This window comes from Armigeres subalbatus, chromosome 2 (assembly GCF_024139115.2).
Source record: "Armigeres subalbatus isolate Guangzhou_Male chromosome 2, GZ_Asu_2, whole genome shotgun sequence".
NCBI classification, from domain to species: Eukaryota; Metazoa; Arthropoda; class Insecta; order Diptera; family Culicidae; genus Armigeres; species Armigeres subalbatus.
Window position 1 is genome coordinate 91,997,821 of NC_085140.1, and position 72,089 is coordinate 92,069,909.

Genomic DNA, 72,089 nt, shown 5'->3' on the forward strand with positions numbered 1-72,089 from the left:
AGCTAACGTCAACGGCTATGCGGAAGGTGAGAACAAAAAAGATAAGAAAGGTAAACAGATGATAACAATGATAACATTGTAGCCACTACTAAGTGTGAAATAGTTACTCTATTCTCAATTATCGAATGAATTATTCTAAATAAATTAGTGATATTATCAACAATCATCAATATACTACTGTAAACGAACTACTCATATGCTTAATAATAGGTAATCTTTGTAACACTATGAAAATATGAACTGCTAAAACTTAAATTACTTAAATCCTAGCTTCACTACACCAACGAGCTGAAACCTAACCCTTAACTGCATATGATATAAAATGCACAATCACGGTATGGATGATATTTTTTTGAGATCAAATTGCGAATTATATTCTAATTAGTAGATACGACAGACTAAGACGAGACAGACAAACTACGAAGAGAACATATAGGGGACTAAACGTAAGTCTACTTTATTTAAAAACCTAATACAAAACGCACTTATTTTTTCATTTCTTAAAGACTTATGACATACATAAAACTATACTTAGTAAATTGATAATTGATTATTATCGATAAAATGGTTCTAATAACAAAATTTCTGTATAAATTACCCCTCCTCATCAGGAAAATTATAATAGACCGTAAAACAGCTCCAAATTCCTGTGATTTAATACGGCGATTATAATTGCGGAATTAACCCCTTCAGTCCCGTTGGTACGAAACCAACAGATGTATTCTATCTCCACTATTGCGAGAAGATAGAAAAAATCGAACCGGAGTCCGATGGTCGACTGTCGGAAAGCTGTTTCGCAAGCGTCAAATAACTTGATGCACGGTAAAAAAATGTTGGGGCTAGCAGCACCCTCTCAGATTTGAATGAAACTTTCCGGACATGTAAGCTTTGTTACAAAAAGCCACTTTTTTAACAAACGCCAAATGGATATAATCGTAAAACGACGCATCCTACAAGAAAGTGTTGTATTGGTGACTATCGCAAAATCAGCCAAGTTAAAAAAAAATATTGGAAAAATTCCAAATTGAGTCACACACTGGAAAAAATCGATTTGCACACACCCCTTGTGATTTGGACGAAAATTTGCCTCAATATAGGTAAATATGTTCCCTGTCCACACATCGCAAGCTGGGCACTTTTAAGGAAAATAATTTTTCTAGCAAAAACTTTTTCATATTCGAAGTTTTCATTCGAAATTAAACCAGTGAACATTCTAATCATTTCAGAATCCAATTAACCTCTATTTATTATAGTATTATGTCTGATTTAACAACCAAGTGTACTTTTAAAATCGAGATTTTCATTTGACAAGGGCTTATATCTTTAAACAAATATTATATTATTCCATTAAAGGTCTGCAGCATTTCTTTCATTATTTTTTCCAAAAATTCCTCCGGAAAATCTTTCAGAAATTCCTCCGGAAGTTTATTTTTGTATCTTTATTATTGTGTTTTTGCCTTTCTCGTACAACAAAGTTGTACCTGAAAGGCTTTCATTTCACTCCCAAAACGTACTTTTTATAGAGCGCTTGTAGACCCATAGTATTATATACCATTCGATTCAGCTCGACAAACTGAGCAAATGTCTGTCTGTCCGTGTGTGTGTCCGTGTGTGTGTGTGTGCGTATGTGTGTGCACATTGAAACATTAGACAATTTTTCTAGTACTAAACCTGAATCGATTTTGCTACAACAAGTTGCATTCGATGGGGAATGTTTTCTTCTTGTTCGCTATTGAATTTCATAATGATGGCACGTCTCAAAAAATAGTAAATATTCAAAGAGTTATGAGACATCATTATTTCGTAACAAATAAGCTATCGATTTTCTAGGTTATGTTCTCCCAAGACACAATTTATTCGAAACCGGCACACTGACAGCATAGAATACACAGCTTACACGGAAGAAAAAACTTCACAAAGAAACATAGAAACCCATTAATGAGTTAAAAGGTACCTATTTTAAGATTTCATGCATACACTGAAAATTCTAGTTTATTTTTTTAAAATGACCTAAGAAATATATTTTCATGAATGAATTTTAATATTGCGATCAACAGACCAATATGATTGCTTTTGATTGCGGTACACAAATTAATTCATGAAAAAAGGTGACATATGTTCTTTTAAAAGTTAAGCGTCATTTCTGCCATTTCTTTCCCTATTGGCCGATGTGAGCAGTGAGAAGTGAAAAGTGAGACGTGAGAAGTGCGAAGTGAGGAGGAAAAGTAAGAAGTAAGAAATGAAAAATGAGAAATGAAAATCACCAGATGATCCGAAATGAAAACAAAAATGTTTTTCCAAATTTAATCTAGACTATCCTTTGAAAAGAGCTGAAATTTTTTGCTAATATTTTCAAATGGATATAATAGAAAACGACGCATCCCACAAAAAAGTGTTGTATGGGTGACCATCGCAAAATCAGTCAAAATTTCTAGTGAAAATATCGGAAACAATCCAAATTGAGCCCTACACTGAAAAAATCAGTTTAAAAATTTTAAAGTCGATTTGCGAAAAATGCTCTTTTATTTAAATGAAATTTTGTCTAAAGATAGGTAATTATGTTTCCTAATAACCGTCCATACATCGCAAGCTGGAAATTTGTAAAGGAAAAAAGTTTTTCTAACAAAAACTTTTTCTTGTCGGAATTATTTTCAGTGTATTTTCATCTGAAACTAAACCAATGAAAGCCATCGTTATAGAACCCCAAGCAAATCTATTTTTATGATACATTGTCTAATTTAGTCACTAAATATAGTTTGTTTTAAATTAAGAGTAATATTAAAAAGGGGTTTATATCTTCAAAAAAATATTATATTCCATTATTAGCTTCTTTAGTTGCGACCAGTTACGACCAAAACATTGTACTCTGCCTGACTGTACAGGAATACTTAATATGAGTATATATGTATACATATGTTAAATCCAATTTCTTAAAGACACTGAAAAATCAATTCTGTCAAGAAAAAGTTTTGTTAGAAAAACTTTTTCCCTTAAAAGTGCCTGGTTTGCGATGTATGGACGGTTGGTAGGAATATAATCACCTATCTTGAGACAAAATTTCTTCCAAATCAAAAGAGCGTTTTTTTGCAAATTGACTTTTATTTTTTAAATTGATTTTTTTAGTGTAGGGTCTCTATTTAGAGTTTTTCAAAAGTTTTATTAGAAAGTTTGAATGATTTTGCGACAGTCACCCATACAACACTTTTTTGTAGGAAGCGTCGTTTATCGATTATATCCATTTGAAAAAATCGGTAAAAACAAGTTTGACCCTTTTCAAAAGATAGTCTGCATCAGATTTGGAAAACCTAAGTATGCACTTTTCTTTTACAGCACCTTTTAAGTATTGACCAATAAATTGACAAAAGTCAACTTAACAATAAGAACACTTGCAAGTTCCCAAAAGTCCTATTTGGCTTCATTCATTTCTATTACATTTCTCGCATAACTTTTCAAAAGGACCTAAGTAACATTTTTTCATGAATTCTCGCTTAACTTTTCAGCATTTAAGTAATATTTTTCATGAATTAATTTGAATACTGCAATCAATAGTTTTCATGTTGTTCTGTTGATTGCAGTACTCAAATTAATTCATTTAAAAAATGTTACTTAGTTATGTTACTTTTTGTTACTTTTGAAAAGTTACTTAAATGTTACTTTTGAAAAGTTATGCGAGATTTATAGTACAGCAAAAAGCCATCTAGTAGAAAATCTAGATGGATTATTCCATTGCTGACAAACGTTCATTTCGAACCAAACACCGCAAGTTGCTGGTTGATTTTTTTGTCATATACTCTGTTTGCTCAAACCAACAGCGAATAATCTAACGACTACTTTCACGAACACTTTATTGTCAGACTTTCTGGATATGATACACTGCGCGGCGTTTGTAATGTTCCCAAATGGGTACTTGCACAAAACTTCACGCGGCGAATGACTGTCGAAAGGTACGGCCGCGACAAACGATACACCGCAATGCTATTCATCCATAAGAATCAAGCGGTAGAAAGCGCAGCGGTACCTTGCCTGAAAGGTACACCGCGTGCAATTTTGAGAAAATCAGGCAATAAGGACCAGCCACTTTAACCGACCGTGTCCATTTAGCAAGTATGGTGTTGAATATAATCTGTAGATTAAAAAAACAGTTTAATAAAGTAAAAAAACTCAGCAAGTAACCGCACAATATTGAGTAAAACAAATTAAGTGTGTAGCATTTCCACATTCAATGAATAAATTTCGCACCGTGTATACTGACAGCATTAAAGTTTGTGTTGCTTCTTTCGTGCTTTATTGATGATGCTAACCTCTCAAGCAAAGCTTTCCAAAGCTTCAAATGTGGAACACGAAAACTAACACACGCGCTATAGAGACCGAAGCCGATGACTTTATTCGCTCGCATCAACACAGTTGTAAAAATTTCATCGTTGGAAATAAAATCGCATTCGTATATGCTTTCTCGTGCGCTCGTTACGTTTGCTGCCATTTTTTCCTGCTTTGGAAGGAAAAGAAGAGGCGCGTCATTGAGGCTAACTGCTTATTGGGTTGGGTGGTTTGGGTGGAATGATGGTGTAGTTTGGGCATTTGGGTGATTTGAACATAACGTTCGTTTTCATACACCTCATTATTTCCATATTATGCGGCTTTTTCCATTGATATTTATGTGAATTGTGTTGTTAATTTTCACAAATGTACTTGTACAATTATTACACAAAGGCATGCAAAATCAATGTATGACATACAACTAGTTTTATTGAACTTTAATATTACACTGGTGAAAAACACTACGTGGGAATCGGCCCTAAAACAATTGTAGACGCGCTGTCTGGACAGTTAATCCATATTGTATTTTATAATGTATTTTTAAAACGTACCGCTGCGCTAATTATTGTACTATTTACCCACGATCGCATATTTGTAACATATGCATTTTTTCCTTTCTCGTACAACAAAGTTGTACCGAAAGGTCATATGATTGCTCCAAAAACTATTGATAGAAGGCCCGAGACCCATAGTGTTATATACCGATCTACTAAGCTCGACAAACTGAGGTGACGGCTGTTTTTTTGTGTATGTATTTGTATGTGTACACATTTTGTGGACACACGTTTTAGAACTTTGATTTATCTGATTTACTCGTAGCAAGTTGCATTCGACGGGGAATTGTTTGCGATTGAAAATAGGCCCGTTCATTGTTTTTCGGAATTATTGAAAATCATTGTTTTTTCCCACAGGTCCCCTTGAAAAAAATCAAAAACAATTGTTTTTGAATGGTGGCAAGGCAAAAATATTAAAAATGATCGAAAAATGTGATCTATTCACCCAAAGAGCTTTTTGACCTTTTTAAAGTGATTTGTCCAATATATTTTATAATGCACGAGAAAGGCATCATCACTGCTAGGAGGATGAATCTGGTTTTTTTTAAGTTTTACATTAAGTTCAACACAGATTCCTCCGGAAGTTATCCTTTAAGTTGTACATAATTCCGATAACAAGCACAAATAAGAGTCCTCCGAAAATTGCTCAAGAAATTATTTAGGAAGTTTGTCACCACCCCCTTGAGGGGAGGCTATCGGAGGCCACAGGAGACGGAGACAAATGTTTGAAACGAGGCGAAGATGGTACTGGTCCCCATTGCCCATGTACCCAGAACCGCCAACAATTGGTTCTAACAATATAGTGGACCCATAAAAAAGCACTATTCGCCAGTGACGCAATCCGGGCTTCCAAGGCTTCCGAGCCACTTGAATGGAGGCTTTCCAGCCACTTCAAAGCAGGCTTCCGAGCCTCTTGAAGGGAGGCTTCCGAGCCTCTTGAAGGGGGGCTCCCGAGCCTCTTGAATGGAGGCTTCCGAGCCTCTTGAAGGGGGGCTCCCGAGGCTCTTGAAAGGAGGCTTCCGAGCCTCTTGAAAGGAGGCTTCCGAGCCTCTTGAAAGGAGGCTTCCGAGCCTCTTGAAAGGAGGCTTCCGGGCCTCTTGAAAGGAGGCCTCCCGAGCCCCTTGAAAGGAGGCTTCCCGAGCCTCTTGAAAGGAGGCTTCCCGAGCCTCTTGAAAGGAGGCTTCCCGAAACTCTTGAAAGGAGGCCTGAGCCTCTTGAAAGGAGGCTTCTGAGCCTCTTGAAAGGAGGCTTCTGAGCTCTTGAAGGGAGGCTTCTGAGGCCTCTTGAAAGGAGGCTTTGAGCCTCTTGAAAGGAGGCTTCTGAGCCTCTTGAAAGGAGGCTTCTGAGCCTCTTGAAAGGAGGCTTCCTGAGCTCTTGAAAGGAGGCTTCCTGAGCCTCTTGAAAGGAGGCTTCTGAGCCTCTTGAAAGGAGGCTTCTGAGCCTCTTGAAAGGAGGCTCTGAGCCTCTTGAAAGGAGGCTCTGAGCCTCTTGAAAGGAGGCTCTGAGCCTCTTGAAAGGAGGCTCTGAGCTCTTGAAAGGAGGCTCTGAGCCTCTTGAAAGGAGGCTCTGAGCCTCTTGAAAGGAGGCTTCCAGCCTCTTGAAAGGAGGCTTCCTGAGCCTCTTGAAAGGAGTCTTCTGAGCCTCTTGAAAGGAGGCTTCCAGCCCTCTTAAAAGGAGGCATCTGGGCTCTTGAAAGGAGGCTTCCCAGCCTCTTGAAAGGAGGCATCCGGGCTCTTGAAAGGAGGCTTCCAGGCGTCTTAAAAGGAAGCTTCCGAGCCTCTTGAAAGAAGGCTTACGGGCCTCTTGAAAGGAGGTCTCTGAGCCTCTTGAAAGGAGTCTTCTGAGCCTCTTGAAAGGATGCTTCCTGAGCCTCTTGAAAGGAGGCTTCTGAGCTCTCTTGAAAGGAGGCTCTGAGCCTCTTGAAAGGAGGCTTCCAGCCTCTTGAAAGGAGGCTTCTGAGCCTCTTGAAAGGAGGCTCTGGAGCCTCTTGAAAGGAGGCTCTGAGCCTCTTGAAAGGAGGCTCTGAGCCTCTTGAAAGGAGGCTTCCGAGCCTCTTGAAAGGAGGCTTCCGAGCCTCTTGAAAGGAGGCTTCCGAGCCTCTTGAAAGGAGGCTTCCGAGCCTCTTGAAAGGAGGCTTCCGAGTCTCTTGAAAGGAGGCTTCCGACCCTCTTGAAAAAAGACGTTCGAACCTCTTGAAGGGAGGCTTCTGAACCGTTTGTAAGAAGGTTTCCGAGCCTCGTGAAAGGTAGCTTCCGAGCCGTTTGGAAGAAGGTTTCCGAGCCTCGTGAAAGGTAGCTTCCGAGCCTTTTGAAAGGAGGCTGCCGAGTATCTTGAAAGAAGGCTTCCGAGTTTCTTGATATGAGGCTTCCGAGCGTATAGAAAGGAAACTTCCGAGCCTCTTGAAAGGAGACTCTGGAGGATTTTTAAAGCAGACTATCGAGCTTCTTGAAACGAGACTTCCGAGCCTCTTGAAAGGAGGTATCTAATTTTTTGAAAGGCTTTTTAAAAGGAGGCTTCCGAAGCTCTTGAGTAAAAACTTACGAGCCGCTTCAAAGGGGGCTTCCAAGCCACTTGCAACAGACCTTTGGACCTATGGATTCTAGATCTTAGTTCAGAAGCATCTCGATCAGATAGATTACATTAAAAAAATCAAATTTTGTGCCTTAGTCGTTTTGTTTTTTTTTTACCTTTTGTCCTACAGTCCTTCATACACTGTGCTGGTTGTGGTAGGCAAGATTAACTAGAATTTGATTTACTGGCCGCCATGCAACACAAAGTTTAAGAATCAAAAGTCAAACAATTATCAAAACTTTATCAATGAGTTTTTTTGGAATTGTAATACATTCGCCATTATTTTTTTTTGTCCGAGGTACCCCCTTGGGCCAGCGAAGGTACCCCAGGGGTACATGTACCCCAGGTTGAGAACCGCTGGTCTAGGTCAATTTTGGAAAAACTAAGTATGCAAAGTGGCTTTTTGTAACAAAGTTTACATGTCCAGAAAGTTTCATTGAAATCTGATAAGGTGCTGCCAACATTTGCTCGAGTTGGCGCGAAATCCTTCAATTCGCCTTCGTCGTTCGTCTTTGTTTTTCAAACAAAATATCACACGTCAGTCAAAAAGCCGTTTGGTGCGTTTTGGCAGAACCCCGACCAAGTACTCCTGTAAGTGCGTCAGAATGAAAAAAAAAGATTGTTCATGTACCGATTTCTATTTGCAACTGTAAGTTCATTGGACAAATAGAGTATCCCCGCGTCAAGTACACTCATTAAATGCAATATTACAGCAACACCCCATAATTACTTTGTAAGCTCTTGAGACATTGTTTTCTAATGTCGAATTCGTTTTTAAACCTGGGTCAGTGCCAACCTGAACCCTGAATAAAAAAACATTTTCAGTTCCATCTGTCATTGGATATGTTGGTGTGCGTAGCATCGTGTTTGTTTTGATTCGAAACATATGATCCAGGACATCCAGTGCACTGGCAGTGCGTTGGTCTTGACTAATCAGATCATGAGAAATAAAAATGTTTAAGTGCGTTAACTGATTTTTACGGATAATGGAATTTACTTTTAGGCGGTGAATATTTGTATTTAATTATATTCTATAATCCCATGCACATTTTTATACCAAAAATTCCGTATAGAATTCATATATAGGAGATTTTCTATTCTACAAAAAATCATCTAATAAATCATATTGAAATTCCAATCACTATTTCTGCAAAAGTTTTTTTTTGGAAAACACTCAGAAGCATATAATAAAAATTCCAGGGTACTCCAGGATATGCTAATATTTTTTCCTCGCCACCCCTCATGATAAAGGTAGCCTCACACCAGTCGGAAAGTTCGTTGAGGATTTTTTCCGGAAGTTCGATGAAGGATTCCTCAGTAAGTTCCTTGAAGTATTCATCCGAAGGTTTTTTCAGGATTTCCTCCGAAAGTTCCTCCTGGAATTCCTCATTAAGTTCCTCCGGAAGTTCCACCAGGAGCTCCTCCGAAAGTTTATTAAGGAATTCCCCCATTAATTCATCCAGGAATTTCTTCGAAAAACTTCCCGATTCCTGGAGGAGCTTCCGTAAGAATTTCTGTTTTAGCTTCCGGTGAAACTCGTGAAGGACTTACGGGGGAATTCCTGGAGGCTTTTGCGGAGGATTTCTTGGAAGAACTTCCGGTAGAACTCCTCCTAGAACTTCCGGAAGAGCTCCTCCACTTCCAGAGGAATTCCTCAAGTAACTTCCGGAAGAATTCCTCAAGAAACTTCCGGAGGAATTCCTCAAAGAACTTTCAGTGGAATTCTTGCATATTAATTCCTGGAGCAACTTTCAGATATAATTCTGGAACAGTATTCAAAGATATTCCTAGAAGATTTCCAAAGGAATTAATCTCGAAGGGATCTCTTTGAAACAAAATATGGTGGAATACCTGAAAGATATTGCCAATGAATACATACAAGAATTCAAGAAAGAATTACTGTAATTAAATTCTGAAACGCACGAAAGAGTTTTTGGAAGATTTTCAAAATCAATTCTGCATGTTATTTAAGAAAGAATTCTTTTCGGTATTCCTGGAATACCTATATTTTTCTGACAATTCTTAGCGAATTTTGTGAACGGGGGGAATTCTATCCACCGACCTAATTTAGGGCACAATCTGTGAGGAAAACCCTGAATGAACTTATGAATAACTTCCTCAACAATTATTTTTAAAACAGAATCTAGACAACAGTACCGGATTAATTTCATTTAAAACTTCAATAACAAATATAACAAAATTCCCGGAAAAAAAATTCAGCGCGCATTTTATTTGAATAACAGACAATTTTGTTTTTCCCTTCTGCTTGTTTATTCCGCCCAGTCCCACCCACTCACATGGTTTTGACAGTTGAAGTACAGTTGTATTGGTGAACCCGGTGCGAAACCGTGGAACAACACAGTGCGAACCCGACAGCTTTGGGGTTGGAACTAGTGCGAACCTAGTTCCAACCTGAGCGAATAAAAAAACACTTTGACAGCACTTAGGTTGGAACTGGTTCCAACCTAGGTTGGAACTTTTTAAAAACGAATTCGACATAAGTCATGAATGTTGTGAAAACGACTTCGGCCTTACTTAGCATTAATTCCAAAAATTGTCTAATTGCATTGTAAATTAATGTCCAAGTCGGGTGGTTTAATACCCGGAACATAGGCAATTTACTTTGACTGAACCAAAATCATTTTATTAAATGCCAAACAGAGGGCATGTAAATTACCTTTAGCATTATCACGAACAATCCCTTTGAACAGGGATGCCAGGTGTTATTTTCCAATGTCTTCACAGTCGTTTAAAAATGTCTTCAAATGTCTTCAATATAGACGAATCCAAGTAAAAATAAGAAGAAGACACACGACGGTGTTAACTTTGACAGATCCTACAGCGCAGCATAGGAAGATCATTTTAAAATGCTTATAATAAATTCTAGACAAATTGTAATTAAAATCTGATTGATGTACGATACGGAAAAAGTTCTCAGGTACTTATTTGGAAGCTTATCTCATTTTTTGTATATTTTCCAAAAATGTATCTATCATAAACTTCGAAACTTTTTCCGTATCATACATTAATCAGATTTTAATTACAATTTGTCTAGAATTTATTATAAGCATTTTAAAATGATCTTCCTATGCTGCGCTGTAGGATCTTTTTCCATCACGAGTGGTTGACGAAGGCGGTTGCGTGTCGTTGCGCTCCGCAAGTATTTAATTTTATTTTTTTTTTCTCGTCGTGTAGCCACTCGTATCGCGGCGTCTTAAATTTTTAAAAAATTTTAAATATTTAAACTTGACGTGATAAATATTTTTTATTTTACATACACGCGCGTTCTCCTCGCGTTCAACTTTACCCCGCCGTGCTTATCTTTTAAATATTTTGACCTGACCCGCGCGCATTTCGCGTTTAATTGTGCCATGAAGTGTGGAATAAGAAATTGTGCGCAAAGTGACAATCACTATGTTATGGATCCTGCAAACGCACCTTTCATGCAGCATGCATAGGCGTCCAAAGGAATCACGAAGAAGTGCTACGCACTTTATGCTGCCTCTCTGTAATGATTGCCAAGAAAAGTTCGCGCAAGAACTTAATCTAATAAATTATCAATGTCTCTGAAAACATTTCTGAGAACATTGAACACACATTAGTGGCAAATCATAAGGTGCTCACAAATTTTGAGACCTTAAACAACACACACGATGAGGCGATTGCTCACGTCGAAACAATGCTTACCAACATTGAGCGGGGCGTCATCAATGTCACCAACAACAACAGAGCATACGCTACAGAAATTAAAAACAAGCTATCAGCATTTTTGGACACACCTCCTCCGGACGACCTCATAGTAGAAAAGGCGGTTAAATCAGCTACAGCAGCAGCAGTGGAGGCGATGGAAACAACAACAATTTCAATGGGCCTTATTCCTCAACTTATAAATGACCTCAAAAGCGACCTGGTGCCATCTTTCCTAGTCCTCACTGAATCAAAAAAATTGGATGAAGTGAAACATGTTTCTGCTACTGTTTCCAACTTAAGTAACAGTGCAGAAATAAATTCACCTCCTTTACACAACACTTTGGCAGACGAGCTATATGACGTTTCGACTACTGAGCTGTCTCCACATCAACAAGAACTGCATCAACACCAACAACATCAACAACAAGAACAGCAACAACAATCTTTCCAAGACTCCAATGAACGGCAAAAGGCATCAGAACATCTACAACAACAACAAAATCGACAATCCCAGCAAGACGTGACCAATAATGCAATCATGGACCTGTTTGCTGAGCGTCGAGCCAAATTCTCTAAATTGAGCAACGAAGCTCAATCCTCCGTTGGTTGTCGAATGCTGGGAAATAAATGGTATTGGAGGCCAGACTGGTCGACATACAACAAGAAGCTGAATAGGCAAAAGCTCAAAGAAAAAGCCGTTGATAAGGCTAGACAACGAAGGAAACGAAGAAAACAACAATCCGTTCGTATTAGCAACAAACCACCTGCAACTTTCAAAGATCATACTCAAGGACACATGGGTAAAGACAAGGAACTACTTGCTATTGCTAAAGTTAAATTTGCCGGTCCACCCTCTATCACCGACCATCCTATCCCTGGTCTATTGGTCCCAAAACTAATTAATTTTAGAAAGGGTGAAACTATCAACCCATATCGAGCAGAACCACCTATTCAAAAAGAACAACATCAACCAGAAAACTATCAACAGTCACAAAGCCAACAACAACAGCAACAGCCAGCACAACTTTCTTGCAGCAGTGAAAGCCGACTTCAAATGGATATCGAGCACCCTCCTCTGCTGGACCCAATGCGACCACCTATAGTAAGACTTACAGAGCAATCTGCGTCTGGTGATCGACGTTTTTTAAAAGCACGACTACGGGACCCAAAAATTATGGACATTGTGCGTATGTTCCTGTCATACTTGCACGACCAGCCACCTACAGTATGCATTCGTGGAACCACCAAAACCAGCGCCACTGCAATGCTAGCATCTGAAGGACCTACCAACAGACTTACAACTATTGGGTCAAATTTTCCTGGATGTACACGAGGATCTAGGAATATCTCGCAACGACGCCTTGGCAGACCTTCAATCACACCGTTCGTTCCTTTCCAGTGAACGCACTCAACAACTTCAACGCACTAGGGAGGCCGCATATAAATTCTACAGCCCACCAAATTTTCATCGGCAATGACGCACTCTCCGGAAGTAACATTAACAAGTGAAGATAACACGCTACATGAAACATCAGAAGAGGTAAATATTTCGTCGACCGTCATACTTCCAAAAACTTCTTCGCAGAAACAGAATTCGACTGAAGTTCTAATTTATTGTCAGAATTTCAATCGAATGAAAAGCCCAGCCAAAATGAAGGATATATTTAAAATTTATTAAGCTCATCCTTTTCGATTATTCTGGCAACTGAAACAAGCTGGGATGAAAGCGTTAGGAGTAAAGAAATTTTTGGAAGTAACTTTAATGTATTTAGAGATGACAGGAGTTTTCTATTATTTATTTATTTATTTATTTATTCAGACTAAGGCCGAAGTGGCCTGTGCAGTATGTAAGAGTCTTCTCCATTCGGCTCGGTCCATGGCAACACAGGAGTTTTCTAACGTCTCAGAAAAAGTCCGGTGGTGGAGTTCTAATAGCTATTTCAGCAAACTTTAATTCAGAAATCATCACAACAAATAAATTCAATGAATTTGAGCATGTCTGGGTAAAAACCCAAATAGCTGGAGAAATGCATATATTCGCATCGGTATATTTCCCACCTAATCATGCTTGTAAGCACGACTATGAATCTTTTTTTGAGTGCGCTGAACAAATACTATCAGAATATCCACCGGAGGTTAAAGTTCACATCTATGGGGACTTTAACCAACGCAATGCTGACTTTATTCTAGGCACAGAAAACGAATGTATCCTACTGCCAGTCGTTGGGGATAACGAAACTTTGCAATTAATTTTTGACAAGTCTGCAAGTTTAGGATTAAACCAAATTAATCACATAAAAAACAATCAAAATTGCTATTTGGACCTCTTGCTGACAAATATCTATGAAGATTTCTGTGTAACAGAATCTATCAATCCATTGTGGAAAAATGAAGCGTTCCACACTGCAATCGAATACTCGTTATTCATTCATGAAGAACAAAGACCCAACGATTGGGAGTATGAGGATGTCTTTGAATACAATTTAGCGAACTATGAAAATATTCGAGGTAGGTTAAGTAGTGTAAACTGGTAACTAGTTTTAAGAAATGAAGAAAGTGTCGAAGCATCTGTTAACCCTTTTTACAGATTATTATCTGACATAATCTCGTAAGAAACTCCACTAAAACGAAAACGATGTCATAACAATAATAAAGACCCAATTTGGTATAACCGGCAAATCAAGAATTTAAGAAATCGCAAGCAAAAAGCACACAAAATTTACAAAAGTCATAACAGTAATGAAAATTTAGTATATTACTTGGACGTATGCGATCAATTGAATTACGCTGTCAGTAACGCATTGGAAGATTACAATTTAAAAACTGAGAGCGAAATAAAGTCCTGTCCAAAGAACTTCTTTAATTACATAAAAACAAAACTGAAATCTAATAACTTTCCATCAATTATGCATCTAGACGAAAACGCGGGGGATAGCTCGGAAAAGAACTGTAATCTTTTTGCAGATTTTTTCCAGGAAACCTATTCTACATTTTCTGAAAATGATCGTGACCGCGACTATTTTGCATTTTTTCCAGAGTTTTCAAATGATATTGGAGTGAATCAACTTCATGTCCATGACATTTTGCAGGCCCTACGTAATTTAGATGCTTCGAAAGGTCCTGGTCCTGATGGAATCCCTCCTATATTTATGAAAACCCTAGCAGTGGAACTAACCACTCCATTATTTTGGCTATTTAATATGTCACTAGAATCAGGAAAATTCCCAAATATATGGAAAAACTCATTTTTGATACCCATTTTCAAATCTGGAAAAAAATCAGACATACGTAATTATCGTGGAATAGCCATTATCTCTTGCATTCCAAAACTTTTTGAGGCCATAGTAAACGAAAAATTATTCAAACAAGCAAACAAAAGACGCACAGCATGGCTTCTGTAAAGGGCGTTCAAGTTCAACTAATCTTCTTGAATTTGTTGACTATACCCTGAATGCAATGGATAAAGGAAAACATGTAGAAGCTCTTTATACTGACTTCAGTAAAGCATTTGACCGCATAGATATACCCATGCTTCTATTCAAATTAAAAAACTGAATTGAGCTGGGACTACTCAAATGGCTTGAATCCTACTTAACTGATCGCCAATTGATTATAAAATTTAACAACAATAGATCAAAACCCATTCAAGCCACTTCCGGTGTCCCCAGGGCTCTCATTTGGGGCCTCTATTATTCATAATATATGTAAACGACATTTCCTTCATTCTTGACAAACTTAAAGTGTTAATCTATGCAGATGACATGAAGCTCTTTTTGGAGATAGGGAATAAAAATGACCTCAACATATTCCAGAACGAAATATGCACATTCTACGAATGGTGCAATAAAAGCCTATTGCAACTGAATGTAAAAAAAATGTAACCTTATATCATTCAGCAGAAAAAGAACAGCATCAAATCTCTCAATTACATTAGGAAACCAGGTTGTAGAGAAATGCGATAGAGTTAGGGATTTAGGAATTATCTTAGACTCCAAACTAACATTCATCGACCATTACAACATCATTATTCATAAAGCAAATAATATGATGGGTTTTATAAAACGTTTCTGCTATAACTTTCATGACCCATACACAATTAAAACATTATATATTGCTTATGTAAGGTCGATACTGGAATATTGTAGCATTGTATGGTCTCCATTTTCAATAGCACACGAAGAAAGATTAGAATCAGTACAAAAACAATTCCTATTATTTGCTCTTCGTAAATTAGGTTGGACAACATTCCCACTTCCATCATATGAGGCACGCTGCAAGCTTATAAACTTTCAATCTTTGAAAGAGCGTCGTGAAACTGCAATGGTTTTATTTATTAACGATATAGTTTCGCAGCGTATTGATTCAACAAACATTTTATCGAAATTAAATTTCTACTGCCGTACAAATTATGCAAAATTCGGACCTCTCAATCAGATGATGGCTATCTATAATCAACACTGCGAAACTATTGACTTTACAATGTCTCGGCAGAACCTAAAAAAATATTTTGTCACAATTCGAAACCTACACCCCAAGTAACAATTGGTGGCCACAAACAGACATCATTGTCGAACTAAGGTTTAATAAAAGTATTCGTAGCTGAACAATGCATAGTATTGAATAAGATGTTGAGCAAACAATGCTGACATTAGTAACCATCTACTGTTCCACTTTCAACTATATATCTGAAAAATACGTTTTCAAAAGTTGCCGAAACATTTCTTTCTATTTCGAAACTCATATTGAACAATTAGCTGAATACAAAAAACTTAAACTTGCAAAGTTTCTCCTATTCATCATGATTCATATGTTTAAATAATTTGTGTTTGAACCATTGAACAAACGCTTGAAAACTCTACTACAATCTAAGCACAACACAAGCTTATTCAGAAGTCTAATAATTGACGTTATCAGTAAACAACATCGCTTCTGTAGATGAATCCAATGAAATTTTATTAACATAATCTTGAAACGCTGAATAAACGTTTGACAATTTGCTTATTGCAATAACAACAAAAGCTTTGAATAAACGTTGTACAAACGTTTTTTTTTTCATTCTTTAAATTGATTTATTTAAGCTGCTGTGCTGTTTATTGGTAACATTTGTAACTTTCTGCACTTTTCAATTCACTGAATTCACACAATTTATTCTAATACCTACTTACTTGAGGAATAATTGACAAATCCTGCAATAATCTGCATTTTCCACGAAGGCAGCTAATCGCCACAATCGCCAGCAGCGTTGATGACAGCAAAAAGCACCGTGAATATAACTTTTATTTTGGGAATTGTCACACTGATTATATTTACCATTACGTGCAGTTCATGTGTAATGGATTAATAAACAACGTGAACTGCATGTAGGTTTCTTATAAAACAAACTTTATCAACAAATATACAATAGCAAACTATCATACCAGAACTATAATAGTTTGCTTTCCGGTGTGACATTTTACACTAGCTATAACATCATGGAATTCCTGTTCAGCTTTTGTACGATTGTTGTTAACTTTGAAGGATAATGGCTACCAATCATATTACAGCTATTTAACCAGTATTATTCAACAGCGTGAGATTTATATTTCTAATTCAGCTTAGTACTATCCAAGGTGACAAATATAGCCGATAGTAGTCAAGAGGGCTAGGAATTCAAAGATCGTGGCATCGATACTGGTAAACTGTTTCCAATTTGTTTTTTTTTTTATCTCAGCTCCAATGTTTAACAACGCCTGAATTAGCGTTGCAGCGTAATGAAATAAAAGGATTTGAAAACACAAACTGAACCAATCGTAATCAATAAGCAATAATATAAACCTCACGTTGTTGAATAATACTGGTTGAATAGCTGTAATGGAATTGTTGATCATTACGCTTCAAAGTTGACAGCAATCGTATAAAAGCTTTACAGGATGTTATACAACTATGTTTACATAGTTGTATAACATCATGGAACTCTTGTAAAGCTTTTGTACGATTGCTGTCAACTTTGAAGCGTAATGACCAACAATTCCATTACAGCTATTCAACCAGTATTATTCAACAACGTGAGGTTTATATTCCTTATTCAGCTTGGTACTATCCAATGTGTCAAATATAGCTGATGGTAAACAAGAGGGCTGGGGATTCAAAGGTCGTTGGATCGACACCGATATCCTGTTCATAATTTATTTTTCATCGTATCTCCAGTATGTTGAACAATGCCTTAATAAGTGTAGCAATGTTGTGAAATAAAAGTATTTAGAAACGCATAATTAAAAAAAGCCTAATCAGTAAGTCGCTGACAAGTTGAATTAACATTATACCTGGTTTTTGAACAAAGTTGATTAATAAATATTGTTATCTACTGTTTATTTAAAGTTGAAGAGAGGTTTCTAGTTGTTGTTGAATAAATACTCCATTTTTGGGCGAACAATGCTGGAACAAATGTTATCATGTATGATAGTATTATTTTTAATCAACGCTGGCTGAATAAATCTGACCATACTGATGTTTATTCAACTGCAGTTGTTACTTGGGACATCTGTCAAAGTTAACACCGTAGTGTGTCTTCTTCTTGTTTTTACTTGGATTCGTCTATTAAGATTATGATTATCAGCGAAAAATTTCAAAATCCAATAGGTCTTCTTCTTCTTCTTCTTCTTCTTCACTGCCTCTATATTCCAATTGGAACTTAGCCCGCTTTTCAACTTAGTATTAAATTAGCATTTCCTCAGTTAGCTTTTCTATATGCCCGCCATTGCATGAGTATGTATCTTGTGTGGCAAGTACAATGGATATACTATGCCCAGGGTGTCGAGAATGTTTCCAACCCAATAACATCCTAGACCGGACCGAGAATCGAACTCACCATCTCCGGATTGGCAATCCTACGCCTTTGCTCGCAAGGCTACTGGAGACCCCAATAGGTGTGTAAATTCAATAATCTCCTTGTATTACTGATGTTGAATAATGTTTATTTTTTTAACATTCAAATTGTTAGAATTCAAGAGAATTTTTTTTTTAATTCTTTATTTTTTTAAAACGAGTTTCTCCTGGATTTTGTACTGAGTCGGATTTATCAACTCAATTTTCACGTGGAACTCTTCCAAATTTCTTTTTAGAGAATACCCTGTTGGGATTAAAAATTTACTGTGAAATACTTGAAAAACATCCATAGAACTTTCTAAAAGAACGTCCGGATAAATATCTAGATCAACTTTCGGATAAATTCCCGATGGAGCTGGATGGAGCTTCTTATTATTTCTGAAAGTCTTCTGAAAAAATTTCCTGAGGAATTCCTGTTGGAACATCCAAAGGATTTACTGAAGGAACTTCTGGAGAAAGTTCTGAATGAACTTCCGCAGGAATACTTGGAAGAACTTGAGAAGGAATTCCTGAAGAATCTTCAGGATGAATTCCGAAGGGATTTTCTGGAGGAATACCTGAATGAGTTTCCTGATGAATTTCTGAAGGATATTCCTGAGATATTCCTTCTTGAGGCATTGCTGCAGAAAATTCCGAAAGAAATCTTGGAGGAAATAGAAGTATACCTCCAGAGGCATTCTTGGAAAGTAATTCGGCAACTTTGAAGAATCTTCCGGAGGGATCCCTGGAATAGCTTCCGCAGAAATCCCAGGGAAAACTTTTAAAAGAATTCCTGGAAGAACTATTGGAGAAATTCGTGAAGGAACTACCGAAGGAGTTCTGGAGGAACTTCTGGAGGATCTTCCAAATGAATTCCTGGAGGATTTTTCGAAAAAATCCCTGAAACTTCCGGACAATTTCCTGGATGAATTTCGGAAAGAATACCAGAACGCATGTTTGAAGAAATTCTTGAAGGAATTCTCAGAGAAAATACTGGAAGAATGGTCAAAGATATTTCTAGAAGAATTGCCAAAGGAATTCAAGGAAGAATTTAACGAAAGTGTGTAACAAGTTTCCTCTGATTTTGCTATTTAGTATTTAATTACAAACCCCTAATTCTTTTGTGGAATTTCTCTGAATTATTTAAGAAAGATTTTCACGTCGAAATTTACCGTGGAAATAATGAGAAATAATCATTTAACACCAGAACTAATTCAATTTCTTGTCGACATAATATCTAGATCACCAATAACTTCTTACATATACGTCAAAAACGCCGCCGCCGCCAAGAAAAAATCAAACAAATTCTGCCATCGGGAATTTTTTAATCAGCGCACAACTCAAAGTTAAGTGCGTATGAGGTCTGAAATGCGTTGCAATTATCAGCCCGCTAGTGTGAAGGTATTTTTATGTTTGAGATTCTAGGCCCGAGACAAAGACTTTTATAACTTTTGTGATTTTTTTTTGTATAATTTACATATAGAAGTAAAAAATAAAATTGTATTTTCCACTCGTTGGCTTATTGATTGTCTTCAGGTATCTTCAAATAAGCTGATAAGTCTTCACATATTTTGAAAAGTCTTCAAAATGTCTTCACGAAATAAATGTCTTCACAGAGATTCAAATGTCTTCAAATTGAAGACATGTCTTCAAATCTGGCATCTCTGCCCTTGAAAGGAACACCATCGTTTGGAAACCGTTGCAAGTATGAGTTTAAAGATTCAAATAACCCATTTTGCAAAGTAATTGCCTTTAAATCATAAGGTATGTGATAGTATACAGGTATCGTATCTTTCTTTTTATCGTACTAGCTGTTTTTTACTCGCACGAGCATCTCTGTCTGTCATTTCTTGCCATTGCTCTATGCCTCGCCCATTTGATCATGTTCAAAAATTGAACTTGCGTTACATTCTTAGCTTTATCAATTAGTTCAAATGACACCTGCTCAGCCTGTTAAAGGAATAGTTTTCCCCTGTAATCTCTCTATGGCAAGTAATTTGGATGGTTCCGACATGGGAGAATCATGACAGATTTTTGTTTGATTTACGAAAACTTCAAACATTAATCCGTCTTGTTGTGGTAAAGATACAACATATTTGAATAATCTTCAATGTTTTCCTGGTTTGTAATGCTTGCAGTATGCGTAAATGATATTTTTGTTTTCTTACTATGTGACTGATTCTCTACACAGTACAAACAGTTTCACTCAAATTCGTTCATTTTATCTCGAAGAATGGTGATATAGGGGAACGGTTCGCCACTTAATCTCATAGCTCCTATTTCCATCCCATCAAAAACAAAGCAATGGAAAGGAATTTGGTTTGTTTATTATTTTTGTGATTTTTTTCAGCAGTGAGCATGCATGTTGACAAAAAGAAGCGACGAATTTGGTGCCGTATTTCTTTGTTTAGCGATGAGATGGATATATGTACAGTGAGATTGAGATCGGAACAGTTCCCCTACTTCATTTTATCGAACAATTCTCCGCGCTAAGGTTTACCCTTCAAAGTAGAGTATGCTTCTTCGTCGAAATAGAAAACTTTTAAATCGTCACCGGTAAAATGGATCTGTGTCAAATTGGATCAAATATTGAGTTCATTACTCCATGATGCTCCGTCCATTTATGATTTGGAAGTTTTTTCGCCATGTGTGACATCTTCCTCAAACTGTTTGTACGTCGGCTGCGGTGGAGGAATGTTTTTGAAAGATATTCTTTCACTCGTTATACCTTGAATTCTTTCACATGCCGTTTCCAGCAGAATATTATTCTTACCAACTGAATCTTGTTTTTGTATAAACGCCATACAACTTTGACAGATAAACTCAGCTTGACTGCAATCATTATTTATCACAATTTCAACAATACGTTCACATATCTAGCATGATTTTTGTGCAACTGATAAGAAATTCATATGCTACAAAATAAGCTTGTGGATTTCTCGACGACGTTTTACATCAATACTGCAATTTGCGATTCACACAGTTTTATGAAAAATTCCTAAGAACAAATCTCAAAATATGTTATGATTATTAAAATTATAAAAACATAAAACAAAAATATTGCAATGAACTGATGTTTGGCCATAAATGCTTCAACTTTTTATGGGCTATTATGTTTTATTGACTATACGCGACTTTAAACTTAGCCATTGAATAGGGCTGCATCCAATCATATGGTAAGTAAATGATATAAGTTACAAACATTTGCCAATTGAAAGTAAACAAACATTATTGTCCATTCAAAAGCTATTTATTTATTGACGTTAAACATACACATCGTGCAAGTACAATCTGATTAAATCCTATCCGGAGCGGTAAGGGCACTTACCTGCACGCAATAACATCGACAACAGCATAAACACCATCCACCGTCAATGAAGAAATGGAAACAGTGGCCATTAAATGCAAACCGTTGTTGTCGCCGTCGTTATTTGTAATCGACTGTTGATGCCTGACACTGGAATTCCCCCGTAAATGTATCAAACCTTCTTGTCCCACATGTCTGTGCTGTGCAGCCGGTTGGCCTTTTCGGAATCCCATGTCAAGAGGCGGCCTCAAAGACCTATGGCAACGTGCCCTTTTATAAATCTCACTCGGAGCTTCGCCGCATCGCCAAACGTAAGTCGGTGCCGCCATGCCAAACCGGGCTTGTTTGAGGAAAATAATGTGTCTTAACCTCATAAATTTCTAGGCTGTAGTACATATCAAGAGCAAGAGCGAGCATGGCTTCAAGTCCGGTGCCTGACCGAAGCCAAAAGTCAATCTCATAAATTGTGATCTTGAATCGTTTATGGTTCTTGGTGTCGGTAAGTAGAATACAATCGTTTCGTTTTTCTTCGTTTTATGCTACCAGAGCGCGATTGGGTATTAACTCTGTTCTCAGAAGAACTGATTATCTGAGGTCAGAAAAATACACGATACAGGTCTAACTATGATGGTCGTTACTAAAGTGTAATTGAAGGTTGAGTTGTAATATCATAAAAAGGACATGTTTTGATTGATGTTTAAATTAACTTTAGGGTGAACTAAAATTGGACGTTATGACTAAAGTCGGTTATGTTTTTTGCACAATATTGAAGCAAGGGATAATAGACTAGGAAGTTTATTATTCTCAGTATGTATTGTGTTCAACCATTAATCGGCGACCAAATGGTCTAAATTTGAGTAAAATGCTATTAATAAACCGGTCCTTTGGTTTGTTGATTGGCACGGAAACTCTGTGCAGCAGCTGCTGCAGCGAGATAGCAATCATTGGGACATGCCCCTGGAACGCCCTGAGCGCCCCGAATGCCAGGAGCACCCGGTTTTCCTGTATCTCCTCTTTCACCTTGCCTGCCAGGTGCTCCTGGAACCTCTCGACCCGGTGGACCAGGGGGACCCACTGGGCCTGGAGCGCCGTCTCGTCCAAACCCATCATGTCCTGGTCTACCCTCTAGACCCGGTTCTCCACGATCTCCTGGTGGTCCCGGCTGGCCGGGGTTGCCAAATTCCCCAGGATATCCTCGTTCACCTATCGGAACAATGGTTTTGAATCGACTATGAAGTATCAATAACATTATTTAACACCTACCAGGAGATCCAGGATATCCTCTATCGCCTTTAGGTCCTGGTTTACCAGGCAAACCTGGTTTTCCAGTCTTTGTTACACCTGGAGGTCCAGGAGGACCGATCAGGCCCGCGGTCAGCTCAGCAAGATGATCTCTCAACACAGCTGCACATATATCTCGCACTTCCGATTCTGTGTAACTCCTTCCTGGAGGGCCGGGTAGACCCGATGCTCCTGGTTGACCGGGCACTCCTGGTGATCCTTGAATTCCTGGAGCACCATCTTGCCCGGGAATACCTGGTAGTCCGACACTGCCTTCTGGACCTCTATCGCCGCCAGCCCCTCTCTCGCCTGGAAGTCCAGTGTATCCCACAGGACCCCTATGACCATATGACATAAAGTTCTCCAAATATCTCCCACCACCCGAAGAAGATCCTTCTCCTGGTGGCCCCGGTGGTCCCGGTGGACCAGGTTGACCCGGAGTTCCTGGGGCACCTGGGACTCCCCGGGGTCCTGGAATGGTCACTCCTAGGTTACCAGTGGCATAACTATTTTCAGTGGCTGGCAATCCAGGTAGACCAGGAGATCCTATAGGGCCAGGTAAACCTGGCAAACCTTGAATACCGGTAGGTCCTCGTGAACCGCTATCTCCCTTATCTCCCTTTTCCCCTCGTACTCCTATAGCAGCGGATACATCTCCCTAAAAAATAAACAATGCATAGGTGGGCATAACATATAGGGAAACGTTGTAGTTACCGGTTCTCCTTTTTCGCCCTTAATGCCTGGAACACCTGGTATGGATATTCCTGCACGACCAGGTAGTCCAGCTTCCCCACGATCACCCTGCAGATATATTATTTCTTGATTACAATTTTTATTTTAGAATAAATTTTTCAATTACCTTTTCACCTCTAATACTTATGCCTGGAGGTCCCTCAGGTCCCGGAAATCCAGGAACGCCAGGCTGCCCTCGAATGGATTCACCTCTCAACCCTGGTGGTCCAATTTCTCCTTGTTCACCCTACATGAAAAAGCTATTAGCCCCGAATAATTCTCTCCAGTATTTTAAAATCAAACATTACCTTTTGTCCTGTACTTCCTAAGCCGGGGGGTCCTCGGGGACCGGGTAAACCAGGTGGACCAATCACACCAACACCGGCAGCGATCGCTGCTCCAGGTTCTCCCTTTTGGCCAATGTCGCCTTTATCGCCTCTAATGGATGCTCCTGGTTGGCCTTCGAAACCTCGTGGCCCGGGAGGACCACGTCTCCCGTTAGCCCCTGCTTCACCCTTAATTCCTGGAACACCTGGGGCTCCAGGTAAACCAGGAGCTCCCTGGAGAAAGGTATTAGTAGTAACATAAAAATCCGTTTTAATTTATTGACTTACATCAGTCCCATTATAACCTGGGGGACAAACGGTATTGCAATCAGCTTTGGGCTCCTGCCCATGCGGCAACTGATTGCTCAAATGTGCCACATCATACAACGGTAGTTCGTCACAATTGCCACGTGCCGGTCGTGTTGGGTCGCAATTCATCACCATCCACTGCAAATCAACAATCGGAGACTCCGGTTCCATAACAGATGTCTCCGCATATCGCGAGATCGAAACGAACCCATTGTTGGTATCGAAGCGCCCACGTGTCTCCAGAGGCGCATTTAGATTTCCTTGAACATCCCGAACCGGCTGACAATCGATCCAGAGATTAAGGTGGTCGTTCGTCACTCCCAGCATGATTTTGTGCCAACGTTGATCGAATAACTATGAAAACATACAACGATGGTCATGGTCTAATTCAAAGCTTACTTGGATTGAACTCACCGCAGAATTGTGGTATTCAACAATCTGCAAATCTCCTTCCAATCCGGGCAATCCAATTTCTAAAGTATGTCTTCCCGGATTCATTGTCACCGCTAGTTGGCTTTCATGATGTTCATTCGTCACCTCGAACAGATGCCACGCTGACACTGGCTCGCTATCCGTCCTGTAGGTGCATTCGAGTGAGAACTGATGGGGGAGACCCAGAGGGAATGCATCCACCGTCCTCATGGTAAGGTTGGCCTCATTTTCCAACCGGTAGGCCGTTTGAAGAACATTGCTACCTTCGATTCTGTACACATGGTGGCTGCTGGACTCCATTTGATCCAAATGGAACTCACGGATAAGATCAAAGGAGCGTAGATCGACATCACCGGGTTTCCAACGACCACATGGTCCCTCATCGTACTCTCCAATGCCAAAAATGTCCTCTGAGGGAGAAAAGATTAGGAGAAAAATCAAATGGAGTTCCAAATGGCGGTAGAAGAATACTCACGCGCTAGAACGACAGCAATGTTTAGCTGTATAAAAAGTAAAAGCCTCCTTCTGAAATTAGGATTAAATGTTGTAAATACTTTAATATGTACAGGGCGGCGATGCAATAACTTTTGAGACATTTCAAATATATTGTTGAGACATGCTACAAGCGCCAGATAAAAATAACTAAAACAACATCTGTCCTTGCTCCCAAGAGCTGAATAAGAAACTAGGCAGCTTAAGTTACAACTATGGTTTTAGAACATTTTTGAAAACATTTTCTCTTCAAGTATACTACACCCAACTGGTGATTGTTTAATTTTCTAACAATTCTGTTTAAGAACCTGCCAAAAACTGTATATAACCTGGGTATATGCGAAAATGCTACAAAACCCGATAACATCCTAGACCGGATCGAGAATCGAACTCGCCATCTCTGGATTGGCAATCCTACGCATTTGCTCGCAAGGCTACCCCAAGAAAATAACGGTAATATTTAAAAAAAAATATCCCTGTTAAATCCACCTAGCGGTAATATTGCTTTTCTTATGGCTAATATGACTACTTGAAGTCGAGTCAAGTACGAGACACTGAAGACGACCACACAGTTGTGGTCGAAATACGTATCTGCAAAGATAACGAAAATTAACTGGTGGAATTAAATGGACAGTACTTAATTCGTCTTAGACGGTTGAATACATTCCACTAAAAGAGCTTTATATATTTTTCCATAAAATAGTTTTTTATTCATTACTTCTAAGTCCATAGTCCGATCTTACCTGTTTACAAATGAAACTAATGAGACAAGATTCCTCGACGAATCCGACGTGTTAAGAGTAAATCCATTTAGAATAAGACAAGACTTTTTGATCGTTTTTTATACTAAAAAAATGTATTTTGACCTTAACTCATAGTTCGACCTTTTTCAACAGGATCCATTCGCGAATAAATCTGTTGATAATAAGTGCAATAAACATATTTTGGCCTGAACGTTTGAGCACATATTCCGATCCGGCGTTTCGGATTTTCGAAAGGAAACAATGGGACAGTTGAATGCAACTGCAAACAAATAGATTAAGGATAAGTGCCAAAAATGATGACATGACTTTTTCGCACACACACATGCATCACTTAAATTCGTCGAACGGAGTTGATGGTGTCAGGCCATTTGACCGAATGCCTTTTGGTTGAACGCCATTTGGTCGAGTGCCATTTGGCCGAGTAGTTTAAAAATTACCTCATATTACGAATTGTGAAAAGTGGGAAGTGAGAAATGAGAAGTGAGAACTGAAACCTGAGACCTGAGAACTGCGAGCGGAGAATGAAGAACTGAAAAATGAGAACTTAGAACTGAGCACTGAGAACTTAGAACTGAAATCTGAGAAATGAATACTGAGAATGGAAAATTGAGAGCTGACAACTTAGAATCGGTAACTGACAACTGAGACCCCGAAAACTGAGAATTGGGCTCCGAGAAATGAGAACTGACTACTGAGAGCAGACAATCGAAATCTGAGAACTGGAACTAAGAGCTGAGAACTGAGAATTGAAGAATAAGAAATGATAATCAAAAAGGGAGAAATGAGAAAATGGCATACGGCCAGACGGCATTCAGCCAGACGAAATTCGGACAAATGGGAATCCGGCAAAATATTTGTTGATTTTCAGTGACTGACGGTAATGCAAAAAACATGTTTTCAAGAGCTCTGCTATACGAATCTCTTCACTTCTCTATTCTTACTTCTCCCTTCACACTTTTCATTTCTCACATCTCAATACATTCCACTTCTGTTTTTTATCAGTGAACTCTCAGTGAACTCTCCCTAACTCGATATTATGTAAATCGATATTTTCCCTTACTCGATGAAATTCAAAGTCCCTTGAATCTAGCATATTTCGCTCCCTCTGTAAGTCGATATTTTCTTTCCTAGATATTCTCCAAGTCAAAGTAATTTTCCATTGTATTTTCACATCGCTAACTCGATGTTATTCGAAATAGTACATGCACGACATAGCTAGAAGCTAGAAGTGAAAAGAGATAAGCGAGAAATGAGAAATAAGAAGTTATAAGTGAGAGATGATAAGTGAGATATGAGAAGTGGGAAGGGAAAAGTTAGAAGTGAGAAATTCAAAGTTAGAAGTGGAAAGTGAAAAATGAGAAGTGAGAAGTGCGAAGTAAGAAGTGAGAAATAAGTAGTAGGAAGTGAAAAATACAAAGTGAGAAGTGAGAAATTCGAAGTGCGAAGAGAGTAATGAGAAGTGAAAAGTATGAAGGGAGAAGTGAAAAGTTAGAAGTGAAATGTGATAAGTGAGATATAAAAAGTTATAAGTGAGAAAAGAAAAGTGAAAAATGAGAAGTGGGAAGTGAGATGTGTGAAGTGAGAAGTGAAAAATAAATAGTGAGAAATGATAAGTTAAAAGTGAGAAGTAAGAAATTCAAAGTGAGAAGTAAGAAATGAGAACTGAAAAGTGCGAAGTAAGACGTGCGAGATGAGTAGTGGAACGTGAGAAATGAGAGTTGAGAAGTTAGAAGTTAAAAGTGAGAAGTTCTAAGTGAATAGTGAGAAGTAAAAAGTTAGAAGTAAAAAATTAGAAGCGAAAAATAGGTGAGGAATGAGAAGCCAGAAATGAGATATAAGATGATATAAGTGAGATGCGAGAAATGTGAGGAATGAGGAGTGAGTGCAATTTTGATCTCTGTTACATGCTTTTGTGTGTTTTTTTGTTTTATAATACACGAGAAAGGCACCATCTTCTTTCTCCTGTCTTATATCTCTGCACTCACATCTTATTTCTCACTTCATTTCTACTTCCCACCCTTTGCTTCTGTTTCCTTACTACTCAAATCCTTCTTTTCATTTCGCAACTAACATATCTCACTTCTCACCACTTTCTTCTCATTTTTCATTTCTTACTATCCACTACTCACAAGTTATTGCACACATCTCACTATTCAATACTCACTTCCGTTTCTCAGTGCTCACTTCTCACTATTCTGTACTCATTTCGAAAATCTTATTTCTCATTCGACGGTTCTCGTTAATCACCATTCACTTCGAATCAGACATCATGCACGCGTACAAAAGAGGATGAGATTGAGCAATGACTGCTACGTGCACATAAAATTTAGCGCACGCGAGTCTCACGAAGCTTGTGTACCTCACATGAACGTTGGTGAGTCGCACTGAGACATTTCAATGCGATCAGCTCATGCGCTGTTTGCCATGGCAAACCTTTTGCAAACAACAGCGGAGGTGCGTAAAACAGATTGGGCGGAAAATTTTCATTCAATAATAACGTCGCCTAAGTAACGCCAGCTATGCATTCCTAGCGCATGAGATGAGTCTCATGAGACGAACATTGAGACACGCTCACTCAGTTATTTTATGCGCGCGCTAGCTTCTCTCGTCGCACTGAATCGATGCTACGTGCGCTTTTGTAGCTCATGGCACACTGTCTCATCCATGTATACACGAGAATTAAGAGACTCTGCTTCGAATATTCCACTTCTCTTTTCACTTAATAAGGAAACAAATGTTAACTGTTCGGCTAAACGGCATTCGGTCAAATATAAATGTGTTCCGTATCATAAACTTCCCTAACTCGATGGTCCCTCCAATATCGACTAAGTGAGAGTTGACTGTTTCAACATAACTGGACAGTGGACAGTGTAGTATTTACTAGAGATGAGAAAAACGGATCACTTTGTTGAACGGTTCAGATCTGGGTCATTCAGTCTAATGATCCGGATCTTTCATACGGATCGGATCTTTAGAACAATACGTAGGGAGAATGAAAAATAGTGAAACGGTTGGCATTCTGGACCATGATTTCGACCCGTACATACCAAAACCACAAGGATACATTATAAGTGTAAAGAACCCGCAATAAGCTTTTCGTTTTATCATGTTCTTCCAAATGGTTAGTTAATTTGCTGATCTGGTGATCCGGATCTTTTAAAAAGTGAACTGCGGATCATTCACTCACATCAAAGATCCGGATCATTTTAACGGTTCCGGATCTGAATGCCCATCTCTAGTATTCACTACACCTAGGAATTCATTAAATTCTTGGTTAACCTGAACATTCATAGTTTTTTAAATACCACTTGGTTTTTCTTTGTGTGGATTCGTGAGATTAACTCATTGTTTCATTGGCGCTGAGGGTCTTAATCGATTAAAACACGGTTTGGTTAAAAAAAACCTGGGACAAACAAAGGGATATTCCTTAAAGAATATCCACTAAGTACGTAACGCAAAAATTGACTATTTTATCACCCCTCCCCCTATTCTACTCTTTTTTTTGAATCCTCTAAAAAAATGTATGGATCATCATATTTCTGGAAAGGCAAAATGCGTGAACGGAACCAGTTATTTCTTGTTGAAATAGCTTGCTTAATCCTTCCCAGGTACTCAGAAGTCATTCATAATAAAGTACAGGTTGAAAGTTGTTTCCTGAAAATCAATGTTGTTTGCGGTATTACTTACGAAAAAAAAAGAATGAAAAAAATTCCAATTATTTTTTTGGAGACAAAATCGGGTCGAAAACGTGATAAAATCGTGACATGATAAAATCGGGTCGAAAACGTGACACAATCGTGGGTAGATAAAATCGAGGGTAGACAAAATCGGGCCAACACTGTATATGAATGTTTCTTTTTTTTTTTTTAAGAAAAAATCATTTAGATGAAATTGTGTTCTCGGACTATATTTAGGTGTAAAACAATACATAGTACAATTTATTTTTTTCGCTTCTGCGCTTTGTTCGCTTAGCCCTTCCTAGCATCAAAGGATTTATCCTTAAAACTTGTGATAATTTTCGATTTTTGTCCCTTTTTACTTTGTTATGGATCCTTACGCGTTGAAATAATTATTATTTAGGCCGGAGATACGGGTTTGACATCAGTACATGAAGGTTCACATGCGTACTCTTGCCCCACCCGTTCCTGCGTACTCTTACCCCACAGTCCCATTATTTGTTCAGTTGATGGCTTTGATCTCTTGGAAAACCAACCGGATTGGTGTTCTGTACCATGAGATACATACAATAGTGTATCGAAATGGTATAATGTTCACCTGATTGAACGTATATAAGCTAATGGAATACTAGTTGCGGAAACACAATTAATTTTAGCTAATTTTTTTTGAGCTAATAGTGTAATGTATTCATTTTTCATAAGACGAGTTTGTCTCTTTAGATGTAAACTAAATAAATAATAATAAAAGACGAGTTTGTACAAGCCGAGTCAAGTACGAGACACTAAGGACGGCCTTATTGTTAAGGTAGAAATACGTATATGTCAAAGGTACAATAAAGTGATGGAATTAAACGGGATAATTCTAACTCGTTTAATGACAAGTGATATTTGCTTTGTTATGGAATTTGAAAACCATGAAGTTTGATATCCATATTGACATATTTTTGCCTTTCTCGTACACTAAGTGCACAATAAAAAAACATATTGACCCCAAAATGAAAATTGTAATAACTTTTTGGTTCTTTGGTCAATCCCGGATGGGTTATTTCGAAAGATAATTTAATCATCTTTTAGAACGTTACCTAAGATTGACCATAGGTGGGCGGGTACCTCGCGGGGAGGGGTTTTCGTAAAAAAGGGTACGAAAACAGTGATTTTTATTGATTATGGATCGACTGTATGTTTTAATTTAATTTATTGAACGGCTACTCAGTCTTGCACTTATTACAACGACAAACAACAAAAATATTTTCCCCTTGAAAAAGACACAATCCCCGTGTCGAAACGTCGGGTAAATAAAAAACTCGTTGTAATAAGTGCAAGACTGAGTAGCCGTTCAATAAATTAAAATAATTTCTATGCTGATTTTGCTTAAAACTAAAATTTTTACCAATTTTGAACTGCATCTTTTCAAAAAAGGTTATGCAGGAAGCCGTGTACTTCGATTTGAGGCATTGATTAGTTCAGAATTTGGCCGCTATTCTATATTCTCTATAAGGATGCAAAATGGTGGGTTGACATCAAGGAAGGAGCGCTCAACAGAGCTTTGGTACCCACAAGTTCCTATCTCACGCTTCCACGGGTCGCCCGATGATAAAAAAACCGCCAGCTAAGGGTTGTGTACTTAGCTGGTAGTGCAGCCTGGGCACTGTTGTCCTTCTGACATCAGCTAGAGTGAGAAGGTACACCTCGAGCGTCAGTTCACCAGGAGTTGCGGCTCAAACAGCGTCGTCCTGGTCGGCCTAGCGGCTGATCAACGAAATGCTGTATCGCGTCAGCTATACCTAAGGTGGCAGCCCCACCAGCGCGATGTAGGTAACGCGACCCCGGTAAGGTAGCTTACTGAAGCCTCTCAAATACCACGAAAAACGCAGATAGAAAAATGAGAACGTTATTTTAGGCAACCGACCCGGCAACAAAATAAGGACTATGATTGGAAACTCGGTACCTGGAATGTCAGGACCTTAAATGAACCTGAACGAGTGAGCCTTCTGGCTCGTGAAATGCAGAAGGTTGGAGTATCCATATTCCCGCTATATTCCCTGAAGTTAAGGCCTTTGAGTCTATAAGCGTAACCAAAGATCAGCAAGCCTGTTTCAAATATTGTAGATACTCTGAGTGATATCAAGATTCAAATGCGTTCACAGTATATGTGCTTGGCCATCCAAGAAATCCCTGGAGTTAAGGCCTTTGAGACTATAAGCTTGACCAGAAATTAGCAAGCTTGTTTCAAATATTGCAGATACTCTGAGTGATGACAGTCCGTTTCTAATATGGTACATGTTTTTAGTGACAAAAAGAATAAAATGCGTTCACGGTATATGTTCTTGGTCATCAAAGAATTCCCTGGAGCTAAGGCCTTTGAAACTATACGTATAACATTCGATTTTGGTGACAGGTTCCGACTAGACCTGTGCGCCGCCGTCTTATTAACGTACGCCGACAACGATGAAGATGTCGGCGACGCGCCATACGCCGGTTGACTGCACGCCGCCGAATTTCGTATTTCACGCCGAAGATTGGCTAGCACAAAAATCACGGTATGCAGTGCATTTGTATTATGTCAAACCAAGGCAACTTTGGGGGCAGCAGGGACAGCAGGGACAGCATGGACCATGTCCAAGGGCTTGACGACCCCTCCCCAGCTGTCTGTGAGTCAGGGAGAACTGCCTAGGGCGTGGTGGGATTTAGCAGAGGGCTCTGCTAAAATCCCTCCCAAAAAACCACAAGTGCCCGTAATCAGACTCTATCAAAGCGACTGTGTGCCGCTTCAAAAGCACAAGCCCAGGGAGTGCCAATTGGCATGGGGAGTGTCCCTACTTCGGTAGGGTAGCGCGTGAGCTGCTTCGGCAGGGAGTGAGTGATCTGTTTGTGCTGAGGCAGGAGTGTCATAGCGCGTCGCCGCTATTGTCACCTCGAAGCGCAGCAGAAGTCTGAATATGGACTACACATGCTGAGGTAGGAGTGTCGTAGCGTAGTATCGTTGATTCGTCCCTACATACCGCTATCGACACCTCGAGGCATGGCAGTGGAGTGTTAGAGTGAGTTGGGGAGTGTCCCTACTTCGGTAGGGTAGCGCGTGAGCTGCTTCGGCAGGGAGTGAGTGATCTGGTTGTGCTGAGGCAGGAGTGTCATAGCGTGTCGCCGCTATTGTCACCTCGAAGCGCAGCAGAAGTCTGAGTATGGACTGCACATGCTGAGGTAGGAGTCGAGGTAGCTATCGACACCTCGAGGCATAGCAGTGGAGTGTTAGAGTGAGCACCCGAAAAAGGGTCACATGGAGCGAATGGTCTTTGGAGAAGCTGCTTCGGCGGCAGGGTAGCAGTGGGTTGTACCCACACACCTACAGTTGTGCACATGTGGTGCATGGGGAGTGTCCCTGCTTCGGCAGGGTAGCGTGTGGTCTGCTTCGGCAGTGGTGTGATTGATCTGCTCGTGCTGAGGCAGGAGTGTCGTAGCGTAATATCTGTAGGCCCAGGCAGTTACCGCTATTGACACCTCGAGGCATGGCAGCGGAGCGCCCGGGAGAGCATCCAAGTAAGACTCAAATGGAGTGAATGGTGTGCGAGCACCCAAGTCAGTCTCGCATGGGACGGGTGCCTGTGTGAGCGATAATGAGCGAGTACGTTTAGTACTGCCATCCCCCAGAAGTAGTACTGGGAGGTAGTTCCTGGGGGAAACGATGGTGGAGCCCAAGGGAGTTTAGTCGGTATTACCGGTATGGTCGAGTCCGACACTCCAGTACACTTCCGTGTGGTAGTTTGGCAACTACAATGCACGTGTACTGGGTTAGTGTGTAAATGCATTCTCCCTTGTAAAAAAAAAAAAAAAAAAAGGGCCAAGGCAACTTATCATGCAATAATAAAATAGCTATTATATCTTTAGCAGATTTGTTTGCTTTTATCTCTGTCACTTTTACTCGCAGTGGCGTGTTAAATGTTAGGTCATCGAAGCTTCTTGGCTACAGATCTACAAATTAATGAGCGTAGCGATTAACTTCTAATCTCATATGTACCTTCATGTCGAATAACCTCATCTGGTCGCATTGGGAGGTTTATCATCTTTTTAAAGGATTGAATATTTCATATCTTAATTGGTATATACGCGGCTACAAGTCAACACTGGTCTGGTCGGATTTTTTTAAACTTTCATGGAGTATCATTGTGATAGCCTCGTGAATGCGTAAATGCAGAATGCAAAAATGATAACTTGGCTTTTGGAGCTGGAGCACGATAGCAAATAGAACATTGCCTTCAATCCTCCTTGTACCTAAATTGCCAGAATTGTTCTGAAAAAAAACTGATTTCGATTTATTTTGATAAACAATTCCCAAAAAAAAAATTCTGGTTTTCCTGAAATAATTTCCAAAGGAAGTCCTGGAGGAAGTTCTAAGGGAATATACGAAGCAAATTCTTAGAGTCTTGAGGAATTTCAGGATTAATCTCCGTAGTAATTACTGGAGGATTTTCTGAAAGAATCTCTAAGGAAAATTCCGAAGGAACTCTTACAGGAATGTCAAAAAATTTATTAGAAAATTTAGGAAGGTCGGTAATTCCTTTAGGAAATTGCTCTAGGAATTCGTACGAAGATATCAGAAAATTCGTCCTAGAATTTTGAAAGGAAATGGCGGAGGAAATTCCGAAGGAATTACTATATGAATTTCCGAGGGAATGGAATGTCTTATGGAATACCTGGAAAATTTCCAGTGGAATTGTTAAAATTATTTCTAAAAGAATTTTGTAGAAATTTTAAAAAGTGTGTAATTATCCACCATCATCAAGCCAGGATGATTCTTGCTCTGCATACGGCTCCACCCAATAGTACAGTCGTATTTAATTACCATTCTGCTTTCAATGCGCTGCTGTATGAAGGGCAAAAAACAGAGGTAGCGGACCCACAAGCAAAGATACTTACGCGAAGCTCGCGGGATAGTGAGAATTTCCTTTCAACAGTGTAACCCAACAGATTAATAAATAGATTCGCAATCCTTTTTCCCTTTCTTTTTGAAGAAGGCGTCAAATCCATTACAACTGTGGGGAATAGTAGAAATTTTTAAAAGTATTCCAAAATAAATTTCTGATGGAATTGTCAGAATTAATCTCAGAGGAATTTTTGATGGAATTTCCAGAAGAAATCCTTAAGAAATTTCCTAAGGGCCTAAGAAGCTCCGAAGCATTTCCTGAATTCCCGAATTCCTGAATGCGTTTCTTGATAACTTACCGAATTAATTCCTGAATGTATTTCCTAGAGAATTATACAGTGTAACACAGGTTACATCCAGCACGTTAAGTCTGATGATGGCTGAAGGTCAGTAAGCCGAAACGCGTCACGGGAAATAATGCGGTTTCTATTCATTATCACTGAGAAAAACCAATATAGCGGAAAAATTTAAGAATTTTTATTTCGAAGGAACTACTGCAGAAAATTCCTAAGGAATTATTGAGAAGATCCGAATATCCAATATCCTTCAGGAAATTTTCTTTGAAAATGTCTTTAGAAAAACCACCAGGAATTAATTTGGACATTCATCCAGGGATTCTTTCAGAAAACCCTCCGAAAAGCCCTTTATATTTTTTCCCTACCTCCAGGAAGTCCATAGGAAATTCCTTAACTAAACCATACAAAATTCCTGCAGAATTCGGGAAAGAATTTGTAAAGGAATTTTCGAAGAAATTTCCAGAGGTATTCGAGTGTTAAACTTATTTTCAATTTAATTCAAAACAACGATTTAAAAAAATGAAGGAATACACAAACGAAATATCTGAAAATTTCCCAAAAGAATTTCCCAAGAGATTCCCGAAGGAATTTCAAAAGAAATCTCCGAAGGTCTACAGGAATTTCTGGGAAATTTTGTAAAGGGAATTCTGGAGGAATGTCCGAAGGAAATTCGGAATAAAAATTCTAGAGAAAGTTTTAAATAAATTTACATAAGCAAATTTTGAAAGAATACCAAACATATCTTCCTAGAGTTCCCAAATATTTTTTTTTTGGAAATTAGTGGAAAAATTTCTATTAGCAATTCCTAAAAGAAATTCCTGAAGGAATATCTAGAAGAAGAAAATCCTAAATCATATTCCGAAGGCTTTTTTCCTGAAAGGATTTTCGAATGTATTCCTAAAACAGTGTCCGTAGGTATTCCTATACAAATTCTTGAAGCATTTTCCATGGGTATTTTTTCAAGAATTCTTAAAAGATTTTTTAAAGGAATTTCCAAAAATGTTTTCGAATGAACTTCTGGAGGAATTCGTAAAAGACTGCGTAATGGAATTTCCGAAGTAATCCCTAAAGAATTTCCGAAGAAATTCCCAAATAAATTTTCAAGGGAATTCTTGGAGGAAATTCTGAAGGAATTCATTAGAGAAATTCTAAATTAATTAATTCTAAATGTGTTTAGAAATTCTTCATACTTATATCACGAGGAATTTCTAAACGCATTTCTGGATTTATATCCAAAGTATTTTCCAATGAACTTGTACTGTGATGCGGCAATGTTCTAGTGGAGGATGTAATTCAAACTTTTGCTGTGGAGATACAGCAATTTTCAAAACCCCTCAAATGCTGCTCGAATTTTGCTTACGGCGTGACGCCGACGCCTCCACCACCGGTGTAAAAATGGCTATGCGCCGCCGCCGTTCACAAATACTTCGGCGCACAGGTCTAGCTCCGACCATTTGTGTTGTCAAAATCAAATGTTGCCAGAATTGTACGGTTTTTTCTCATGATTCTTCACGTTTCTTCACTTATTGTGCCAACAAACCACCTCTAGGGCCAACAAACAAATTTTAATAAAGAAATAACAAATTTCCGAAGAAATTGATTTATGTGTTTTTTTCTACAAATTTTTTCAACGTCGGTTTTGGGATCTAACCACTTTTTTAAATCACCCGACCACTATTATCAATCTTAGGTAACGTTCTAGAAGATGATTAAATTATCTTTCGAAACAGCACAAAAAAACAAAAAGGTCTAACATTTTCAATTTGGGGTCTATATGACCCCAGAGCACCGACAACGTGAGTTTTTTGAAAAAAATTAAACTGTAGCGTTTATTTTCAAAATTTTTCAAGCGAATTTGCACGTAGCAGAAAGATCTCGGCGAGTTTCAAAAATTATCAAAAATTACGAAAATCGGTTGAAAAAAAAATGCAGCCTTCTAAAGTAGCCTGGGGCCAAATTGACCCCAGAGCACATACAAAAGGTTAAAATGTTGAAGTGTTATTCTAAACGTATCAATTTCGATTGATTTTTGTTATTGCGTCACAGGGTGGTTAACGTTAATCAACGATTAACGCCGTTAACGTCAACTTTTCAAAGATTCAACGTCGACGATGTTGCGTTGCATTTTTGACAAACCAACGTTGACCGTTGATTTTCACCCAGGAGTGAAGAATCTTCTAGTCTTGTCTTTTTTCGTTTGAACATTCTTGGTTTTCTAAAAGATAAGAATGGTAATAATGATGCTAATATTCTGTTCAGATTACAAGTTTTATAACAAGATATAATAATAAAACGATAATATAATATGTGAACTTTCTTGCCCAAAAATAATATTTTGAGAGGAAAACAAAAAAAAATCGGATAATTTTGAAGATTTTCAAAACATTCTTTAACAAATCCGAGGAGTTTTTTAAAAATATTTTTCAATTTATTATCTATTTTTTATCCACCCACCCTTGACTTTTTGGAGATCAGTAGGACATAATTTTAATTAAATATTTGTAACGGCCTATATGCGTGCAATCAAATATGATGGAAATAATGGGATGTACCATTACCATTAATTGCTGTTTCGACTTCTCTTTCAATATTTTTCACATGCCCTCAAATTATCCAAATTATACCCGGTATCTGGTGGTCTGAGCCTAAATTTGACCCAGTTAATCAAAACTTAATGAATTTTCGTCGAGCCCTGGCAGAGAATCGGTTGATATTTCACAGTGTTATGATCATTTGCATTTTGATAAAATTTCAACTGGTACGGTATTACCTGTACGCTTTTCACTACAAAATGTGACAGGCCTTTACCTTTCCATTCTCCCAAGTGTGTTACAAAATTAAGTAACTCATGATATAACCTTATCAATCTGAATAATAACACACCTCATTGCTTTATTTGCTCACTATCGCTGCACAAAACACATAATTAACTTCTCCACAGAGTCCCGCGAGATTTTCTTCTAACTTTTTATCGAGTATATGCGTCCGACCCGAAGTGCCACTACAAACTGAAACACCATTCAAATCTCCAGAAAATGATACCCAGGAACATCTTCAGTTGCTCAAAAATCGGATATCCATACCATATGTGTAAGTTCGGATCGAAACTCAATATGATAATCCAAAAATAGCTCATAAAAAGAGTTCACCCAATCAACAATGATTAAACTTTCGAAAAAATAAAATATAACGAGTAGCGATGTGACTTTGAACTCTATTCGGCACTTGAGCTGGAAATGAAGAAAATGAAAAAAAAAACACAGCTTGAAACATTAAACTCAGCTACCACATATCACTCGCCCCCTACAAGTCCAAATCGAAAATCGTCGTTAGTTTCGCAATGTGTTATCCAGATGTGTGATCCAATTCCGATTCAACGTAGTTTCAGTTCTGCGAATCAATGTAGGCTAGGTGTACCAGTTGTGGCTATAGCACCAGTTGTCGCACTAGTGCTTTATATGCGAAATGACCAATCAAATCACCGCAAATCAAGTTCATATCGATAAAGCATATTCATATGATGCGATAACACCTTTGATTTTCTCCAAAACAAGCAAAGCATAATTGTAAAAATTGATTTTGCTTAATTTTCGACGTCCTTTGCACCAGTTGTCGCACTAGTGGTCCCTATTTGGCCAATCCCATAAGAAAACAATGGGATTTGCCAAATAAGGAACCAAAATTAAGAATAGTGCCACAACTGGTGCATGCGTTCCTATTATGGATTAATCAATTTTTCGGATAATAACAAATTTTATTGTGGTTTTCACAGCTGTTCTAAGAAGCAGGAAGTAAAACCTTTCGCTTGATATATTAAGTCCACCCACATGTCTTTTACTTATTTATTTAAAAATAGTTGTTCTTATGTATGGCGACAATTGGTACACCCACCCTAGTGAATTTGACCGCGTTGAAAACTACATATCTTAGCGGCACAACTTGCTGCTACCCGGCGTTAAAAGAATTGAAACACTTGATAAACTAAACAAGTTGAAGTTCACATATATGGGCGTCCCGCGGATGCTAGTAGCTACCAAGAAATCATCACAACTTGTGAAATGCGTTTGCTTCTGGCATATTTGGTAGAAAGATGAAATTGCTCTTTCACACTAACTAAACGATGGAGGTGTGGCATATTGAAACATTATTAGTCAGTACAGTAAAATTTTACTCGAATCACCTGAATCCGAAATCCGATACAGTATGCGGTTCGAGACATTAAGTTAAGTAACATCTATATAAGCTTGTCCGGCATGCTCGTCAGATGCTTAGAGACCAGCCGAATGGCTCGTTTTACAAATTAGGCTTTTGTTCTCCGAAAATAGAAGCAGGTGTTGAAGAGAATTGATTTAGATTTGATCTTGTTATTGGTGTCGGCTTTGCACATTTATCATATGAAATTCAATAGGACATTAACTGTCAAGGTGGTTGAAAAGATCTGCGACAACAAAATTCATATCAAATAAGGCAATAAGAACTCTGTAAGAATAACTGAGAATCAGGTGATCATTAATCATACCAGTTATGCCATAGAGCAATTTCGAGCCAAGTGCTAACGGACGGAAAGTTTTGAGATTGGCAGCTGATTATTCTCTAACATTATGCAAAACATAGTATACTAGAAAGGCAAGAAGCGTTTCTTAAATGTCTTTAGGTTGTATCAAGAAAAGTAACATGTTTTTGGACATCCATCCGATGTAAGATTTTCTTATATTTTTGTATAAGAACCTACTAAAATCTGTATAAAAACTGATTCGAAATTCCTAGATTCCTACACAAATATTTTATAAATCTGTGTACTGACCAGGAACTAAAAAAAATAAGTGATGAACATTAATTTGATTCAATAACTATAATAAAAGTATTTAAAATGGGTACTGAAGATAATGGTTGCGAAATAGTAACGTTTCGCAAGCTTTTTTTTCAGTGCCTGATCAGTATACCGATCTTGGTAGGTTCTAAATTTGATAACAAATGACATAAAATTTGATTTGTCGTTATTCGACATAGATACAACTCAAACATAAACATTTAATCAAATAATAACAATGTAGCAGTTATTATCAACGATCAGCCCAAACCTACGAAAGTCTAACTCCACCGCCTTGCAAACTAGGCACCATTTGATTGATATTTGAACATAATCTAATTGACTGGTGCGGCATATACCCAGTTGCTCGCTACACCACGCAGCACCCACCGCGCGCACGCACATATGTTTTTTTCGATGGTTTTATAATTAAACCAAACGCACTTGACAACGATAGATGACCGGCTGTTGCTGCAGTACGTCCGGGCAAACTATGTGCTAATCGATCCAATAGAGACAAACTGAGCGGAGCGCACCCTCCACGCATCATGGAGGCACCCCCGACCCGAGCAGTGTTCTGAGTGGGTTTCTTTCTGCGCACCGATCAGACTGAAGTTTTAACACGCTAGACTACCGTGCAGTGCGTGGCAAGGAACAGTGTCATTCTTTTTCTGGGAAACTAGTCGCGTTTGATAGGTTCATGTCATTTCTAAAAAAAATAAATTCGAGGCACAAACATGAAGTACAGCCTTCCAATCTATTAAAAAAGATCGAGAAATCCACAGAGAAGGGTCTCAGTTTATTGAAAAGAAAACAGAATTAAAATAGTCCCCAAAATTATCTTGAAGTAGGCATTTTAAAAATATGAGAAGGCACTGTATCTCCTATGCCACTACGAACTGAACTACGAACTGCAGGCTACTCGACCAACGTTCATTCGGTGGCAAGATCAGAATGATAATCACGCAAACTAATGACGGTGTTTTGTTAGTTCGGCTTGCTTTTTTTTCTTTACCCTATGCACGATCAACTAACTGGTTGCCCGTCGCCTTTTCCTGTGAATACGCCAATCAGATTCATTCTTGGTATATTTTTTTTCTTTTCAAAATTCGATGACTGAAAAGTCGATATTGCACCATTTCGGAGCGTTATCATGGGTGAACTAGAGGGCAGTTAAACAACTTTTCATCGGCATGTCTATGCCCTCTACACTACTTTACGGGCATCACACGTCGTCGCACTAAAGGTGAACGTGACCAGCACGCGTTCTGTGCGGTCGGTGTGGTGGCGGGTCATAGTCGGCTTGACCAAAATGATCACGCGCCAAGTTTGATCTCTCTTTCTCTCGCGGCAGACCAGCTGATCTCGAATGATAATGCACAAATAAATTGACAGCGCGCGACTCGATAGAGCCCGGCAGAACTGATTTACATTTATGCGTGATCGAGCACGCTGAGAGTGTAATTGCGCCCGCTTAGAATACATTGCAGGAAGATTTATTGTGCAATAAATTTGACATTAAGATAGGCGGGATCGGGCCCGCGAGGTTATCGAAACTGAAGTTAACTAATGAATATGCTGCTATCGGGGTAATGCGTTCATGTAGGTACCGACTTTATGGAGGCCGTAAAGATAATGGAAATCGCGTCCGATGACTAATACAGTTTACTACATTGAAAGCCTATTAGTATCACGCTTAGTAACATTTTTAGGTATGCCATCCATTAGTGTCCGGTTTTGAGATAATTGGCCCTTCAAATCGTTCTGAGTCTTTAAGACAGGCCCAAAAACGAAATATTATACATAACATTAAAAAATAGTGCTTGAGGAAATATCTCAAACATAGTTTGAGGTTTAAGTCACATAGCCATGGAGGAACACCGATTACTTACTATATTGGGTTGCCTTCAACAAGCAGGAAGATAGATTAAACCATTACTGAAAACACTATCTGTTCCAATCTTAGCCCTTTCAAGACGAATTTCATCATGTAGATTTATTTTACGGATTTGTTTTTTTTTTCGCTGGATCCAGCCAAAACTAGTATAGAAAGCTTAGCTTAAACTGACTGTACATATAAATGGTTGCTATTCCGTGATTGATCAGAACTGGTGTAAATTGCACTACGATCCAAGTGAATAGAGGTTGGGATTTACCACCTATTCTTAAAGTACACGTTTCAGCAGCTCACAAATATACATAGATCAATTACGGCTCAAGTCCTTACAGACAGTTGTAAAAGGAGGAGAACTTTAGTGTGTAGTTATTGATGCTACTAGAGACTGAGAATACCTTTGTATCCACGGAAAGTATTGTATCCATTTTCCCTTACTCGATGCAATTCAAAGTCCCTTGAATCTAGCATACTGTTCTCCCTCCGTAAGTCAATATCTTCCTGAAGGGCTGTCCAATGTCCACCTACCACGTGGACAGTTTTTGGGGAGGGAAGTATGGCGAATGTCCACGGCTCACACAATTTCTTGAAAATTTATATGAACAGCTGTCCACGCTGGGGGAGGGGGATATCTGAAACTGATCAAAATCTGTCCACGTGGTATATGTACAGCCCCTTACTCGATATTCTTTAAGTCGAAGTAATTTTCCAATGCATTTTCATCTCGCTAAGTCGGTGTTGCCAGAACCAGTACATGCACGATATAGTTAGAAGTTTGATGTGAAAAGTGATAAGCGAGAAGTGAGAAATGAGAAGTGTGAAATAAGAAGTTATAAGTGAGAAGTGAGAAGGGATAAGTTAGAAGTGGAAAGTGGGAAGTGAGAAATGAGAAGTGAGAAGTGCGAAGTGAGAAATGAGAAATAAGTAGTGTAGAGTGAAAAATATAAAGTAAGATGTGAGAAATTCGAAGTGCGAAAAATATTAAGTGAGAAGTGAAAAGTTAGAAGTGAAATGTGATAACTGAGCAATGAGAAGCCAGAATTGAGATATAAGAAATTATAAGTGAGAAGTAAGAAGTGTGAAGTGAGAAGTGAGATGTGCGATGTAAGAAGTGAAAAGTGAGAAATAGAAAGGTAAATGTGAGAAGTAGAAAATTTGAAGTGAACAGTGAGAAATGAGAAGTGAAAAGTTCGAAGTAAGAAGTGAGAGGTGAGTAGTGGGAAGTGAGAAATGGAAGTGAAAAGCGAGAAGTTAGAAGTGAGAAGTTCTAAGCGAATAATGACAAGTGAAAAGTAACAATGGAAAAGTGAGAAGTGAAAATACAGAAGTAAAAAGTGATGAGTGATGAGCGAGAAATGAGAATTCAGAAGTGAGATATAAGAAGTTATAAGTGAGAAGTGTGAAGTTAAAAATAAGAAGTGAGAAATGAGATGTGTGAAGTAAGAGGTGGAAATTGATAGCTAGAAGTGAGAAAAGAGAAGTAAGTAGTGGAAAAATGGAGGTAAGAAGCGTTATTTGCGAAGAGAGAAGGAAGAAGTAGCGAGAAGTGAAAAGTGAGAAATGAGGAGTGAGAAGGGAGTAGTAAGAAGTGAGAAGTGAGGACCGGGGAACAAGAAGTGAGAAACGAGATTAATTATTTTTCCTTATTTCTTTTTTCTTCTTCCTACTTCTGTCTTCTTTCTCCTGTCTTATATATCTCCACTAACTTCTCACTACTCAACATCTCGCTTCTCACCTTATAATTATCATCTCTACTTCACACCCATTGCTTCTGTTTTTCTCACTACTCACATCCTTCTTCTCATTTCACATCTCATTTCTCACCACTTTCTTCTTACTTTCCATTTCTCACATGATACTGCACACATCTCACTACTCAATACTCACTTCCGTTTCTCACTACTCACTTCTCAAATTTTAACTGTTCGGCTAAACGGCATTCGGCAAATATAAATGTGTTCCATATCTCGATACCTCCCCTACTCGATGGTCCCTTCAATATCGCAATATTTCACTTATTTATTGACTCACTGACAGCACACGGCAAAAACCCGAATTTCGCGACTATTTCTCGCTTAACTTTTCAAAGGGCCTAAGTAACATTTTTTTCATGAATTAATTTAAATAGCGAAAAAAAAAAAATTTCGTCTCTTGGGGGGGGGGTGTTTATGTCCAACTAGTAATGTAATAGATTTGTGGGGTATTACTGACACTATTTTAATACGGGTTCATTCTATCAATAGTTTTACATTCAAATTCCAAGCATTATGGTACGAGCACAATTAGTTCTTCGAATTTGTTTTATAATTTCCTAGACGTGAGTTTTACTATAATTTCGAACCGTTTGAAGTTTTGATCAAAATTCGTAACAGTTTCTGAGATATCAGGAGTTGAAACATTTTTCGTTTTTGGCCCAATCTTACCCCCTAGGCCCAAGTAACCCCGAAAGACGGTATATTTTTATTTGAAAAATAACACCAGCATCGTGTTCTCCAGAGAATTTTGCATAAGAAACACTCGAAACCCCAAGGTATTATAAGCCGTTCTCGAGTTATAGAGTTTTCAATGATGTATGATTCATATGGAACTTATCAATCACATAAGATTTTGTTATGCATACCTAACCTTTACTCTTTTTGCTAGAGTGTTTTTTATGGAATTGCCAAGAATTCAAAGATATTGTTTTCTTAAAAGAAATTGTAAAACATGTAACTTTGAATAGCAAATAATGTACTTGACAACGTATTCACTATGAAAGAAATAGCTTTTTTGTATTGTTGTATGTAAAGCGTACTATTAAACTATTACTCACATAGGTACTATAGTATTTCACCTGCTATGGAAAGATTTTTTTAAAATTTTATAAATCATTAATTAATTTCAAAAGCTTTCGGCTCATATGCTGTTAAGCGTTACGGAGCCGAAATCTTTTTTATACTATTTTATTCTTACAAAATAACGTTAGATTAAGTGAACTGAAAGACTCGTGTTTTAATCATAGAAACAAACATTTTCTTATAAACCGCAAAATAAAGACATACGAGAAGCAATAACGACAGAACAATCATCTGATTATCTAAAACCCTAATTAATTTACCTTGCAAGAATGGTGCATTCCTCGTGCATTTTTAAAATAGTATTTTGACCATAAGTTTCAAGCCTCGGACTATGGGCCAATCAAATTCAAATAGGAGACAATGGGATAGGATTTCCCGTAAAATGCAACATGTTGTGAGCAAATCGGTTAAGGGCAAGTGCTTAAAAAGTGGGTGAAGTTTTTCTGCGCACACACACAGACATCACCTTAATTTGTCGAGCTGAGTCGATTGGTATACAGCACTATGGGTCCCCGGGCCTTCTATAAAAAGTTTGTTTTCGGAGCGAACATATAGCCTTTCAGTACGCTTGGTGTAAGAAAAAGGGAAAAATAAAGTAGCTCATAAGAAAGAAGACTTTCACTATGTTATTGTGGAAAAATAGTGTATGAAAAAGGCAAATCATTATGTAAAGAAGATTACATAATTATTACAGATAAAATTACGTACAGAAGGAGAGGGTAAGTGATTTGTGACTATTTGTGAGTGGGTGGTAAGAGGGTTGAAAATGGCAAAGAACGTTGGATGCTATTTTCAAACGAATTTTGTAATTATTCACAAGGCAGAAGAAAAGCTTAATGTCAATACTAGTCGACCAGAGGAGAATTATCCACGAAAAGTTTTTATCTTACTACCACGGCAATTAAACCCACACTTCACAGCACGCAAATGAGATTTTACGACAGCCATGAGACCTCAGTCACTCACCAAGGAATCGCTCACTCACCTAAGGACGCCGAAAAACTTTGCAGATGAAGGATCCTTGCTGGAACGACGACCAAAATTGTTTATTCTGCCAGCAATGCCAAACTTCGTGTACCAATCATTCAACTGAGCGTTATTTCAAAAAAAATAATCTTTTAGGGGTGAGGAATTGTAGTTATTCGGATTAATTTTTAAAGGAAAATTCCGGAAAGAGAAATGATTTTGCCGTCTAACAACCACAGTTCGCCAGATAGTGCTGGCAGAAACATTGATTTCTTGCATATGATTTCAATAATCAATCTTTGTAAGTGTCTCTGCTTACAGGTCCACCGCCCCCATTTTTGGCCCTTCATACAGCAATATGTTGAATTCAAAATGATATTGAGATTTGACCTTACTGTTAAGTGGAACCGCATGCAGAGCAAGACTCCAGCCAGGATGGTGGCTTACTACATACATACATACATAATTTCAATAATCAATCTTCGAAGTATTGTAATATTGCATGCTTATTCTTCAGCAAACTCTTTCGGCATCTTTCAGACCATACGGTAATGTATTAAGTGAGGCGATTGAATTAACGATAAAATAAAGCCTCTTGGGGTTAAGGGTCATTTGGCCGAATGCCGTTTGGCCGAATGTCGTTTGGCCGAATGCCATTTGGCCGAACGCCATCTGGCCGAATGCCGTTTGGCCGAATAGTTGAAATTCTCCGAATGAAGAATAAACGAAGAAGAAGGAAAGAGAAAGAAGAAAGAACCATAGAAGAAGAAAGAATCAAGGAAGAAGAAAGAGTCAAGAAGGAAAAAAGAAAAACAAAAGAAGTAGGAAGAATAAAGAAGAAAGAAAGATGAAAGAAGAAGGAAGAAGGAAGAAGGAAGAAGGAGGAAGGAAGAAAGAAGAAGGAAGAAGGAAGAAAGAAGAAAGAAGAAAGAAGAAAGAAGAAAGAAAAAGGAATAAGGAGGAATGAAGAAGGAAGAAGGAAAAAGGAAGAATAAAGAAGAAAGAAACATGAAAGAAGAAGGAAGAAGGAAGAAGGAAGAAGGAAGAAGGAAGAAGGAAGAAGGAAGAAGGAAGAAGGAAGAAGGAAGAAGGAAGAAGGAAGAAGGAAGAAGGAAGAAGGAAGAAGGAAGATGGAAGAAAGAAGAAGGAAGAAGGAAGAAAGAAGAAAGAAGAAGAAAGAATAAAGAAGGAAGAAGGAAGAAGGAATAAGGAATAAGGAAGAAGGATGAAGGAAGAAAGAAGAAAGAAGAAGGAAGAAGGAAGAATGAATAAAGAAGAAGGAAGAAGCAAGAAGGAAAATGGAAGAAGCAAGAAGGAAGAAGGAAGAAAAAGAAGGAAGAAGGAAGAAGGAAGAAGGAAGACGGAAGATGGAAGAAGGAAGAATGAAGAAGGAAGAAGGATAAAAGAAGAAGGAAGAAGGAAGAAGAAAGAAGGAAGAAGAAATAAGGAAGAAAGAAGAAGGAATAAGGAACAAGGAAGAAAGAAGAAGGAAGAATGAAGAAGGAAAAAGGACGAAGGAAGATGGAAGAAGGAAGATGGAAGAAGGAAGAAGGAAGAAGGAAGAAGGAAGAAGGAAGAAGGAAGAAGGAAGAAGGAACAAAGAAGAAGAAAGAAGGAAGAAGAAAGAAGGAGGAAGGAACAAGGAAGAAGGAAGAAGGAAGAAGGAAGACGGAAGAAGGGGGAAAGAAGAAGGAAGAAGGAAGAAGGAAGAAAGAAGAAGGAACAAAGAAAAAGGAAGAGGGAAGAAAGAAGAAGAGAGAAGGAATAGAAATAATGAAGAAGGAAGAAGAAAAAAGGGAGAAGGGGGAAGGAAGAGGAATTAGAAAGAAGGAAGTAGAAAGAAGAAAGAAAGGGGAATGAAAAAGGAAGAAAGAAAAAGGAAGGAAAAAGAAAAAAGAAAGAAGGAAAAAGAAAGACGGAAGAAAGAAGAAGGAAAAGGAGAAGGGAGAAGGAAGAAGGAAGAAGGAGAAGAAAGAAGAAGGAAGAAGGAGCAGAAAGAAGAAGGAAGAAGTTCTCTGTTCACTTTTCTCTCCCCACTTTTCACATTTCACTTCTCACTTCTTACTTCTCATTACTCACGTTTCATTTCTCAATCTTCGCTACTCGTAATTTGAGGTAAATTTTTTAACTATTCGGCCAAACGGCATTCGGCTAAACGACCCGTTCGGCCAAACGGCATTCGGCCAAATGGCGTTCGGCCAAACGGCATTCGGCCAGACGGCATTCGGCCAAATGGCCTGACACCCCTCTTGGAGCAAAAATGCAAAAAAAAAATCCATACTAATCTTCATATAAATTCCAATCGCGATGCGGAAAGTGGAGGAGCAACCAATAGAGCTGTGTATGTGTGTATGTGTCAATGCGAATGTGTGTGTATGTTCGGAAATTAGTAGAAATATTCAATGTTCACAGTGAAAAAGGGACTTTCATTTTTAAAATCCTGTATCTCAAGATCGGAACATAATACCTCGGGGTTTCAAGCGTTTCCAATGTAAAAATGGCCAAAGAACACGTTGGTGAGGTCATATTTTAAATCAAAATATACTCATTGGGTAAAAAATGCATTTTTCGAACAAAAACTTAAAAATTGTTCATTTGGCAACACTGCACATCAAAAAAATATTTTTTATAAATTCTTTGAAAAATATTCTTTCGAATGGTTACCTTAGATTGATTATAGACCTCACAGTTCGAGAGATATTAATAAATCAAAATGATGGGTTTCATACATTTGTCCGAAAAGGGAGATGGTCGTATTAATCGTGGGGAGGTTCAATCACTACGAAATTTGGGATTTTGGGGTATAACCCATACATAAACAATTGATCAAAATTTCATTCAATTCCAAGAAAGTCGATTGCACGTTTGCATTTTTTCTAGGTCACTTCATATGGAATGACCCTTATATTGTTCATGACGAATTTCGTTCATGACGAATGACGTTCATGACGAATCATGGAATTTATTACATTATCTAAAGAGTTTAAAGTAAGTAAGTAAGTGAATCATGGAAATGCTTGAAAATTTTCAGAAATACACTCATATCGAGTTTCATTTATAGACAATGTGAAAAGGATTCTTCAATCTTAGATTACACACTTATCTATGAAACCATCCCAGAATAACCAACCCAATTAAGACCGCACTTCGACGACAGGGACTACAGGTAATACACAAAAGCGAAAACACTTTACGTGATTTACTGTTTGACCTGAAGGGGGCCTGGGTCACTTGGCATAAAGTCATTTGGCATAACGCCATTTGGCATAAGGTCATTTGGCATAAATGCCATTTAGCATAATGGTCATTTGGCATAACGGACATTTGGCATAATTTTGAACTGTAAGAAAAGAGTGGGTCATTTGGCATAACGGACATTTGGCATAATTTCGAGCTGTGAAAGCGAAAGGGATATTTCATGTAATGTTTAGCGTAGATAAAGTAGGTCGAGGCTGTTTTCTGATAAATTTAGATTGATGGTATACATTTTCCGGGAGAACGAAATAACAAAACGGCAGAATTACTTCCGAGAGAGGGATCTCATCCATCAATGACTTATTCCGGCCACATGCCTACTTTTAAAGTTGGGATTACACCCACCATTGCTTCAATCCGAGCATGCGCCGTAAGACTCAAGCAACACACTTGTCGTAGACGAGTTACTAAAACCAATTGAGTCACATATGAGTTATTGCAACCAAATAAATCTGAATTGTGCTTTTCGGGGAAGAGATCACATCTACCATTGATTTATTCCCGACAAGCGCCGAAGGAGTCACATCTACCATTGCCATAATCCAGGCAGGGCCTACTCTTAAAGAAGGGATCACATCCACCATTGCATTGCCACAATTCAGGCCACACACGTACTTTCAAAGAAGGGATTACATTAACCATTGCTTCAATCCGGACAAGCGCCTATTTTTGAAGAACAAATCAAATCCTCCATTGCCATAATCCGTGCAAGCGACTATTTGTAAAGAAGGGATCACATCCACCATTGCCTCAATCCGGACAAGCACCTTCTTTTGAAGAAGGAATCACATCAACCATTGTCATAATCCGGGCAAGCGCCTTCTTTTAAAGAAGGAATCACATCCACCATTGTCATAATCCGGCCAAGCGCCTACTTCTAAAGAAGGGATCACATCCTCCATTGCCATAGCCCATGCAAGCGCCTACTTTTAAAGAAGGCATCGCATCCACCATGGCCTTAATCCGGGCATGCACCTTCTTTTAAAGAAGGGATCACTTCCACCATTGCCTCAATCCGGGCAAACGTCTTCTTTTAAAGAAGGCATCACATCCACCATTGTCATAATCCGGACAAGCGCCTATTTTTGCATTGCATTGCAAATGCATTCTTTCCACGAGAGGACAATGTCTTTTTAATATTGTTATCGACGGGTGTTATATTTACTATTCCGTGGTGTTTCCCGCACCACGTAGTCACCATTTAGCGAACGCAAAGAAAAATTATGCCAAATGTCCGTTATGCCAAAAGACTCTCACTTTTGACGTTGGTTACAATTATGCCAAATGTCTGTTATGCCAAATGACCGTTATGCCAAATGGCCTTTATGCCAAATGACCTTATGCCAAATGGCGTTATGCCAAATGACTTTATGCCAAATGGCCCGCTCCCACCTGAAGGATAGGGTTCCATCAGAAGAGCAGTCGGGAGTTTATCGAATCTCCTGTGACGACTGTTCTGCAGTTTGCATCGGTCAGACCCGCCGCAAAATTAAGGTTCGTTTAAGGGAACACAAAAGTGCTTTGGAAACACTGAAAACAAACGAATCGAGCGTGGCCGCACATCCAGTAAATTGTGGTCACAACATAAACTGGGAGAATTCAAAACAGCTGAGAGCAGTGAGAAAAAACTCCCAGCTCAACGCATAGGAGTCGATGTTCATCACAAATTCGAAGGAACCGCTGATGAATGAAGACGAGCCACCCATCGTATCCAACCTTTTCGGGCTGGCGGAAAAGAACATTCCCTAACAACAATTGCAACCGAACGTGTACGAGCAACGTACGAAAAGTAGTAAGTTGAACATAGTCCTGATGATGGGCACATCGCGCCCGAAACCGGTCGACTTGAAAGGCAATTTAAAAAAAATATTAGTTGACGAGTGTAAAAACGATAAGTGTTATGTCTTGTCTCGCGTCGCGTTTTATTAGTGCCAGACGAGCCTCTTTTTAATTTTTTATTCTTTACTGAAATATTGATAATACCAATACCTTATTATTAGCTTCATCACCGTCACGCACTTTACCCCATGCAAGCTTAGAAAGGTCATACTTATCAAATTCTAACCAAACAACTTATAACCAATTATGAATACCTTGAAGCAATTCTTTCAATTCCACGTCATAAAAAAGGCAGCGTGTTGCGTGTGACAGAATTCGAAACAAAACTTGAGCCCATTCTCATGCTTCGCCAATCTACCCGAATCTCGGCTCAATGTCCAAAATGCATTTATACTCCGTTTTATGGCCCCATTCAAAATAATCACTACATCGGCGGACGCTTTTCGTAGCGTGCTGATAGAATGAATCTAACAGCATGCGACTAGTTGAAGCCCGGCGGAGGACAGCCTAGACGACGCTAAGCCTGTAATTATTTAATAAACCATAAGCGAAAAAATTACGCTTAATTGCTGTCAAAACAAAATCCACAGGATTACCGAGTGCGTACGTTTGAAATTTGCTCGACACATAGCCACTTTGCACTTCATCGAGTGTAGCCAATTTTCCAAGTAGAGCTTTGCTTCACGTGCACTTCCGGACATATGTTTCGGTATAGGCTTTGGGAAATAATGGTAAAGTGTGGGCGTCCATATCCTTATTACTTTATTTATTTAGATGTGTCCGAGACGTGTATTGTGGCGTCAAATTGTTGATTCAGTGTTGACTGTTTATGTAAGCTAGATAAATGACTACCAATATTAGTTTAGGCAAAATGGCACAAAATGAAAACTATTGCTTTCAAATTTCGAAATCAGATCAAACAAATTTCTAAAATAGGTCTACAGAATCCATCACATACAGGTATACAATCACTGTTTGTTTGAGAATGAATAATTGGCAGTGGCTGATTTTCTACCCGCCGCTTCCACATCCAGGCGCTATCGTATATGCGCAAATAACCAGCATGAGCTAACCGCCAGGAATTTGTATGACGAAAGACATCTATCGCGGGTGTTCTCAAAATTGGGAACTTTTCATGAAAAACTATTTGGTACCGGTTATGAAGGATGGTGTCCGCTACTGCGCCTACCAAATATGTTTTCGCTCAATTATAAGAAATCGAGCCTTAGATGCCTTTCGCCATACTGATTTCAGAAAGTTAACTCCTGGTGTGCCGCTGTAAGCACGCTGAAAGCAGGCGATTCATTCTATTTTACATAATGTGACTTCAAGTTAAGTCTTTATATTTTATTATCAATACTGATCAACTGAAGCAATTGATTTGTTTACACTAGCTGCAGAAATAGTTTTCGACTTGATATCTTGAAAAGATTTACGAATGCCAAAATTTAAACCAGATTGACCAGAAAATATCAAAATAAGTGATATGTAGTGTATACATACTTTTCGGTGATTATTTGGCGTTTCAGTCTATATTCTGAATGAAAAACAAATATATGTTTTCTTCCTCCAACGTTTCGATCTTTATTGGATCCTTGAAAAAGATCCAATAAGGATAGTTGATAGTTGATAGTTGTTTTTCATTCAAAATATAGACCGAAACGCCAAATAATCACCGAAAAGTACATTGCTAACAGTCGACATAATTAAAACTACATATACATATTAAGGTATTTTTTGCACCTTAAATCTTTATTCATCTTCGGATAATTCTAAATAATTGTGTCCTCATACTCTTGAGCATTGGTGTACTGCCTAAGTGTTTGATGCAATGTGAATCATCATCTGCTAGGCTGTCGGTGGTGTTTGAACAAAACAAAACGCTAACACCCTTCGAATCGTCACAAGGCGCGTGACTTAGGTACTCCTACCCACTATACGTCGCTAAACCGTCGTTGCGGACTAGTCAGGAAGTTGTATCGTGTAGAGGGAGATGTAAGAAGTGATGCAAGGGCAAAATTAAATGCTTTGATTTACTAGCCAGTGAGAACATGAATCGTTATTTCCTTCGCATGTGAAGGGGTGTAATTGGGCGTATGAGAATAATTACTCCAAGGCGCAGTAAAATTTGATTAACGCTCGATATTTTAAAACCAACTAAAAGCTTCAACTAGATTAACTGTAATTTAATTTGTCATTTGCAGTTGAAGCAACACAGTCATTCGATCGAGTTACAATTCAACTTACGTGCAATTATCTAGTCGTATAAATTTGTCCCACTGACAACGGTAATCACTACATCGCAGTGCCAGAACAGATCAATGCAATCGGGTCACGCGTCCTATAGAAGCGGTGGCACGCACCTTGAGCGGTTTTACCCAGAAGTCATGTGGCCAAAGCTGACCATCGGTATACCTTTCCTGATCGCATAAAAAGCGTGGAAGTTTCAGTCTTGCAACACACTTCATTCGTTCGCAAAAGGTTACAGGAATTCTACCAGTTCAATTCTCGCCTTCTGTTTTTAATATCAGTAGCGGAGTGTGCCGCAAACAGCGGATACGATCTTGTCGAAAGAACTGAAGCACCGCTATTCGCCAAACCTGGGACGGATTTATTGCGACCGTTGCTATTTATGGTTTTATGCGTATGTTTTTTGTTTCAGAAGTGACATCGGGCAAGATTTAATCAAGACTAGAAATATATTGCCTATCCGATGTGAGACTGTTTTCGTGTTCGAATGGATAGGGTGGAGCATTGCTGATAAATTTCGTCTTCGACAAATAGTAAATCTAGACTGCAATGTTTTGCCTCTTTCGCTTTCCATGCCGTCGCAATTGATCAATTGAAAGATTCAATTCAGTAACAGCCGACGTACGATTTTCAACAGATCCATGCGAAACAATTCGTGGATGACATGGACATTGTCGGCCGAACATTCGCAAAGGTGACAGATCTGTACTTCCCATGATCGCATATTTGTAACATTTGCATGTTGGTTGGTTTTGTAAATCCTTCCCACAAACTCAATCATTTCCAGCTTACCACAGAGAGGCAAGAAAGTATAGCCTATTTTACTGCTGTGGGATTAGATGCTGTAAATTAAGCAGTAAATTAACAGTAAATATGCAGTAAATTAACAATTCACAGGTTTTCTTCAAAATGAACAAAAATGGAAGTGTTACTAATATGTGAACATGGGCGGGGAAGGGTCGTTTGGCCGAAACCCATTCGGCCGAATGCCACTAAGCCGAAAGCTGTTTGGTCGAAAGGGTCGTTTGGCTGAAATGGTCGTTTGGCCGAAAGAGTCATTTGGCCGAAAGGATCATTTGGCCGAAAGGGTTATTTGGCCAAAATGGTCGTTTGACCGAAAGAGTCATTTGGTCGAAAGGGTCATTAGGCCGAAAGGGTAATTAGACTGACAGGGACATTTGATCGAATAGGAAATTTGGCCGAATAAGACATTTGGCCGGATAGGTTATTTGGCCGAGTATGTAATTTGAAAAGTGAGAAATTAGGAGTAAGAAGAGAGACGTCTCGCTTCTCACTCCTCACTTCTCACTTCTTATTGTAAAACAGAAGAGGAGCGCGAAGTGACTAAATAATGAGACGTATCACTACTCACTTTGCGCTTCTCAATTTTAACCAGCGATTTTACTTTTCTCACTTTTGACAGCGAGAAGTGAGAAATGATTAGTGAGAAGTGACTCTTTCGGTCAAATGACCCGTTCGGCCAAATGATCTTTTCGGCCAAATGGGTTTCAGCCTAATGGTTTGTTCGGCCTAGAGGCGTTCGGCCAAATGGCTTTCGGTCGAATGGGTTTCGGCCCAACGACCCTTCCCCACAAGCTTTACCTTGGATCCTTGCTAACGGCTGATAATAATGTTAGTCGTGAAATATGAAGGCCAATCATCTGTGGAAGAAACTGCGGTCAAAAAAGATTTATCATTGCTTCAAATATAGTCCTATACGGACATGAAACTTGGACAATGCTCGAGGAGGACTTGCAAGCACTCGGAGTATTCGAGAGACGGGTGCTCAGGACGACCTTTGGCGGTGTAGCGGCGAACGATGAACGATGCTCGCCCAGCTCTATGGCGAACGCAGTATCCAGAAGGTTGCTAAAGCCGAAAGGTTCCGATGTTAAGGGCATGTTGCACGAATGCCGGACATCAACCCTGCAAAGATGGTATTTGCTTCCGAGACGGCTGACATGAAATGCACTAAAAACCAATGAAATGAATGCGTTTGCTGCTGTCAATTGAATAGATCGGGGCTGCTCAATTGACATCTCTATCGTCCAAAACGCGATCCTCCACAGTTTGCATATGCCACTGAGCGAGGAGCGAGGAGCGAGGAGCACACATGCTTGGTTCTTAAGCATTTCACATGATTTGGTATCGTAGTGGTTATTTGAAATCATTGTGTAAAAAATTTGCCTGGTCGCATCACTTATCAGAGTGAATCCAGATCCAACGATACCTACTGACCAACTGATAATCCTTCCAGTGATTTTTGTGGAAACGCAGAGGTCAACACGGTCTCCACTCGCGGAGTGAGGATAGAGAAATAATGAGTGAGAACGGCTCACTTTTTACTTCTCGCTCCTCATTTCTCACTTTTCACTGTGAAAAATGAGAAAAGAGAAGTGAGAAGAGAGACGTCTCTTTTCCCATCCATCATTTCTCAAGCAAGACGTGAGAAATGATGGTTGATCACTTCTCATCCATAGTTTCTTAAGCGAGAAGGGAGAAACAATTACTGAGATGTGTGAAGGCACTCCTAAGATGACGAACTTGGCGCCTTCTCCGTTCTGACAAGTGCCGTTCTGTTTGAGACCTTTTACACTCCTCTACTCCGTCAAGCCATTCAGCTTCCTCCTCGATCGCGACTACTTGGATATTCACTGAAGGTGAATCAATCCTACTCGGACGGGGGTTCCCCGACAAGCTCCCCCACTGCTGACAATCCACCTCAACATAGGTAACCGGCTGAGTGTCGAAGTCGATCCAAATTCCAAAGATTTCGATGGGAGATATCGTTTAAGTTCAGTGATGTTCCGACACCCTAAAACTGGAACGATCGCGCGCTATGATAATCGATTCCCACTGCTCTTCAGCATTCAGCTACCACCTTAATCATTCAGCTCACGCCTAACATAGTTGTGGTTCGCACAAGTTCCGATACTCACGCTTCCACGGGTCTGCCGATGACAATTGACCATCAGTTAAGGACTGCGTACGTAGCTGATAGTATACCCTTGGCACTGTTGTCCTTCTGGCAACAACTACAGTGCGAGCTTGTGTTCTGTGTGGTCTACCTAGGGTGTCCCGAGTAGCACACATGTTTCACAGATATCACAGTAACTTATATTTGATCAGATTAAGTTACAATAAAGTTGATGTGGCCAGATTCACTTAAATTGTGCCGGTTGGGGTGGTATGGTCGGGTTTGACAGTGGGTTCTGATGAACTTCTATAAAAAGCTGCAAGTATCCGCAAGCAGGTTCTATCAAAGCGTTCGTTTGCCGCTCTAGCCTAGTATAGGCTATCAGGGGGGACTTTTAACAAATTTCCGAGGATTCCGGTGAAAGATGCGGCAGGTCAGATACTCACCGACCCAACTGATCTGGTTCGAGCACTTCGACCTACTTTTTCAAGCTTCGACGTCCAACCAACCAATAACATCTTGGCATTAATCGGCAAAGATGCGACGCACTACCTGCGTCAACCCAGAAGCTCCATAAATGCAGGAGATTGAAGCAGCCATCCGAAGCACGAAATCCAACAAGGCTTCCGGGGTCGATCGCATCTCAGCAAAGATGCTCAAAGCTGGCCTCATGCTATCCACGCAAATGTTGCATAATCTATTCTGCAATATCTGGGAACCGTTACTTTTCTGGCGGACTGGATGACTTAGTGACTGTGTGCGACAATTTTCGGGTCATCATGTTACTGTGCATTGCTCTCAAAGTTCTGTGCAAAGTTATCCTAAATCGGATTCAGGAGTAAATAGACACGACCAGGCATTGCTATATCATCTTTGCTTGTGCAAAAATATTATCTCTAATCAAAGAGCACTCCGGAAAGATATTATCATTTGAGCATTTGATGATAATCCTGATAGCCAGCGCGGTTCGGGGTTTGTTCACGTTGCGAGGGCGTGAAAGCAGCATTGAAAAAACTTTTCTCCATGGCGAACATTGCACTTTGTTTACTGAGCAGATAGATAGCTAAGATCGATATCCCATATGATGAGATAAATTGCAACGTCTGGACACGACTCTCCGACTAAAACAAGCAGAATTCCGCCCGGAAGATCATGTGTGGACCACATTGTTTCGCTCCGTATAATTCTGGACAATAGCAGGACAACATTCCAAGAATCCCTCTTTTGGTGTCGTAATCGTAATCGACGAGATTATGGTAGATGCGATTGACCGTGTGCCAAATTTTCCTAATGCAGTGGCAGTCTATTGGCTGTCAGTCAGATTTGGCTGATGATATTGCTCTACTAGCGTATGCAGAGTAAGCTCAACGACCTGGCCAAACCCTCCTCTAAGGCGGGTGTCACCATCATCGTCAACAAGACCAAATCGTAGGATATCAATACGAACAATCCCTCCAACTTTACGGTAGACGGGCAAGCAGTAGAGAAAATCGAAAACATTCAATATCTTGGCAGCCAGTTAGCAACAGTCGGCGGAGGTTAAATGAGTAGGGCAAACAAGGCCTATGAGGATGTTATGAATTTATTCCTTAAAATAAAACATCACTAAATAAAGCTTCGTTTAACGCGTAAACAAACTAGTCGGCCACCGGTGGCAGACGTCCAATCCAACCAAAGGAACCAGATGTCGGGCAGTCAATGGCAAACGTTGGCAGGAACGAAAGGACAAAAGGTCGGAATGACAAGAGGTCGGAGGAATGATGGAAGAAAAAACTGGATCAAAAGAACGAAAGATTAAAAAGACAAAAGGTCGACAGAACAAATTGTCGAATAGACAATGATTGGAGGTTTCATTCTATTAATCATTGACTCTTCTTATGTGTTACGCTTTGTATTTTAAACAGACGCTTTTATTTAGAGTTTACTTAACTTTCTAATACCAAAATTTCTGTTTTCGCTCAAAATCACTATTTTGCTTTCTAAACCCGATCTGAACACATTTCAGGCAAAAAAAATCATTAATTTCACTTTTTGACGTAGGACTTACGTCTCTAGTAAACCTGGTGTAATTTCAAAATATTCAAATCGACCGCGTTACGCTGTGTTGAAAGATTTTAAACGCTAATAGCGTTCGTCTCAGTGGAAGAATTTCTGCGGTAAGCTCCTCAATCGACAGATTTCAAGTATGCCTTTCATGTCCATGCTTGATAAGACCCGAAAAACTTGTTTCAATAGGCATGAAACTGTTTTCAATGAAAAACATTGAGATCAAGGGAACCTATAAATATGGGTACCGCATAATTCTTGCACCATTCCATTACCACGTTCTGATTGGTGCAGACACCAGCGAATGAGCAGCCGCTGGGTCTGCCGAGAAGCCATAAAATAGCGCAACGCGATTTTTTCCTTTCATTCTGACTGGGACAGGCGAAGTAACCGCATCATCGATTGAACAGCACTCACACCTTTTAGCAGGGAATGAAGTCATCGAAGCCACCATCATCAGCCGAAACCTAGCCAGTACAGCTACAGACCCGACAAAGCAGCAATGCTGAGCAGATACCGGCAGCAGCAGCAGAGTCGATCCGAGACCGGCCGGCATCGGTGATGAGCCAGGCTGAAGAAAAGCCACATGGTGCAGCATGTATGTCCAAAAAACAAACGGTTCTTCAGAGAGTCAATGATAGAGATCAATATCAAAGCTTTCAATTCCCTTCGGGATAGAAATTGCAGGGTTGTTACGGAGATCCTGAAATATTTTCCGCGCCGACTAAAATCAAATCCACGCCATTTCCGCGCGACCCAAAACTAAATTCTAAGCAAATACACGTTAAATATCAATGTTAAATATTACGCTGAACATTACAACAATTCAGTGAACGTCTTTTTTCGAGTTCGTTTTTATAATATTACTGATTTTAAGTATATGTTTTAACTTCAACGTTACACATGTTTGTACAAAATTGAAAATAGGATTAAGGAAAAAGCAGTTGATATAACAACTCATCTAGATGGTCCTTCTTGGAATTTCTGCGGAATTTCATTTTTTCATAATTTTTTGTGAATTCCTCAAAAACAACATGCAGGAAATTTTCGGAAACTGTATGTAGACACCCCTAATTAATTCCTACAGAAATCGCTTGGGAAATTCTAACAGAAATTGGTTGGTGACTTCCTGCTGAAAAACTTCCGAAAAATCTGTTGTTAAATTTTCAGGATTTTTCACAGAAATTCTTGTAATCATAGCTAAATAAACTTCGAAGGAAATCGCAACGTGAATTCTTGCGGGAATTTCTCAGGAAACTGCAAAAACTCTTCCGGGAAAACATTTTCAAAAATTTTCAACATTTTTTTTTTCAAAATCAACATCAAACACAATTTCTGCGGAAGCACTTAAAAAATGGGTGTTCATGTCCTTCAACAGACATGTTTTGAATGCGCCATGCTTCAGAATGGTTTAAAAATTACAACAAGTGGCGCCCCACTCCTCATAACATTTGTTTAATCAATGCTCAAGAGTGTAACCATGGAATTCAAACAGGGTTTGTTAATATTCGAAGATTGATGTTAGTAAATAACTACAACCGTTAATTTTGTTCTTGAAAACATTTGCTAACGAGAATAAAGCCAATCTAGTTAGACATAAAACTAATTTTTAAGTAAACGTCCTTAGATATAGAATTTCATTTGTTTAAATACTCTTAAAACTAAATCCGCACAAAGTCCTAAAATCGTTATGTAAATCCGCGCCGAATCCGCGAAAACCGCAAAATCCGCGAAAATCGCGAAACCTGCTTAGTCGTAACAACCGTGAAATTGTACTTGGGTGCCAAATCCAATATTCTAGAGATAAAATTTTATGCATGATTTTCATTAATAGCGTTAAAACTAACAGTGGATAATTTTTTGACTTAACCGCGAAGTGGACGAAGGACTTCACTTGACCATTCCTTTAAAGATTCATAAGATGTTCAAATCTTTCACATAATCTTATTTGGATAAAAAACCACCGATAACAGCTCAAACATTAATAAACTATCAATCGATTTTTCATCAAATGTTGGATTTTTTGGCATTGATAAAAAAATATGTAGAAAAACATTGTTTGATACTGACCGCACACAAAGCGAACGTGACTGAATGATCGTCCCATGTTATGAATTCTAAATCTTATCACCCGAAATCCCATGTCCGGGTGTTTACTTCCTTCTACTACATATAATGTTGTCTCAGAAAAGAACACCCTACTTCCCACCTGAACTGCAATTCTAAGCTCGCTTGCCCGGCTTATTGGCCTGTATCAAGTCCCGTTAAGAAATAGACGCCAGCAGCGAGCAACAAGCGTAAAAAAGAAGAAGCCCTTATCGAACGCGTTGATGATGATGACGTTTTGGCTGACAACGAAGCGGGATACAAGACACTAGCTGATTGGCCCACCAATTGGGAAGCAGAGAAGATTCAAAATTAAGTAGTATAAAAGAAAAGTGCATTCGCTCGCGAAGCATTCAGTCTTTTTTATACCATCACTAGAAATTCGCGGTTATTTGAAAAGATCGTTTTGTTACTTTTTGGACTTAGCCGAAGCAAACATCCTTTTTCAAGGCTCTAAGAGTTAAAAATAATGGTCTCGTTCAGTCGCTATCGCACGGATTAGAAGGCCCTTCACTGGAAGGGCTGAGATACAGTCTACATCCCCTGCTGAGCCAAATTGTGGTTTATTTCAGGCAGTCCTTCAGTGGGAAGGTTGCCACTGTCGAGGCTAATATTTCGTGACCCGACAGATACTCCCTGAATTTTTTTTTTGATGATTTTTGTTCGAGGTAGATTTGATTTCTGTGTCGGTTTGATGAGAAGATTTTGCCAAGGAATGGTATGCAACGCCGATTATTTATCCAAAATAGTTGATGTGAGAAATTTGGACACATTATGTATCTTAAAGGCATGGTCAAGTCAAGTCCTACGTCCACTTAGCGGTTATGTCACAGACATTACCCACTGTTCGTTTTGTAGGAAGGAAATGGTTTAAAGCTTTTATGATTCGCCATCCGCGCCTGGTAATGCGAACACCGGAGGCTATAGCAGCAGCTAGTGCACGAGTAACCGAAGCCGATATAAAGAAGTGGTTCGTAAATATCTCTGAGTGGTTCCACGATGAAGGATTAAGCGATATTCTGTCGGACCCCAGTCGTGTATTTAATGGTGATGAAACATCATTCTACCTACATCCAAAAACCCGCGCAGTTATCGCTGAAAAAGGTTCCCGGAACGTTTACGAAGTGGAACGAGCCAATGCAAAACAGAACATTACGGTGATGTTCTCATTTAGCGCTGAAGGACAGATTGTTGACCCGCTGGTGATACTTCCGGGGCAGCGACTCAGGCAAGAGATTGCTCGTGGCTTTCCCCCCACTTGGGGCCTCGGTAGGAGTGAAAATGGATGGATGACTACCCACAATTTCAGTGAGTACATCACGGAAATATTTCATCCGTTTCTTCGCAACAACGGTATTCCGCTCCCAGTGGTTTTCTTCGTTGATGGGCATTCATCCCATGTAGCCGTTGAAGTAGCTGAAAAGTGTCAAGAGCTAGGGATAATCTTAATTGCCCTGTACCCTAACACAACTCGTATAACGCAACCGGCGGACGTTTCGATTTTCAAGCCGCTGAAAGATCAATGGAGGAAGGAACTAGACGACTGGCATTCGGAACATTTGGGAGAGATCTTCACTTTGAAGCATTTTGGCCCAACACTGAAAAAGGCGGTTGACGCAGGAATAAAGAAAGACAGCATAATCAACGGCTTCCGAGCTTGCGGCTTATGTCCTTTCGACGCCGATAATGTTGATTATTCCAAGTGCACGGCGATAAATGAAAGCTTGCCATCCGAGCCATCAAATGATACTAACGAACAACGTGCAGAAGGTAAAATTTAAAGAAAATAATGTTTTCAACTATAATAACCTATTATCATATTAACAGATCCTGGGAACTCACCTTCGAAGGGAACTTCTACAGAGAGTGTGCTTCCACCGATAGTTTCAGACCAACCAGTCGCTTTGACCCAGACTGATCTATTACCCCAACCAGAGACAGAAGGCTCAGGAATTGAACAGCTGGTTCATGCATTCAGCGCACCGCAAAAGACATTCACCGTATCACCTTTTGTGTCGATTCACACGAAAAAAATTTAACAAGCCCTTCAACTTATTGGGCCACAAACTACGTCGCAAATTTTGAGTGAAACAGATACTGCTGAATTGTCACATGAGGGAAAGATCGTGCACTTCTTTTTCAAAGAGTTCCTGCAGCCGTTTGTCCAGATAAATTTGTCTACCCCCAACTGCGCTGAGATCAGCGAACAATCGCTACAGCCATCGGTAGTAGATACAAGGATGCTGACGTCTGTCATCGAGGAAGATAGAAGCTATCTGGATGAAAGTGGATTCGGAGATACTTCAGTACAAGAGCAAGTTACTACTGGTTTTACTGCACGTGGTGATACCGTTTTAGCAGAATTCACTGTTTCTTCTCGTGGAAGTGTGTGCTTTGATACACCGGTTCATCAGGCCTATTCGGAAAAGCAAATAGTACAAATGCTCGAAGGACAAAGCAAGCAAAGTTCAAGTCAACTCTTTAAAATCAAGGATAAGAACTTGGGCCATGATCGTGGTAAGTAAATGTTTATTAAACAATTAAATAAATCTAAATGTTAATATCATAATTTGTTCATATCTGTAGACGTTGAGCTAACTGTGAACCAACAAGAGATAAGTACATTTCAGGATGTGAATAACAGAAAGGACATTCCCAAGAGAACTAGTTTGTCCGACATTCTTAACTTACCACCAGCACCACAGAGAACCGGTAAACATCGGAACTACAAAAAAAAGTTCTATCCAGTCCTCACGGCGGCGGCCAGGTTGGAAGAAATACGTCGAATTGAAGCAGAGAAGCAAGAGGAAGAGCAGAAAAAGAAGCAGAGAATTAACGATCGTAAGGAGGCAAAGCAAAAGAAGGATGAAGAACGTAAAAAGAAAAAGATTGAAGCAGAACTACGGAAAAGTAACACAAAATATTGCGAAAAGGGATTAAAACGAAGTGCAGGAGATCAAAAGGAGCACGAGCACAAACCTAAAAGGAAATTGACGAAGAAGCTGGCTGCTGCAGAAAGAAGCATTGTCAAGGAGGAGAAAGAGAACTGACGAAGCAAATGAGGAACACGCAAATAAGGGATCGAAAGGAATTGGAAATTCAACGAAAAGGAATCAGAATACGACTAAGGAAAAACTACAGAAAAATATGAAGAAGAAGAAACGTGCAGTAGGAGATTAGTGTGAAGGTTTAAGAAGAAGAACTACAAATTTTAAACGCCAGGTTTGTTCAAAAGAATTAAAATTAAAAAAGAGTTAAATAAAAGGTAATAAAAATTAAGAACTAGTACAAGAAGACTCAAGAGATGCAGCAAGACGATGAAACGGAATGAAAGCCATATAAATCAAAATATTGATGAACATTGAAATTTGTACATTCCATTAAAAATGTATGGTATAATTGACAATACAATTGAAATAAAAAATGAATGTTTACATATATAATTTCTTTTCTTTGTGTTTCTTAAATTGCATATATGATAGATGATAAGAACGGTTAACACTAGTACTAGAAGAAGGAATTGTGAATGATTAGGCGTATTAGAGAAATAATTCCTGCTATTCTTTTGATGAAAGTTTACATTCATAATTGATTGATAATCTATTTAAAATTAAATTGAAATTTTTCTGTACATAAACCAATCAAGTAAAATTGGCCAAAATAGGAACACTACTTGGCAAAATTAGGAACACTATGGCCAAATCAGGAACAAGACATCTTGTTTTAAAACAGTGATTTTATTAACATTTTGAAATGATTTGCACTATTTAACAAAATCATTCTGTAAAACACACGATCAATTTGATGGTATGCATTGATACATGTGTATGGGGCATCATTTACTACAAAAAAAAGTATTAAATTTAGTCGTGCTGCACTAACTTGGCCAAAACCGGTACACCTACCCTAGTGACTTTGAAGCAACGTATGAAAGCGTTATGGATGTTATCGATACATTTATGTTACCTACCAAAGTTCCTATTATTTGTTTATTTGAGACGCTATTATGTTTTTAACCAGTCCGTCTATAATGACGTGCAATCAATTGTGTGAAGAAGTGACGACGAAAATCGTCATAACTTTTGGCTGCGCGACTATCGTCGTGGTACGCATGCGGCGCGAAGAAAACGAATAGGTGTTGCGTCGTTCAATGTTATGACGAAGACTAATTTTTTTTCGCTTTCTTCATGCGACGAGAATGACTATTGTCAGCCCTGGTTCCAAAACCTCACGTGGCACCTATAAGGTCGTAGAGTTATCTGCAATTTTCTTAAGCAGGTGTCCAAGTAACCATCCTTTCTCTTGGCCAGTACATATTTCAACTGCGCTTAAAATATTTTTTTTCTGTAGGAGAGTGCCTTGCTTCTATATAAGAAATAATAACTCTCCGATAAATTTCTCTTCCAATTATAAATCTTACGGCTTGCATATTACATGTTCATATTTGGAAAATCCAAACCCCATAAAGTGGGATCAATTTCCCTTTTGAAAAAAAGGAAAACAAATCGAAAAGCTTCTCATTTATTTGTATTTGATAGGATATGATGTACATGGGAAAATTAGGTCCCACTCGGCGAGCCATCCTTTTGACTACCATTTTGGGTTCGAATTTTTAGAAATAAGCAGTACCCTAATGAAAATATTGAATAATTATGTTCAAACGATAAATCTTCAAAATCCAAATGTAGCCTAACATTCTAGCAAGCTTGAAAGCTGAACCAGTGGTAAGAATGTAATTACGATTTTACTTGCTTATGTTGGAGGGAATTTGTCTTGGGCCGCGCGCACCGCTGAGATCTTGGACGCATGTCAACCGCCCTCTCTTTCAGCGAAAATTCCACGTGTCGCAACCGAGTTCGCCTTGCAGAGCCTTGCCCTCGTCAGATGTGAGCCAATAGCAGTTTTTCGTTTGTTTGTGCGCTCGAATCTCTACTCCGTGGAACCAGTCGGGGCTCCAGCACTGCTCGACCAAAGTCGCAGCTTTACTTCTGAAGGTTCAGATCCAACACCCTACCGTTGGTCGGTTGGCTCGGTCGCCCATTCAATGAAAGAACGCATGCATTGATCCGGTTCAATGTAACTTTGTGTTGTAATAAGGTGACAGCATTAGACAACCTATGTCGGCCTCGCTATCGGTCGCCCCGTACAAACGGGCGCCCAAAGGGGCTGTGACACCATGCGCCAACGACTTGTACCTACCGGTTAGTTATAGGAGGAGGGCCGGAATCGAAGGCAAATCGCTTGGTTAACGATGCCCTTAAAGTATAGCGTGCCGTGCGCCCACCGGGCTTTAGAATAGGTGGTTCAACGAAAATTATTTGATTTGCAGTTTGGGAACGGGTGTTTTGTCAGTTGTGCCAGAATTGTTCTCTAAATGTCGAATGGTGCTTCGGGCAGTCGCGTTGGTGGAAATTCGAAGCATGCCAGACGTTGTTAACGAATCGGCCAATCCTCAGCATGCTCTGCTATAAAAATCTAAGATAAAAATGAGTCATTTTTATTTTATCGTTCAAGCTCTACGCTGTTCCGGGAAGCATTAGAGCGTTAATTAGATGCCATTCAGACTAAGTTCTCGTTTGATTGAAATCGAGAGTGTCCAACGATCAGGGTTACACATCCTATTATGCATTTACGACTCCCTTCCGCCCTTCAGCGTAATACGTAAATGATCTCGATAAACTGGAAATCTACGTTTACACAGCCGGGTACTAAATCTATAACTCGAGTAAATCGTTTGACGTCACACAAGCACCAGGTGCAATGTGGCATCGACGAGGCTAATCTGGTGCGGTGTTCGGTATATACAGTGCTAGACAAAATAATATGGTCCACATTTAAATTTAAACTTCTTTTGTCTTTTTTTGAACTCAACTATTTAGCCTTAAATATTTATATTTAGCGAAATGAAATAAAGTTTCATCTAATCAGCTTTTTTTAACATCGAAGCTATCCTTAAAAGTAACTGATTGTTTCTTAAACTATATATGAAACTAAATATCGCTTTGTTTCTGGTTTTGTTATTTATGAAGGGTGAGTACGCAGCATACATAGATAAAAATATGTTCAGATTTTAAATATATTTTCATGCACATATTTGGAGCATGGAAATAAACGTAACATCCAATCGATCTCACTATTCTTTAAAATCTAAGCAAATATAAACGGTGCTTGCTTGTAAAATTCAATCAAATTTAATGGAATATCGGACGCGATGGCATATGAGCAAGTCAAACCACCTTCCTTTTGCCAGTGGAGATATATCAGCTTCCACACTGATATTCTTCCCTCCCCCTTCATACGGGAGCTTGGCAGAAGGAAGGTCGTGTGATATGTGCCATCACAAATATTGCCCTCCGCTCGCTTTCATATCGATTTCTATAAAAAAAAAAACATTCTTCATGCCTGCCGTATTCTAACGGAACTATCAATTCTATACTTTCGCCTCTAATTCTATCATGAACATGTACGTCCAAGTTTGGAAGATGATATTAGCATTTCCATATCATTGGAATATCGGATGTTAATTCGTTTGATGGGATAAGCTGCAATTTTACAAATTAAGTAAAAATTGTTTTTTAGCGAATATTTTCAATATAGCGACATTATTATTTATTCAGACTAAGGCCGAAGTGGCCTGTGCGGTATATAAGAGTCTTCTCCATTCGGCTCGGTCCATGGCTACACGTCGCCAACCACGCAGTCTACGGAGGGTCCGCAAGTCATCTTCCACCTGATCGATCCACCTTGCCCGCTGCGCACCTCGCCTTCTTGTGCCCGTCGGATCGTTGTCGAGAACCATTTTCACCGGGTTACTGTCCGACATTCTGGCTACGTGCCCGGCCCATCGCAGTCGTCCGATTTTCGCGGTGTGAACGATGGATGGTTCTCCCAACAGCTGATGCAATTCGTGGTTCATTCGCCTCCTCCACGTACCGTCCGCCATCTGCACCCCACCATAGATGGTACGCAGAACTTTCCTTTCGAAAACTCCAAGTGCGCGTTGGTCCTCCACGAGCATCGTCCAGGTCTCGTGTCCGTAGAGGACTACCGGTCTAATTAGCGTTTTGTAGATTGTCAGTTTGGTACGGCGGCGAACTCTATTCGATCGGAGCGTCTTGCGAAGTCCAAAGTACGTACGATTTCCAGCCACTATGCGTCTCCGAATTTCTCTGCTGGTGTCATTTTCGGCAGTCACCAGTGAGCCCAAGTACACAAATTCTTCGTATTACACCAAGCTCTTCGTATTACACCTTCCAAAGCGATGTTGAATAGCAAACACGAAAGACCATCACCTTGCCGTAACCCTCTGCGGGTTTCGAAGGGACTCGAGAATGCCCCTGAAACTCGAACTACGCACATCACCCGATCCATCGTCGCTTTGATCAACCGTGTCAGTTTATCCGGAAAACCGTGCTCGTGCATTAGCTGCCATAGCTGGTCCCGATCGATTGTATCATATGCGGCTTTGAAGTCGATGAATAGATGTGTGGGCACATTCTATTCACGGAATTTCTGCAGTACTCGGCGAATGGCAAACACCTGGTCCGTGGTGGAGCGTTCGCCCATAAAACCCGCCTGGTACTGCCCCACGAACTCCCTTGCAGTTGGTGCTAGTCGACGGCATAAAATTTGGGAGAGTACCTTGTAGGCGGCGTTCAGCAATGTGATTGCGCGGTAGTTGCTACAATCCAGCTTATCGTCCTTTTTGTAGATGGGACACACGACACCTTCCATCCACTCCTGCGGCAAAACTTCCTCCTCCCAAGTCTTGGTAATGACCCAGTGCAGCGCTCTAGCCAATGCCTCACCACCGTGTTTAAATAGCTCTCCTGGTAGTTGGTCAACCCCAGGGGCTTTGTTGTTCTTGAGCCGGCCAATCTCCTCCTGGATTTCTTGGAGATCCGGAGCCGGTAGAATTAAGTCCTGCGCGCGTTCTCCCAGGTCCATCACCATACCGCCATCTTCGTCTGCCACATCGCCATTCAGGTGTTCTTCGTAGTGCTGCCGCCACCTTTGGATCACCTCAAGCTCGTTCGTAAGAAGGTTCCCGTTTATGTCCTTACACATATCGGGCTGTGGCGGTTTAACTTCCCATAGAACTTTCGTGTGTTATTAGCGCGGTACAGTTGCTCCGTTTCTTCACGGTCTCGATCTTCCTGCTGGCGCTTTTTCCTCCGGAAAATCGAGTTTTGTCTGTTCCGCGCCTGTTTATATCGTGCCTCGTTCGCCCTCGTGTGGTGTTGCAGCAATCTCGCCCATGCTGCATTCTTCTCTTCCACTAACTGCTCACATTCGCCGTCATACCAGTCGTTTCTCTGATCCGGGGGCACCGTGCCAAGTGCAGCGGTTGCGGTGCTACCAATGGCGGATCGAATATCTCTCCAGCCATCTTCAAGAGATGCTGCGCCTAGCTGCTCTTCCGTTGGAAGTGCCACTTCCAGCTGCTGCGCGTATTCTTGGGCTAGTCTACCGTCTTGTAGCCGCCCAATGTTAAGCCGCGGCGTCCGACTTCGACGCGTGTTGTACACCGTCGAGAGTTTTGAGCGCAGGCATACTGCAACGAGGTAGTGGTCGGATTCAATATTCGCACTGCGGTAAGTGCGGACGTTCGTGATGTCGGAGAAGAATTTACCGTCGATTAGAACGTGGTCGATTTGGTTTTCCGTTTCTTGGTTAGGTGATTTCCATGTGGCCTTGTGGATATTTTTGCGGGGAAAAAGGTGCTTCGGACTACCATTCCGCGGGAGGCTGCGAAGTTTATGCATCGTTGGCCGTTGTCATTCGATACGGTGTGCAGACTATCCGGTCCGATGACCGGTCTATACATTTCCTCCCTTCCTACCTGTGCGTTCATGTCACCGATGACGATTTTAACGTCCCGCAGTGGGCATCCATCGTATATCTGCTCCAGCTGTGCGTAGAACGCTTCTTTCTCGTCGTCGGGTCTCCCTTCGTGTGGGCAGTGCACGTTGATGATGCTATAGTTGAATAAACGGCCTTTAATCCTCAGCTTGCACATCCTTGCGTTGATTGGCTGCCACCCAATCACGCGTTGGCGCATCTTACCCAGCACTATGAAGCCGGTTCCCAGCTCGTTGGTGGTGCCACAGCTTTGGTAGAAGGTAGCCGCTCGATGCCCGCTTTTCCACACTTTCTGTCCTGTCCAGCAAATCTCCTGCAGCGCCACGACGTCGAAGTTGCGGGGATGTAATTCATCGTAGATCATCCTGTCGCAACCTGCGAAACCTAGCGACTTGCAATTCCATATTCCAAGCTTCCAATCGTGATCCTGTATTCGTCGCCTAGGTCTTTGCCGATTATATCGAGTCGCATTATCTCTTATATTGTTCGTAATGATTGGTTTTCTAGGCGGCTTATTGGGCCTGCGCAAACCTCCTGTCTCGTCGGAGGGCCGTCGTGTCAGGGCTGTTTAGCGTCCCACCTAACACCAGGACTTGGGCTTGTGCGCTTTGAGCGGCACACGGTCGCTTTGGTGGAGCCTACTTGCGGATACATGCAGCTTTTTATAGAGGTTTAACAGGGCCCACTGCCAAACCCCACCACATCCTAGGCAAGCCCCACAACTCGCAGATGGCCTGGGGAGGGATCGTCAAGCCCTTGGACATAGCCCTAGCAGCACACATGTTCCACATAGGTTACGGCAACTCATATGTGACCAGATTTAGTCACAATCAAGTTGCTGCAACCATTTTTGTTTATTTTGTGCTGCTCGGGAGTCCCTGCTGCCCTGAATAGCGACATGTTGTTATCATTGATTTTTTCATGGCGTAATCTATTTAACAGCATATAGTCAGTCATATTTTGTCTAATACTGTAAATGAAACCCTGGATGAGACGCCACCGCAACGAAACTATCTCTGTAGAAGCACTGATGTGACACTGTGCTGGCACTGGTTTACTCTCCTGGTTTCTTGTCCAGCACCAATAATGTAGTAGCTCAAAACAGTTCACTTTCGATGCTCTACAAATGTACGCGCTACCATATGTTTGTATGAATCACATGAAACTCAGTCAAGTGTGCAAATTTAATCCACACTGTGTGGCCACACCACGACTGTCGTCGGTTGTTCGCTCATTACGGTTGAGATTTATGGCTTCAATGTCAACGAAGGTCGGCTCTGTTGTTCTACGGGGAGCACACTCTATTGCCGCAACAATACTCCGCACTAGTAACCCGGATTCAATTGAATTTTAATTTGCTCGAGTTTGAATCGAAAGGAGGGACAATGCCAAGAACGTCCGGTCTTAGACCTTAACTATAAGATTGTATGGGTTTACATGAGATCAACTGTAGCGGAATGTAGTTCCTGGATCGAATGAATTTCTCTTTGCGAGAAAGAGAAGATTTATTATTCAATTATTTTTTCCAATGTTCTTACATTTTGAGTGGTATTCTAATTTCTTGCCTGGGGCAATCATTTCCATTTTAGCGCTTCGGGGGATGTCTTTGACAATGCGCAGAAATTAAAATAAATTGCAGCGAAGTCAAACACAATAACTCGAATGTACATGCAGGCCGAAGGTATCGTATTTGGTTTAAAAACAATCAAAAATTGTAAACGAACAATTCATTGGAACTTCTGAACCCCTTGACCGATTTTAACATAATTTGGAACACATATTCTCTGTTCTAAGGTGGCGATCATAGAATCGGTGTGAGGGTTATCTGTAATATTTGTAAAAGCGGGAGGTGATTGAGAAAGAGAGTATATTGTTTGACAAACGACCGATTTAGTAGGGGGAATGACGGCTTTGGCAGGTTTTGTTCTATTATTGGCAGGGGGTTTTTTATGACTGACTAGGCTCAAATTTGGCCTAAACATTCTTTGCATATCAAAGAATATTGTGGCCAAATTTCCTAAAATTTGGTCCACAAAAACCCCCCTGCCAATAATAGAACAAAACCTGCCAAAGCCGTCTTTCCCCCTATAAGTAACCCCGATTCCCACAAAAATTGGGACATTTATTTTCTATCCGAAGCAGACAATTATAGATATAGTGGAGCGATCGAATTTAAATTCCTTATTATTCAGTTCAAATAACCAGGGAACCAATTCGACCATAAAAGCCTGCCTGTATGTGGAGTATTCATGTGAATTAGATCCACGGTTTTTGGATATTGACCTTCACAGAACATGTCACGCATGTTTCAGATTAGGATGATTTTTTTCTTGCTGTGGCATCATTTTGATAAATTTATCAGTTTCGATTGATCAATATGTGATTCTTCGGACCTCCGGAAACTTAAGAAATCTTATGTAAAACTAATGCTGTTTCCCATCTGCGACTTTGTGATTACAGAATGTAAGTTAGAAAAACATGCGAATTATTAGTAATTCATTTTTCTCATAGATGTTAGATTGAATTGTTTTTTTATCCAACAGCTTTTGGAAAGATCGTGTTACAGCTGCGGTTTTCTTGACCCAATTTCAAATATAAGCTTTTCTCTATAATTTATTTATAATGCAATGGTGGAAAAACTTCAACAATCTTTCGAAAAAATTTCAATGAAAATGATTAATAAAGATCGATGAAAAGTTTTTAAAAATCCATCTACTTCTGGGCAATATACTGTATAATTATTCCCAAAGGTTGTTAGGGAGTAAGGCCTATGGTATAATCTTTAGAATTTTAGGATTAAATCCAATATGCATAAATTACGAAAGGACGGTCAGACATTTCCTACCCTTCACTAAGAAATGTATGGAGAAATTGTACTATGAGGGTAGATGGGAATTGAAAACCGAAAAAAACATATGAAAATAACACGTATCGGTCGGGTAAAACCGAGCCTTCATCTTAGCAGCGTTCTACGATGCGCCTCGTTCAGTGTCCTAAGAAGAATAAAAATAATATTATATAGGGGGAATGACGGCTTTGGCAGGTTTTGTTCTAATATTGGCATCGGGGTTTTCTATGACTGACTAGGCTTGGACTAAATTTGGACTAAACGTTCTTTACATATCAAAGAATATTGTGGCCAAATTTCATAAAATTTGGTCGACAAAAACCCCCTGCCAATAATAGAACAAAACCTGCCACCTGCCACCATCAACCAGCCGTCTTTTCCCCTAGGTGTTTAAGGGGGTTTTAAAAACCAGAAGTAAATGAATCCTCGAAAATGTGTTCTACACTCAACCCTTTTTTTACGTCACTTATTGGAGGGACGTAAACCGAATGTGACGTAAAAAGATTTTTTGCTAAAATTCCTAGTACTTCACTTAATTTATTGATAGTGAGGATACTTTCAAATAAATTCACTTGCGTCTTACATGAAGTATTGTAAGATCTCTCCAAATCCAGGAGATGTTATAAGATCTCCAAATCGTCCTGGAGTTTGAATCAAATGGTCTATCGAATCAACCAAAGCCTTCATAATGTCCCAAGCCGTGGTATCAACTCAATTATGTCCTCCGAGGATTTGTCTTTCAATTGCGTCTCGAAACAAGACATATGAGGTGTTGTAAGATCTCCAAATTGTCCTGGAGTTTGAATCAAATGGTCTACCGAATCTACTGAGGCTTGCATGATGTCCTCAGCCGCGGTATCATCCCAATCATGCCTTCCGAGTCTTTGTCTTTCACTTGCGTCTCAAGTCCAGGTATATGAGATGTTTTAAGATCTGCAAATTGTCCT

General features: G+C 39.6%; 1 protein-coding gene across 2 annotated transcripts; it reads right to left on the reverse strand.

Moving 5' to 3' along the window:
- Positions 1 to 22,061: 22,061 nt before the first annotated feature.
- Positions 22,062 to 37,531, reverse strand: LOC134214715 (collagen alpha-1(IX) chain-like). 2 transcript variants are annotated; one of them, XM_062694036.1, is made up of 9 exons: positions 37,396 to 37,531; positions 24,838 to 24,887; positions 24,345 to 24,772; positions 23,910 to 24,284; positions 23,604 to 23,855; positions 23,423 to 23,542; positions 23,278 to 23,364; positions 22,546 to 23,221; positions 22,062 to 22,485 (listed from the first exon to the last, which is right to left on the reverse strand). In XM_062694036.1, the coding sequence occupies exons 1-9, from the start codon at positions 37,398 to 37,400 to the stop codon at positions 22,151 to 22,153; spliced, it is 2,328 nt and encodes a 775-aa protein (XP_062550020.1). In that variant the 5' UTR covers positions 37,401 to 37,531; the 3' UTR covers positions 22,062 to 22,150. The 2 variants fall into 2 exon arrangements, with proteins under 2 accessions (XP_062550020.1, XP_062550021.1); XM_062694037.1 differs by having other exon boundaries at positions 24,838 to 24,884; positions 37,396 to 37,500.
- Positions 37,532 to 72,089: the final 34,558 nt, after the last annotated feature.

Excerpts from the sequence above, each read along its gene's own strand:
- LOC134214715 (XM_062694036.1), bottom strand. Across the intron at positions 23,543-23,603 it reads TAGGAAGTACAGGACAAAAG|GGTGAACAAGGAGAAATTGG; the intron begins GTAATGTTTGAT and ends TTTTTCATGTAG. Across the intron at positions 22,486-22,545 it reads AGGATATCCTGGATCTCCTG|GTGAACGAGGATATCCTGGG; the intron begins GTAGGTGTTAAA and ends TTGTTCCGATAG.